The sequence below is a fragment of the Ovis aries genome, chromosome 9, assembly GCF_016772045.2.
Source record: "Ovis aries strain OAR_USU_Benz2616 breed Rambouillet chromosome 9, ARS-UI_Ramb_v3.0, whole genome shotgun sequence".
NCBI lineage: Eukaryota > Metazoa > Chordata > Mammalia > Artiodactyla > Bovidae > Ovis > Ovis aries.
In genome coordinates this window covers 61,097,723-61,169,811 of record NC_056062.1, presented here as the reverse complement: position 1 = coordinate 61,169,811, position 72,089 = coordinate 61,097,723, and the positions used below count along the sequence as shown (strand labels likewise).

The 72,089-nt window shown below is 41.0% G+C and overlaps 1 long non-coding RNA gene across 2 annotated transcripts; it reads right to left on the bottom strand.

Moving 5' to 3' along the window:
- Positions 1 to 29,136: 29,136 nt before the first annotated feature.
- LOC105610475 (uncharacterized) lies at positions 29,137 to 50,741 on the bottom strand. 2 transcript variants are annotated; one of them, XR_006060851.2, is made up of 5 exons: positions 50,446 to 50,741; positions 46,682 to 46,749; positions 35,965 to 36,111; positions 35,040 to 35,373; positions 29,137 to 30,301 (listed from the first exon to the last, which is right to left on the bottom strand). It is a non-coding gene; the product is annotated as an uncharacterized LOC105610475 (long non-coding RNA). The 2 variants fall into 2 exon arrangements; XR_003590380.3 differs by lacking the exon at positions 29,137 to 30,301 and having other exon boundaries at positions 32,561 to 35,373.
- Between the last annotated feature and the right edge of the window lie 21,348 nt (positions 50,742 to 72,089).

The following is a 72,089-nucleotide window of genomic DNA, read 5'->3' as shown; positions in this document are numbered from 1 at the left end:
TCAGTTTCATGATCTTCAAAGGAGTTTTCAAATCCCACTTCTATCTCCTGCTTGGGGACACTTCTTTCTGAATCAAAGCAGTTACATAAGTCTCAGTCTCTAACTAATTGAATTCGGGAGGAATAAAGGGAACCAAATAGTGTGCATGACAATATTATCTGTAAGACCGAGGAGTGGAGTTCCTGCATATCTGGGGTGATCAAAGTGGAGAAAGGGTTCGAGTTCACTGACGACAGAGACTGTTCCTGCCTGCACTTTTGTCCCTGTACATAGCATGTTCCTGGAACAAAGCAAATAAGTCTACAGACTCCCATTCCCTCCTAAACTCCTGTGGCCTCCCCCTTGTTTACACAACATACTCTCTGTGTTGAAAGCCCAGAGAAAATTGATGTCCGTTACTCGATGGAGTTGATCCACAACACACAATGGAAGGGGCTTACCAAGGAGTCTCAGTGCCTCTATCTTTCCCCCTTTCCAATCACAGAGGATGGGCGAACCTACCCAGGAGTTTTCAGGACAGCTTTCGGGTGACCCACCAGAGAAATGGGGAAGACGAGATGGCCTGTGGAGTCCCTGAGCTGCTCACGCCTCACCTTTGGTCCCTCTGCCTTAACAACGTCCAAGCAACCTTCTCTACTCCAAATACAGCATTCTCTCTGCCCCCTTCTCCTCAAGTTAATCTTCAGGAGACGCCTATGTTCTTGGGAGAGTTAGGATGAATTATCTCAGCATTCTTTACTCTGTCTCAAGCAGGTATGAGTATTGTCTTATAGGGCTTTACTTCCTTCCCGTTAGAATCAGCTTTTGGGTCATCTTCACTTAAATGAAGAAATAAAAGGGGACACAGACTATACATCCTATTCACTATTAATTCCCAAGTGATTAACATAGTATCTTGCTGTTGTGGTTCTTTCACCTATGGGGAGGCTTGTTGGCTTAAACATGGAACAGGGCTGTAGAAGGGGAAAACGAGTCTCCAGATTGAACTGTAGCCTGCCAGGCTGGATTTCCCAGGCAAGAATACTGGAGTGGGTTACCAAGTCCTCCTCCAGAGGCCCTTCCCGACCCAGGGATCAAATCCTCATCTCCTGCATTGGCAGACAAGTTCCTTACCACCAAGACACCAGGGAAGCCTAACATAGTGTCTGCGACTCCACAATTGCACAATGAAAACTGTTATTCATTTCTTTACCATAAATGAATAACACTATTAATAGTCAATAATAAAAGCAATAATAAAGAGCTAATAACTCTCATGTGATCAGAGCACTGTCCTATTTTGCATATTTTAACATATTCAACCCTCAAAATAAACCTAAGAAATAGGAATTATTATCACACCCATTTTAAGCATGAAGAAACTGAGGCACGGAGAAGTAACATCGCCAAGACTATACTGCGTCAGTGGCAGTGCAGCAAGCGTTTGTTCCCTCTTTATCATTAACTGTTGGAAAACAGGAATTGTCCTGGTATCTCGCACAATGTCTAGTAAAGATCCTGCATTCAAGCAGCGCAGTGTAGCTGCTAAGAATACAGGACTTCGAGTGAGACCGTCTGCATTCAAATCCTGGTTCCATCACTTATGGACTGTGCAATGTTATTTAATACCTCTGCGTGTCAATTGCCTCTTCTTAAAGTGGAGAAAACCACAGTACTGTCTCTCAGCTTGTAGAAGACCTCACTTAGCCCAGGCTCAGTTCTACGACAGGCCTTCAATAAATGCCAGCTCTCATATCTCAACGGCCAACTTGGTGCACAGCACATAAGAGCTGGGTGAAAGAAAGACTAAGTAAATGAATGAAGGAGAATGGAATGCCTGTATCCCATTGTTTCCTTCCAAGGCCCAAAGCCATGAATGGAGTTCTGCTCACCATCTCTGGTGCTCACACAGCCTGGTTGTCAGCTCATGGATCCTGCTTGTCTGTTCACACCTCAGAAGCAGTAGAGGCAATGCTGAGCAGGAGGTGTCTTATTCCACAGGGCACTGCTAAAAGCAGGACTGATACAATCTGCACTTTTTTGTTCTTTCACCTATGCGGAGGCTTGTTGGCTTAAACATGGAACAGGGACGCAGAAGGGGAAAACGAGTCTCCAGATTGAACTCTTTACAATGTCATACACCACAGATGTAGGAAATCTGCTGAGCCCAATGAAATGGGGACACCTGAGCTAAAGACAGGGCTCTGGGAGACATCAACTTAGTACGTTTTCCATGCTGGCTAGGAGCCAGGTCCATGAGAAATTCTGCTGTCATTTCCTTTCACAGCCACTGGCAAATGAGTGTGAAATCTGGTGAGCTGAAGAGACAGGCATGGTGGTAGAGATTTAACAGCGGAGTTAAGTAGATGAGACAGAAATATGCTTCAGGACTCAAGAGACCTGGAATAAGGAAGACAGAGAACAGAGGCCAGTACACCCAGAAACTGGAATACTTAGGAACTGTACTCTTTTCAATGAGGGAAGTAAGTGAGCAAAGCTGCAGGAGGATCCAGCTGAGATGGAAGCCACGTGGGGGCTGCTGGGTCAATTTCTCTTGGGTCCTTTCTGACTTTACCATCCTGGAAGCCTGCAGCTGGCCCTGAATATAAACACCACTTCTTCAGAGGAGCACATGTAGAATGTAACAGATTAATACTAACACATTCATTTAATTTCCACTTATTGACACGTCGTTTTTCATTCTGACATTTTTATCCCCAAAAGGGTTGTTTCATCAGACATGGAAGAAGACCGTCAACAGGACAGGATGTCTTTATGCCACTTCTTGGCTGACACCACAGCTCTGCCACGACCACGAGGAGGCTTTTACCCAGATGGGCTCAGAAACCAGGTGGTCTTGCCACAGAAGTTGGTATTCCTGTCCTCCATGGTATCTGGTCCTAAAGTGGAGCCGGAGGTGGGGGGCGGGGGCGGTCTGTGGTAGGCAAGTAGTCTCTTTGGCAAAACCACCATGTAACACAGACCTAAGGGAAATCATCTGTGCTTACCAGGATCAGGGAACCTGAATTTCCTCACTGCAGTTGGAAAGACCTCCAAAGAAGGAAGTGCAGACTTGGAAATAAGACTGACAAAGCCTCCTAAAAGTCTGTAGAGACTTCAAGAGGTAAAATCTCTAGGGGTGCTTTCCATCCAATTTGTTTGCCATGATTATTAATGTCTAAACCATATAATAGGCCCCATCAGGAAACTGGGTGTTGATTTCCCTGGGTTTTGCAGAGGATCCATTGGTGTACAGAGATGAGTGAGTTTGCCTCAGGCCCTGCCGTGAGTCACTGAGAACTCGAGAATTACAACTCTGAGCTCCTGACTTGCAGCTCTGAGCTCACACCTTCGGGATCAATCTTCTTAGATCCACCACACAATGGCTTCAAAAGCTTTGAAGGCAATTAGAGGAGGAACACTGTCTCCTACTCGGACACACCTACCCCGTTCTCCTTTTGGACCTTGGCACAGCTGCTGCCAGCGCGAGCAGGGAACAGGAGACATAATTTAGTGCTTGAAGTCTTCCATGTCCAAGCAGACTTCTTAATGGCAGAAACCACGCCTTATAAGGAGAAAAGTTTGGAGATGGGAACTCTCCTTGGCATGGCTCATGAGGAGGAGAGTATGGGTGTGGGGGAGCGAAGAACCAGGCAGCTCATCTGTTTGTTCTTGAACTTGAAATTGACATGAACTGAGTTTAACTACTATTATGCCGTAGCATTGTTCTCAAAGTGATGACCCACAGTTCTTCAGAGAATGTCTTTTTTTCCTTCTTGTAAATAAATACCATATAATAGAAGCACTTGAGATAAAAGAAAAAGAGTGCTCTGATTCCTCAGCGTCTTATGATGCCCTCAGCCAGGTGTGTAATGCCAAAGGCATTCAAGGAGGTTTAACTATGAATAAGGCCAGTTACGTTCTATGGAAGAGGGCAGGAATGATCACAAAGAATATTTCTAGTGCTTGCCTTTCCCATAGGTTAAAATAAGTGAATATGGAAAATTCAGCTATATAGAAAAGTGAGAGGACTATGCTAATGAAGATTCTATAAATACTACCATGTAATCTGTTTTTGGCCAGTGGTGGGGATGGGGGTGGGCGGGGCGGAAGCTGCTCCAGAAGTTTAAAGGCTAAATCTGGCAAACTAAATTATGGATGCCCTTCTCAAGGAAGAACACTTTTGATCTACCACCCCCTCTAATTTAACTTGTCAGCTCTACTTCTAAGTCAACAACATTTGTGGGGCACCTACTCTTCTGGCAAGGATCGTGCTAGCTAAGTGTTAGAGGGCAGCGTCCCGGGCTCTTTTCCAACCTTCACCAGGTCTGTCTGAAGACCACAGGTGGAAAACCATTCTTGATCAGAAATCCTTGAAGCTGGCGTCAGTGGCAATGGGCATGCACCATTCTTAGAAATGGTTCTGAATTGGTCTGAAGACAGTAGGCTCCCCATTGCAATATGAATTTGAAGAACTTGCCCCTCCACGTTCAGATAGCCCTCTAATCTCTGAGCATGACTGTTTAAGCACCAGCTGAGTTTCAGGGAAGGATGGAAACGTCCTATATACCACAAGTAAGGTTGTTTTCTTCTTTATATAAGTTCTGACTTCACATCTCACTTTGATATGAATTTACTCTGAGACCCCTAGAAAGCAATGCATCCATGTGATCATTTTATGAAACTGCCTAAAATCTTGCTTCTGGAATTTCTAAGTAGAACAACCAAATTTGAAAGTTTTATTTCGAAAGGTTTCTAAAGCACTTATATAAGCAGAGACAGGGAGGGTGGACTTGGTATTCACGAGGAATAATGTGGGAGAAGAAATAGATGACTCAACTCAGGATACACCCCAGGACCACATCACCCTCTGAGCTTTCTGCATCAGATGGATGCCTTTCTACGCCGAGGTCTCAGCACCCTCCAACCAGGCCTCCATAATAATAGCCGGGCAAAACTTTATCAAAGGAAGCAGCAAAAAGGCCTGACAGATGATGCTGCCAGCATTTCGGCAGCCAGGTTAGCTTTGTTCTGATGCCATTCTGTCAGGTTTAACAAGCAGATATTAAGAAAAGTTTATAGAGAATCGAGATGAAAGGTTGTCGGGAGACATGAGAGCCGCCAGTGGGCACCTCACAGCACAGCTGGGTGTAGACTCTGCCACAACTGGCTGAGAGAAAAAGAGGTTTGATATGGAAGCAGCTGCTTCCAACCCCTGCTAGCAGCGAGGCTTAATCATCTGGCACCCGAGAGTCTGGAGCTCCACCTGGAGAGAAACATAGCCACTGAGAGCATCCTGGGTGTGAGCCTCATCATTAGATTAGAAACAAATGATGTATTTGCAGGAACTGGATCCTTGACTGGTCCTGACCTGATATGACATTTCTCATCCAGAATGTTTTCTCCTAAGCACACAAGGACAACAGAAACAAGAGATAAGGAATGGGGTTCAAGAGGAAATTAGCCATTTTACCTAAGGGCTTGGGGGGTATAGACATGAAAAAGGAGAGGAAATGGAAACCACAAAAGGCTGGTGGCACCCTGGGAAAAGGGAGGTTTAGAGCAAGGTGTTTCTGCCCTAGCAGGTGGGGCAAGCTGCTTGAGCTCTCTTTTATCAATTTCCAGTCATACTAAATTCTTCCCAAGTCTGCGTTCCTTTCAACAGGACACTTTTTGAAAGCTGGATGAGTCAAGATGCCTCCGAAGGGCTGTGTGTCATCAATACCAGGAAGGTCAAGTTTCAAGCCCCATGCAATCATGCCGCAACTCACCCATTTGTTCCCTCTCTCTGCTAAGTCTTGTTTCTGCCAATCAAAATCAGTCACAACACAGTTATTATATTGGTCGGTAAAATAAACACAATTTTTCAAAATCATAACTCTTCTTCCAAATGTCTAGATGTCGCCTGTCGCTCAGCCATGCATCTTTTCCAATGAACACTACTCATGCCATCTTTCTGAACAAATAGAATTATAAACAGCAGCCATTCTACCTAAAATCATTAAAAGACCCGACACCTATCTACCAGAGGTGATGCAACGATGCACCGAGCGAGCTCCTTCTACCTTGAATTATAAACGTATTTTTCTCTTACAGAAGTGAAGTTCACATAACACCAAATTAACCATTTTACAGTGGAGTTCTTCAGCATTTAGCACATTCACAACGTTGTACAACCATTACTTTTGTCCAGTTCCAGAATGTTTTTAAGCACCCCCCAAAGAAGCCCTGTGTGCCTTAAACTGTTCTGCTCCATTTCCATTCTCTAGTTCCTGATATGACAGTACTTTAGTATTTTTTCATATATTCTTTTTTTAAAAAATATTTTTAATGCTTCAGTTTTGCTTTTGTTTCTTGGGGTTTTTTGGTTGAATGACATGCGGGATCCCACTCTCCTGACCAGGGATTGAATCCGTATCCCCTGCATTGGAAGGGCAGAGTCTTAACTACTAGACCACCAGGGAAATCTCTGATATGTTCTTTGTCATGATGGGGAAAGCACTGATGTTCCCATTTGAAGACCACTCAGATGGTAAAGAATCTGCCTGTAATGCAGAAGACCCAAGTTTGATCCCTGGATCAGGAAGTTGCCCTGGAGGAGAACTGACAACCCACTCCAGTATCCTTGCCTGGAGAATTCTATGGACAGAGAAGCCTGGTGGGCTACAGTCCAAGGGGGTCTCAAAGAGTCAGACACGACTGAGCAGCAATCACTTTCACTATCACATGCTGGGTTAGGGGTTTTCTCGAGGTTCAATCACAATGAAGATCTCCCAAACAATGCTCCCAAAGATGAGGTCTCTGGCATTTCAGAAACACATGACATTGTTCTAAGCTACCCGTCAGAAGCCGAGCTTTTCACAGTCCTTTAAGAAGAGTATCATCATTCCTTTGTGAAGCTAGTGGGTTTTCCTTTGATGCCAGATGATAAATTTAAAGTTCATTTCGTTGAGACTCCTTCGAGATCTCCATTCTACAGGTAAGTAACACAGGTGACTCAGGGTTAAATGCTCTCTGGCCAACAGATTTAAATCTACCGACAGATTTAAAATCACAAACCCTGAGTTTCCAGCCCACGCGTCCTGTGCTGCTCTGGGATTTTATACACATGCACACTGACTTCCATTATAATCTCCCTATTTTTAGTTACACATAACTTTTAAAGAAGTTTCTCTTGGAAAGTGTGAGGGTTTTCAGCAGTTATTTTTGTGATTCCTCAGAAGGAAGACCTAGCTTTTTCCACCTCAGAAATGCCAATTTTTTTTTTCTTTTTACATCTGACTCAAACAGCTGAATTGTAACATGCCCTAATTCCTTCTCATGTGGCTCCTCTTCATTCAAGGAGAGCAGTTTTACTGAATCCAAAAGAAAAAAAAAACCTCAATTTAAAAATAATTTTTTCACATGCACAGTGGAAAAAAAATTGTCTAATAAGTTTCACTTACATTGTTACCTGAGGCCATTGGGAGTTGTGCAAAGCACATTGCATAATTCCTCCAGGCTGTTAGTAGGTGTATTTTTTTCCCCATAAGTAGAGAGAAGAGTGTTTTCAAAGAGATCAGGAAGCCAGAAGAAGAAAAAAAATCCCATAAAAATTTTCATACTGATGCAATGGAGAGTTTTTTCTCTGCCCTCTGTATTTGGATTTCTATTTTTAAAACTAATTTTATTTTAAATCACTGCCACAAATATCATAAAATATAACAGTACTGATAAGGCCTAATGTACACTGAAAAATCCTAGATATGTGGATTCTGTGAAGATGTTTACTTCTGAATTTCTCCCCCCCCCCCCACTTTCTGTTTCAACTTAGAGGTTACCAGTATTACTCTTGAAAAGGGATGCCACAGAATATTCTATCCAGTGACAGAGGGCCCCTGATGCTGTGATTAACTGGGCGTTCATTCATTCAACAATTATTTTTAGCACTTACTCTATTATTCCTCTTATTTCTCAAAAATATCCTGTGGAAAAGCTAAACAGTCTTTTCCAAACCAGAAAAAAAAAAAAAAAAACCATCAATACTTCAGCAATCACAAAAAGGGAATATTCCATAAGTTTATTGATTAATAATTCAAGACTGTGCTGAGGATCCAATAAATTACAGAGCTAGATGACTGACTGATTTATTTACGCAAACAGCAGTGCACATGAAGCCCAGTATTCTAAATTCTATGCCTATGTGTACATATAGCTTTTGTATTCCTCTTTCACAGGCATTGCATGCACCCAGAGCCCAATCCTGAACTCTCACACCCATGTCTCAGTGGCCACAGTGGAATCGGGGTTCAGAGAGAAGACAGGCACTGGTCTAGCTATTCAGAACCCATCATGCGCTTGCGCCTGGCAGCAGACCCACTGCACATTCTTACATCAAAAACCAAACTGTGGTTAGCATTAGAGTAATGAGGAAGAACAGAAAAATGGAAGGCAGGGAGGCCTACTGAGCATTAAGTACGAGCTCAGATATTAACAACTATCTCTTCACAAGGTAAAATTCAAATTTTGCAATACCTACGTCAATTTATGCAGTTCACATTATCCTAGGGAGCTTACAGCTAAGCATGGGTATCCTGTTTTTCTGGAGAAAGACTTAAATGATCTCCCTTCACTGTAATTCACAGAGTTGGTACAAGGCAGAGCATGAATTTGAATCCAGATCTTCTGAGTGTCAATGTTTAAGTTCTTGGCCTACATGCCAATCCCTCACACTTAAAGTACTGGGTTGGCCAAAAAGTTCGAGTTTTTCCATAACATCTTATGGAAGCACCCAAGTGAACCTTCTGGTCAACCCAATATAACATCGAGGCACTCATTCCATTTATTCCTTAAATGTTTATGGAACAACCATGACTACTCCCATCACTGTGATGCTGCTGCTGCTGCTAAGTCACTTCAGTCGTGTGCGACACTCTGTGCGACCCCATAGACGGCAGCCCACTGGACTCCCCCGGCCCTGGGATTCTCCAGGCAAGAACACTGGAGTGGGTTGCCATGTCCTTCTCCAATGCATCAAAGTGAAAAGTGAAAGTGAAGTCGCTCAGTCGTGTCTGACTCTTAGCGACCCCATGGACTGCAGCCCACCAGGCTCCTCCATCCATGGGATTTTCCAGGCAAGAGTACTGGAGTGGGGTGCCATTGCCTTCTCCACATCACTGTGCTAGGCAATGTGATTCTGTGAAAAGCAAATGAGACCCAGTCTCTCAATTCAAGGCTAATGTGTCAAATACAGAAAACTCCAGAGAGGGACATTGCGATCACCACAGAAGCAACCAAAATGCAGTGGTGGTTCTGTGAAGGGAAAGAGACAACCAGCAGGAAACATCTTGGGAGAAACTGAATTTCACCTGGATCTCTCAAGAGCGAGTAAAGAGAAGAAAGATGCATCAGAGACACAGGGATGGGAAAATAAACGGCAGATTCAGTCAGTGAAAGTTGCTTGGTGCTGGTGAACTCTCTGCCCCTGTGAACGTCTTGCTCACTGCCAGTCAATCTCTAGCAACTCCTTGCTACTGTTTAATCACTCAGTCATGTCTGACTCTTATGTGACTCCACGGACTGTAATCCATCAGGCTCCCCTATCCATGAGATTTCGCAGGCAAGAACACTGGAATAGAATAGATTGCCATTTCCTTCTCCAGAGGATCTTCCCAACTCAGGGATCCAACCTGCATCTCCTGCATTGTCAGGCGGGTTCTTTACCACTGAGCCGCTGGGGAAGACCCAACTTCTTCCAGTAGAGTCTTATTTCTTTGGAAGCAGAGCAAGTTTGTACTGTTTCTAAATCAGTCTTCTGAAGTTTCTGTATTTTAAATGTTACTGTATTTCTCATAGAACTGACTGCTCATAATTGGAAATTTGGTATTTTCTTGGTGTATTTGTGCTGTGTGTGTGTGAAGTAGGAAATCCAGAATCATTCATGTTATAACTGATAGTAAACATATTAAATGTGCCAAATACATACCGAGACTTGGCAGGGTAAAGACAGAGACAAGATTATGTTTTCTTCATGTGAGGCGGGGTAGGGACAATACTGCCTGGCTCTTCTCTCAACAGTTTTGGCAGCTGACAGACCACCTTAAAGAACTTGTATCGCGGAAGGAGAGTAAGCGCATAACTGAACCATGTCACACGGCTGCTCCCATACTGCGGTGGGACCCACCTGCTGCAGATGCCATGCATCTACCTGGAGATGAAGAGGAGGGCTGATCTGGGGACCTGGATAAGAAGCATGACTTGGAACTAAGGTGTGATTTTCCAAACCTGGCAGTCAGCATGAGGAGAGAAGCAGACACGACACACGGAACCAAGAGGGCATTTCAGAGTCTGGAGTGGGAGTGGTGACCAGTCCTAAGAGGAGATAGAATCTTCTAGAAATGCAGCTGCCACATTTGGTCTTTAGCATCATTCATGCAGTCATTCTCCTTCTCATCCTTTCTTTCTTCTTTCTTGCCTTCTTTGCTTCCTTCCTTGCTCTTCTGGATAAACTCTTTGTTCACAAAGATAGACCTACAAGGACACTGTGCACTGAGTCTTTTTTCCAAACAAAGATGTAATTGTGAATATACAGTCTAGTTTTTAACTCAAGGAAATTTCTGAAAACATCATCTCTTTTACCTTCACCTCAAAAGAGGGAAGGTTTGGCCCAGGATGTACTTTCAGGATGCACTTTGATAAGATTCCATTCAAATAAACGAAACTCTTTCCAATTAACCTGAAAATCAACGTCTCATTGCCATCAGCATGAGCCAAGGACAAGCAGTCTGTAACAGCAAACAGGCTGTTCTTCCCACTGAAGCATGGATTGGAGAGCTGCAAAACATAGGGTTTTTTCCTCCAACTTTCCAGATTGCAGCCTAACCAGCCTGGCTGCTGCTCTTCTGTCACACCCACTATGAAGTGGCACACACGTAAATACACATGGGCACAGTCCTGGGAAAATAATAACACAAAAGCCATTTAGCAAGAAGGGAGCCCTTGTCCATGACCTGAGTGCCTCAGCTACCCGCATCCAGAGACAGAGCAAGGAAGCGTGAAGGAGGAGCCTCTAACCACCCACCACATTCCCTGTGGTGATAAACCCCGGATGGGGACTATTGACACATGGGAGAGTCCCTGAGCTGACGTGAAACGTGGCTAGAAATAGCTGAAATTATTATTTTGATAAATAGTATTTCTACATGCTAAAGTTGGAACGGAACGAGCTATTTTCGGCTCTCTCTGGAAGTGTACCCCAATTATGGTCACCGTGTTTAATCTGATGGTAAGGGGTGGAGGGGCACCCGAATCTTTGAAAAGTTTTTTTTAAAACAGGAAACATATGATTTTCTTGACTCATCTCTATTTTTAAAACCCAAAGTACACATTACCCATTTGCTGCAAAGATGAATCACTGTGGACATTTCATTTTCAATGAAATTCCACGTATCTCAGGTCTGGGATTGATTCACCAGCAGAGATAGCAGGATGGTCACAAGCGAAATAAATACCCAAACATGAAATGGGAAACAAAATTTACTTGTAAAACTCAGAAGCAAGTTTTCAAGGGTCTTTGGAAAAGAAAGAGAACACAAAAAGAGGAAAGAATAAAGGAAAAGGGAAATTATTTCCTTTTCAGTTTAGACATCAACAAGCACACTAAGAATCTATTAAACATTCAACGTGGCTTTGTTACCAGAGACAGCTGTGAACCAGAGTTCACGTCTTGGCCCAGTAGCTAGCTGCGTGACCTTGAGCAATTTACTTCCTCTCACTGAGTTACATTTCCCTCACTAGTGAAATGGGGCCTGGTTATACTATAGATAGTTTTTATGAAGGTTGTGTGAGACCAGATTAGAATATAAGCTCCATGAGGACAAGACCTCTAGTCCATTGCCGAGTTCTCAGCACCAAATCCATGCTGGACATGTAGTCACAGAGACAGTTAATGCTCAGCAGACATTTATACAATGTGTTGCCAGATCCTGTTCTAAATGTTTCAAACATTTCAATCCGTGTAATCCTCAGAGCCTCATGGGATGGGTGAGATTACTACCCCACTTCACAGACAAAAAAACTGAGACACTCAGAGATGAAGTGTTACCCAAGGTCACACTAAGCAGACGAGCTGGAATTTGAATGTTGCCTCTCAAGGACCATATGGTTAAGTAGAAGAACTGATGGAATGGCATATGCAGCACACTTGGAAAAATCACTGGCTGGCACTCAACAGGTATTGAGATAGCTGACCTTCCTTTTCTCTTTGTCTTCACATTTGAAAGAACAAAGCAATAGAATAATGTACAACTCTGTCTCAGAGACCTGCCATCTTGTTGAGAAAACATGAATGAGGACACCTAGAAAATTATATGGAGAAGGCAGTGGCACCCCACTCCAGTACTCTTGCCTGGAAACTCCCATGGACGGAGGAGCCTGGTAGGCTGCAGTCCATGGGGTCGCTAAGAGTCAGACATGACTGAGCAACTTCACTTTGACTTTTCACTTTCATGCATTGGAGAAGGAAATGGCAACCCACTCTAGTATTCTTGCCTGGAGAATCCCAAGGACGGGGGAGTCTGATGGGCTGCCATCTATGGGGTCGCACAGAGCTGGCCATGACTGAAGCAACTTAGCAGCAGTAGCCGCAGCAGAAAATTATAACTATATGGCAGATCATTTTTAATTAAAATGTTTTGGCATAGGTTGGTGGTCCCAACTAGAAAACATTTTGCTCCCCCAGAACATTTGGCAATGTCAGGAGGCATTTCTGATTGTCACAGCTGGAGGTCTTTAGGAGCTTTAGGAGCGGAAGCAGAGGATGGGGAGGGCGTGGGGGCAGGGGTGTGCTACCGGCACCTAGTGGATAGAAGCCAGAGGTGCAGCTCAACAGCCTTCAAGGCACAGAACAGCCCTCACCAAAAAAAAAGTATCCAGCCCAAATATCTACTGTACTGAGCTTGAGAAACTGGGATTGAGCTACAAACCCTGATTAGGCTACAGTCACTCTAATGTGAGACAGAAAAACACTTGGAAGCCAGAAGGGTTAGAGCAGACTCTGTTGATGCAGTAAGATTTTGTGAGGTGGTATGGTTTAAAAGGTCGGGAAGGGCGTGCCCAGGGAGGGAACAATGCCTCCATCAACCTTCAGCCATGTTTCTATGCGCTAGTGAGTATCAACACATAACACACATGCAGAAAAAGACCAGGATCAACTAGTTAATCCTAGCATGAGTCAGAAAGGTCTGGCCTGCGTTCATACTGAGGAAAACAGTGGTCAAGACCAGAAATTACTAGCATTCCGAGTGAATGGGTGACACCTCTATAAACCCAATTAATAAAATATTTCCTATACACTTTTTATTCATCAGTTTGAAAAGAGGCTTATCTGGGCACAATGTAGATACTGATATGTGTTTCTTCTCCACCCAAAGTCCATAAATTGCTTAGCAACGGCTCCAACTGGATCCAGGCTTGAGAGTCAGACATGTCAGATCATGTGTAATCAACAGGTAGGACTAATCACAACACTTGCATTCCCTAGAAATCTTTCTGCATGTGTGCTTGAGGATTCTCCTTGAAGAAGACTCTTAAAGGAGCCAGACCTGACCATTTTGAGCCAGAAAAAAAAAAAAAAAAAACCTTCAGCCACTAAAGAAAAATTGTGCATGTTAATGTCCACAATACCTTGCCATCAAATCCAACCAATATGAACTCCATGAGACTATATGATAATTCGAGGCAAGGAATATAGTACAGAGTACAACCCTGAGAATCAAGTGCCTGGATTGGTAATCCAGCTCTGCCTCTTATTGCCATGTAACTTTGAACAAGTTGCTTAACTTCATCTATGAAATTTGATTAATAACATATAATAATACTGTATAGATTGTCACAAAGATAAAATGAATTAATTAATGTAAAGGACTAATTTATAGTGTTGGCAAAAGATAAGTACTTAGTAAAGCCCAGTTAATTATTGTTGTGTAGAAGAGTAAAGTATAATGAAGATTAAATTATCTGATATACTAAAATATCTGTGAAATATTTCAGCTTAAGCTGTACTGTTTGAGGTTTCCTCTAACAGACAGTGACACAGAAGACGGTATACAGTTCTTTCTTTTCCCACCACTGGTTGCTTCTTATCTTTGGTCCTCTAGGGAGGTTTCAGTATCTGCAAAGGACCCCTCTGTAAGCTGGTGTACTATAACCACAGGAGATCTTCCAACAGTTCTCGAGGGCTTCCTTCTGGGTAATGAAACTCCTTGATAAGTAGTTGAATGCCAGAGGCAGTGCTATTAATACCCTATTAATATGATCTTATGATATTCACAGATTATTCACAGAAACTCAGATCATAAATATGATGCATAGAGCAATCTTTTTTCAAAAACTAATCGGCAGATACTCAACGATTTGCTCAGTCACACTAAAACAAGTGATGGAACTGAAGTTCAAATGCCCCTGCTATGAAACTGGAGAGAAAACACTTTTCACTATCCAGTGGACCACAGTCCAGTCCAGCTGACCACAGACCAGGCTTCCATGAAGTGCCTTATTTCTTTGAGACCTGTATTCTCTCAATTAGGAGAATAAAAAATGTGCTAATTATTATTGCATTCCTGAGTACTGGCTGAGACCATAATCGAAGTAATCAAACGTACTGAGCAGGATACACTGGTTATATATGCCTGGAACCCAACTTAACTGGCTCAGGTAAAATGAGGAACATATAGACTGGCATACATAAAATTCCCAAACACTGAGCTTCTTCAGCAGGCACAGCTGGATACAGGTCCTCCAATTACACAATCATTATTCTGCCCCTCTATCCTTGTTCACATCTGCAGTCCTCTATCGGAGAAGGCACTGGCGATCCACTCCAGTACTCTTGCCTGGAAACTCCCGTGGAGGAGCCTGGTGGGTTGCAGTCCATGGGGTTACGAACAGTCGGACATGACTGAGCGACTTCACTTTCACTTTTCACTTTCATTCATTGGAGAAGGAAATGGCAACCCACTCCAGTGTTCTTGCCTAGAGAATCCCAGGGACAGGGGAGCCTGGTGGGCTGCCGTCTATGGGGTTGCACAGTTGGACATGACTGACATGACTTAGCAGCAACAGCAGTCCTCTGTATCAGTAGGCCTCACAGTCAAATATTTGCCAAATGGTACAAAGATGGCCACCCACACCAGGCTTCCAACCAGCCAGTGTAGCACCCTAAGAGAGAAGAAAGAATGGTCCTCACAGTGGTACCATAAAAAGTTCTAAGATTGACACTCATAGGTCAAGACTGGGTCACCCACTTACTATAAACAATCACTATAGTGAATACAATGCAGTGCTCTGATTGGCCCAGCCAAATCACATGCCCCTTCCTACACAGAGAGGGGTAGTTAGGAGGCCAGAGGCAGGAGGCATGGGACAAAAAACGGTCGGCTGTTTTCTACATTTGTGCTGTTACCAGAGGAATGCATGCTCTGCAATCAGCTGGATATCATTTACACCAATGGATGAAAGCAAGCAGAGCATGGTTTAGTCCAAGATAAGTCACGAAGGATGAGGAATAAAAACCCAGGGCCCTTTTTCTTAATTCCATACCATGACTATAAATCAGTCATAATAGTGAGTAGGTCACTTTTCTTTACCTGTCTAATATCTATAAATTCTTCTGCCCTCAGCTATCAGCTCCTCTGAAACATTTTCTCTAACCCCACCTTCCCCACAGACTCTGTAAGGGGCTCTCATAGTAAACTTGTGCTTCCTTATTCCCAACATTGTAACGTGAAGGACTCCCTATTTGTTTAGTTCATGCTAGTCTCTGAAGCAAGGACTATGTGGATCTTACCATATAGCTCCAGTGCTAGATATAATTTCAATTATATTTCAATCACAGTTTTATCTTTAAAAAAAAAAAGGAAATGAACAAAAACATTAATAAAAGGCACTATTCACTGTACCGCTTGAGTACAGTTTGAATACTGCTCATTTCATTGGGGATATAATTTTAAAAGCATAAAAATCTAATGAAAATGTAACTTTGTAAACAAATGTTTTTTCCTAATTTACCTATAACTTTACTCATTACCATCTGTTACTAGTGTGTAGTAAATGACATACTCTGGCCAGAAAACTTCTCAAGTATTTAATTAAGGCCTTCAGGTGAAGGTATTCACGAGCTTTGCTGCACCCTTTATTACAGCTCCTCATGTACTGCATTGTGACATTTTGCTGCTGCTTTCGCTTGTCTGCTTACGTAACTGGAAACAACATAGTGACATTGTGGGGAGTGAAAAGAACGTTAACTTTTAAGCACAATTAAACTTGATCCCCGAATGATTCACATATTAGCTTGGAAAAAGTGTTCATTCATTCACTTGTCCACTCAAATGTTTAGTAAGCACTAGACATCAAGACGGAGAAGGTGATGGCACCCCACTCCAGTACTCTTGCCTGGAAAATCCCATGGATGGAGGAGCCTGGTAGGCTGCAGTCCATGGGGTCGCTAAGAGTTGGACACGACTGAGGGACTTCACCTTCACTTTTCACTTTCATGCATTGGAGAAGGAAATGGCAACCCACTCCAGTGTTCTTGCCTAGAGAATTCCAGGGACGGGGGAGCCTGGTGGGCTGCCGTCTATGGGGTCGCACAGAGTCGGACACGATTGAAGCGACTTAGCAGCAGCAGCAGCAGCAGACATCAAGCACTCTATAATCTCTATGGACAGATAGAAAGAATGGAGAAATCACTTTGGAAAGCAAAAGACTCAAGGAGAGACATCATAGTGGAAGTCTGTCATATAAAGGAAGAATTATACTTATTCTGGTTTCAGATGGCAAGCTGAAAAGTTACAGGAAGATTGAGAATACATGATCCTGACCTACGCCTGCAATTTTGTCATCGCAAGGTTGAAAGCCCGCTTGTGAATGAAGTCAGCACAGAGAAAAAGAGAGCAAAGAAATGAAAACCTCCTTCTAATGAAGTCATTTGAGCTCCAGAATCCAATCACATCAAAATCAGATCCACTCGTGGATTTTTCACTAATATGAGATTTTTATTTAAATCTTTTGGCTTAAATAATACATTTGGGTTGGTTGGTCTGAGTTTGGTACTTCTAAATAAAAGAATACTTAATGGTACAGGAAACATCTCAGTTCCTAGAACAATTCCTGGGACACAAGAAGCATTTAATCAATACGAATGGCTTAAGTGATTACATTGTTCCAACATAGCACAAATGTGTGAATGATCAAACAGTTCAGTCAGAGAATGAACACAGCATAATATAGTCTCAGGAAGGTCCCTCCATCACAAGAAATAGTCAACCAAATGCTAGGAAAATCATAAGTCTCAATACTTTAAAAGGGTCTTAAACATCAGTAGGAGGTCTATATTCAATGAATCCTGATGTTCCTTCCAATGCTGGTATTCTATGATTTTATGTTTTCAGTTCTTATCTGGATGAAATTTGGATAGATTTTGGATTTCACACTTTCTAAGGCAAATAGCTTGTCCCATGGGAAAGAGTGTCATATTCAGATTTATACCTAATCCATCACACTACCACCTTGATTTAAGAGAACTGAAAGCTTTGGATTACCATCCACTAAATTCTTGGTAAGTAATACAAGTTATTGACACTCAACAGAGAGTTCTGCCCACTTATTTGCTTTTCTTTGAATACTTTGATATATGTCATGGGTTTGTCTAAAATATTCTTGCCTGTTATTTGTGCTTTGGGGTATTTATGTGCAATAAATAGCCTTAAGTATGAAAAAATAGCTAGTGTGCGAACAAGCACTACTGAGACAGATGGGCCTACAGCAAACACATTTGGCCTGTTGCAACACAGAATTTCATCTTTAAGAAACTGCTATATAACTCATAAGATGTATTCAGCTGCAATACGGTCTAGATGAAACAGAAGGGCTTGGCAGTGGTGTATGATGGGATGAATGATGGTCCATCTACTCAACACCCAGCACTGCTCTCAGAGATGTATCTTCCATTTCAGGAAGGTGATCACAGTTCTATCCCCATGTTTATCACTTACCTTGCCCTAGTTATCTTCTGTGTACAGGTGCACGCCTTTGCTCCCAGGTATGTACAATATTATCGTCCTGTATGCAAAGTGGGCTTGACATGCCCCTTCAGCTGTACAAGAAAAGAAAAGTAAATACAGTAATGTGTTCCCTGGATGAAATCTTAAAGCTGATGTTGTATACAGCTAAGTCTCCTGGTGTTTTTCAGATTATTATTATGGATTTGGGTGTAAGAGCACACTTTGATATTGATGTGAAGGGATGAAAGATAGAACTCCTTTACAAGATTCACAGTGATCCATGTGGTCTCTGTGGACCTTGTCATTAATTATATAATAGAAAAAAATAAATTATTTAATAGCATTTTTTGCCTTACATGCAACTTCCCTCGCTATAGTTTACCGCAGACAACTGTGTTTTATCATGGAAAACTGCAGTGTTAAGAGTGAATGTGTTTAATTAGGCTAAACATTTGATTTTCTCTATCAGTTCCAAACAAACTTGAACCCATCCCTTAGGAGAAAATGAACTCCTTATAGGAATCTCTTCTAGTATAGGAAGTGTGGTGCCAGGTCTCTCAACAAATACAGATCTATCAAAACAGTCAATAAATACATATCAACTGTGTGTATGTTCAGCAATTGAGTACACATAGAAGGAACGTTTAACAGGGAAAATGCACATGGGTAAATTTGAAGGAAGATGTGAAAATTAGGTAAATCTGTTTCCTCTATATGGAGTTACTCGTTAACAGTCCCTCTTCTCAGAACACTGCTGCTACAGCTGCTAAGTCGTTTCAGTCGTGTCTGACTCTATGCGACCCCATAGACGGCAGCCCACCAGGCTCCCCCGTCCCTGGGATTCTCCAGGCAAGAACACTGGAGTGGGTTTCCATTTCCTTCTCCAATGCATGAAAGTGAAAAGTGAAAGTGAAGTCGCTCAGTCATGTCCGACTCTACACAACCCCATGGACTGCAGCCTACCAGGTTCCTCTGCTCACGGGATTTTCCAGGCAAGAGTACTGGAGCGGGGTGCCATCACCTTCTCCGAAGGACAAAGAAATATTTTTGTAAAATTCTAGGAAGAAAATCATTAGTGAAGCACTTTGCTCTGGATTCTCTCTATGTGCCAGGCATGGGCAATATGAAGATGACAGAGACACTGTTCTTGACTAAAACAAGCTCACATATAGAGAAGGTAAAACACGCTAAATAATGCTGAGCTGATTTGACAATGCTGGGCACTGTTAGCTGAAGGTAATATACAGGGATCAGAATTTAGATGGCTCTGGATTTTTCAGTAGCAACACAGGAGGAAGGCTTGGAAATTCCCATGATGATGGTGAATGGCAATATCAGCCTTAGTGGCTGTGTTCAATGAAGAAGGGATCCAGTCCAAACTATACAGCAAGGCAGAGGGCCCTTGCCCAGGGCTTCTCAGAGTGAGGAACAGGGCTTGCAACATTAGCATCACCTGGGAACTAGTTACAAGTGAAAATGTTCTATCCCTACCTCAGAATACTTGAGTCTTTCGGGACTGGGGCCAAGGAATCTGTGTTATAATGAGCCTTCCAAGTAATTCTGATGAATGTGCAAGGTTGAGAACAACTGGTCTAGGTGATTATTCTTCCAAGAGATAAAATTGTAAGAGCATCTGCTGCTTGGGAATAATTTATGAAGATAATTGGACAATTACTGAAGAGGCTGAGGATAAGTTAGCAGTAAATGTAATACAAAGGAAACTAAGCAAAAGAAAAGAAAAGGAAATGATTAAACCCAGGGAAAACAAAACATTATATGAAAAAGATTAAGTAACCATAGTTTTACTATATAATTCAGATCTGAGTCACACGTGTAGTTATCATAATCATGTAAATACTAAATACTGACCTAACCACAATTACAATGTAACTGTGCTAGTAAGTATGGTGGGTGACTACAAGGCTGCTTATATAGTGGGAAGTAGGTATGTGAAAAAGCGTGAAATCGCCATCTTCCACAGTAGAAAGTCCATAGATAGTAGCTGATATTGAAAAATCAATTTGGAGAAATACACATACACATATATATATATATGTCTGTAACTTAAAGATTAATACTAGAAGCATCAGCAGAAGTTGAAAATAATTGGCTCCCAGACAAGGGAATGGGGAAAGTTGATGTTTTTTCATAGTAAATCTTGCCAACTAAGTTGACCCTTTCTACTCTGTGCATGTTTAACTTGGATAAAAAGTAAAATCCAAAATAAACAAATAATACATTCCCTCTCCTCTTTGAAGACACTTTCCCAGTTCGTTAATAATCATTATTTCTTCTTAACTCTTAGAGCACTCACTGTGTAGTCCAGGGGTCAGTAAATTATAGACCAGACCCCCTGTTTTCATGAATAAAATTTATTAGAACCCAGCCACCTTCTTTCATTGACATATTATCTATGACTGCTTTCATACTACAACAGCACAGTTGAGCAGTTGTAAGATAGACGAAACAGCCTTCGATGCTATAAATATTTATTATCTGACCTTGTATAGGAGAAGCTCACCAGCCCTTAATCTAGTCTACCCACCTAGCAACTAAAACAATTCTCTGAATTTTTGTATTTTGTTTTTTCTGCCAGATCTCACTCAGTTCTCACCACAAACATGCTAGTAGGGTGTTACCACAGTGCCAATGAAACAAGCTCAGAAATTCCAGCTGAGCTGTGTCTGAAAGGTTTATCTTCTTTCCACTGGCAGTGTTGCTTGCGTACAATCAGTTTTTCATATTAGTATTGCTTGCCTTTTCTAGATGAGAATTTCATTTAGTGCAAGAACCATGTCTTAATCATCTGTGTATCCCCTACTCCTGGAACACAGGAAGCACTCAGAACAAAGCTCCTGATTAGAGACAATGAAGAAGAAGGCAAGAGGACCACTCCTGAGTCTCAAAGCAAATTCCATGTATTCAAAGCGACTATTGTGATCCTGACTATTATATTTTCTAGAAGACCAACATATGCCCTGAGCTGCTTTTTAGTTGATGCTTCCTGAATAAATAAATAAAGCATTATTGTCTGGAAGAGGTCGCAGGGGCAGGTATCAATAATGCCCATTCATCTTCTTGTGGTAAAGCTCAGGTTTCCTGTTTTGTATTTGTCTCATCCTAGACTGGAAGCTCTCGGAGGCAGAGGTTTCGTGTTTATGTGCCCAGGAAATTCTGGGCACCTGTGTTGTTCCATGACTAATTGCTAAAAATAAATGAGTAATAATGCATTGTTGGTGTGAGGTTTGCTTCATGTCCCGAAATGTATTCTGAAAACATTGATTATGAACTTTCTCTAACCAAAAGAGTCTTCCAAAAGCAGAAACCTGGTGAGAATTACTCAAAGGAAAATGACATTATTGTTTTGGTTGGAGAGTTTCTTATGACTGATATATAACTAGCTATGTACACTGTCAACACTGACTTGAGTAAAAGCAATGCTGTTTTTCTTTAAAGTGAATAGAATTATTGAAGGAGAATTCGCGGCTTGGAAGGAACCACAGAGTACATCTATTCTCACCATCGATCCCCATTACAACATTTCCTAGTTGTTATCCAGCTCGTACTTAAATACTTTGCAGAAAGAGAAATCCCCTGCCTACCAAGGTGGTCAGTTCTCACTTCAGTTTGCTTATTCATACTTTCAAACACTTTAAACTACCTTTCAAATGTTCAGACATCATTTCAGACTCTGATAGTTATTTGTTTCTGTGAGGTTGAAGTGTGAGTTCTTACAACCTACATTAATAAATCTGGTTTTAATATCTTAGAAGCTCACAAGTCTAATCCATCCTTTATATACAGTCCTTCAAGTATTTGGAGGGAATATCCTCTTCCTTGGTCATTCTTACCTCTGTACTAAACATCTCCAGTGCCTGAATTCTCTATTCTTATGACATGATTTTATGTCTTCACCTCCATTCCAGTTTGTTTATACTCTTCCAAAAATAGTATCACCAAAATTATTGCTCCAAATGTGATCAGACCAGATGAAAGGAAAATCTAGTGTATTACTCTTTCTTTGTTCACTGTATTTGTTAATACAAACTTAGTAGTCATCATGTTTGGGGCACGAAACTGCTACTATTTATTCCTATTGAACTAATTATTAAATCTAAGATCCTTAGCACTTATTTAAGTGATTGCTTCTAAGTCACATTCCTCTCATTATATATTTATGGAAATAGTTTTAGGAACTTGGTTTCTTTATCTTTATATATATATAAATTAATGTCACTATGTTATTAACTCCAGCTAATTGTTTAATTTTTAAAAAACTAGTTAGATTCTGGACTACAGAGAAGAAAGACACACAATTTCTGCTCTCCAGGAACACAGTCTAGTGGTAATGATGGACAATTTAACAAAGAATCATAAATCAGGGTAAGTACAATGACTATAAAGTCAAAGTAACGACGACCTATAGAAGGAACACACAAACTTTTACTATTCTTGTTGTTGAAGTCTTAAGGGAGACAAAAAGGCAACACTATGAAGACCTCTCAGAAGAGGTGATATTTGATGTGTGCCGTGAAGGGTAGTGGAAATTAACCAGGCCAAGAACAGATAAAGGACATTATGGGCTGTGCTGTCCAACATGTCAGCCACTAGCCACATGCAGCTACTGAACCCTTGCCATGCAGTGCGCGCATGCTGAGATGCGTTCTAAGTATAAAATATGCATGAAGGTGAGGCTTCCCTGATGGCTCACCGGTAAAGAATCCACCTGCCAGTGCAGGAGACACAGGTTTAAACCCTGGTCTGGGAAGATCCCACGTGCCACGGAGCAACTAAGCCTATGCGCCACGGCTACTGAAGCCCTCACGCCCTGGAGCCTGTGCACCGCAACAAGAGGAGTCACCGCAACGAGAAGCCGGTGCACCGCAATGGCGAGACGCCTCCGCTCGCTGCAGCTAGAGAAAAGCCCAACAGCGGCAAAGATCCAGCACAGCCAAAGGTAAACAAGCATCTGATTTTGAAGACTTGGTAAAAAAGTGGAAATAAAATATCTCATTAACAATTTTTCTATTGACCGTAGGTTAAAATCACCATATTTTGGATATATTTGGGTTAAAGTACATTATTAAAGCTAATTCCAACAGATTCTTTTTACTTTTCTAACTTGGCTACTAGAAATGTTGAATTTACTTCTGCAGCTCATCTTATATTTCTGCTGGATAGTATTGTTCTAAAAAGTAAGAACAGGCAGAGAGATGAGATGAATAATGAACAACCAATTTGGATAAATATACATACTATAATTTCAAACACATCATTAAGGAATATTTAAGGCCTTAAAGCCTTAAGGCCTGACACTCATCTCTTTCTTTGGGATTGATGGCAACCTTTCACATTAGTACAAGTCCACCTAGGTATACTGTGATTCAAATGCTGTTTCTTCATATTGCTCATGTTTGTTCTCCAAAACAGAAAACACTTTTTATAATGTCTCAGTCTTTCTGAGAAATTATGTTTCAATGTGTTCCACTGTTCCTAAGAAGATCCCTGAGACCATTGCCCAGGTCCGCAGAGTGCTGATCAGCCTGGTATAACACAGACTGATTTTTCCCTCTTTCCCCATTTGATTTACCCCATTTCCAACTCCATTCCAGAGGATCACTTCCCAAGAGACTCCAATCACACACAAGCCTTTCCTCAGGCTCTGCTTTGCAGAGTACATCATGAGAAACACTGGGCTGAAAGAAGCACCAGCTGGAATCAAGATTGCCGGGAGAAATATCAATAACCTCAGATATGCAGATAACACCACCCTTATGGCAGAAAGTGAAGAAGAACTCAAAAGCCTCTTGATGAAAGTGAAAGAGGAGAGTGAAAAAGTTGGCTTAAAGCTCAACATTCAGAAAACGAAGATCATGGCATCTGGTCCCATCACTTCATGGCAAATAGATGGGGAAACAGTGGAAACAGTGTCAGACTTTATTTTGGGAGGGCTCCAAAATCACTGCCAATGGTGATTGCAGCCATGAAATTAAAAGATGCTTACTTCTTGGAAGGAAAGTTATAACCAAGCTAGATAGCATATTGAAAAGCAGAGACATTACTTTGCCAACAAATGTCCGTCGTCAAGGCTATGGTTTTCCCAGTGGTCATGTATGGATGTGAGAGTTGGACTGTGAAGAAAGCTGAGTGCCAAAGAATTGATGCTTTTGAACTATGGTGTTGGAAAAGACTCTTGAGAGTCCCTTGGACTGCAAGGAGATCCAACCAGTCCATTCTGAAGGAGATCAGTCCTAGATGTTCTTTGGAAGGAATGATGCTAAAGCTGAAACTCCAGTACTTTGGCCACCTCATGCGAAGAGTTGACTCATTGGAAAAGACTCTGATGCTGGGAGGGATTGGGGGCAGGAGGAGAAGGGGACGACAGAGGATGAGATGGCTGGATGGCATCACCGACTCGACAGATGTGAGTTTGAGTGAACTCCGGGAGTTGGTGATGGACAGGGAGGCCTGGCGTGTTGCAATTCATGGGGTCACAAAGAGTCAGACACGACTGAGTGATTGAACTGAACTGAGGCTAAAATCACTGTTAAAAGGAGTGGCTCTGGAAAATCAGACCCCCCAGATGGGATTCAGAAATGGTTTCACTCTCTGGTTAAATCACAATAGAATACCTTTGATAATAACCCCTTGTATGCTATAACATCAGTAAGATGTTTGTTGGTGGTGAATTTAGTCGAAGTGCAGAAGGTAAGGGGGCTTTCCAGGCAGCTCAGCAGTAAAGAATCCGCCTGCAATGCAGGAGATGTGGGTTCAATCCCTGGGCTGGAAAGATTCTCTGGAGGAGGGCATGGCAACTCCAGTATCCTTGCCAGGAAAATTCCATGGATAGAGGAGCCTGACGCACTACAGTCCGTGGGGCTGCAAAAAGTCAGACACGACTGAAGTGACTGAGCACACACGCACGCAGAAGGTAAAACACTGGACTCGTGCAGTAGTACTGGCACTGGAATTGCATGAATCATAATCAGATCGAACCTAAATTTATCTGCCTAGTCCTTGAGTACATATTTGGAATGAGTATCCTTAGCACCTGAGAAAATTCTCAGGCTGATTTCCTGATCCCTGGCACACAGCTATTTTATATAAAGAGTCAAGGAAAGAGCTATTTATCGGGTGACTCAAAAAGCTTATTAGAGTAAGCATGGTCAGGAAGAACAGAGGTCTGCACAACTTGTGCAAGCTATCATGGAAGCTGTCACGCTACTGGAGATGTCTGACCTAACAAACCAATGGTGCTAGAGGCACATACAGTAGATTAAGATGCTGTCTGCAGTCTCTGACAAACCCTGATGCAAGCGTCATGCAGACAGCAAAGGGTTCTGCCACAAAGCCATGCCATTAGCAGTAGAGAGTAAGTTGCCATTTTAAAAGCAAGTCTTCTAGACCTTAGTGAAGACTGAGTGACTGACAATTAGACACTCAAGTTTCAGCTGGAGCTGCTCTCATAATGTAAGCATAATCAGATCCAGTGAGTCTGAAGTGCAGGCAGGCAGAGCAGTTGCCCACTTGTCTGATGGAATAGGTCATGAGAAGACCTAAAGATAACAAGTAAGTTGTATAAACTGGTGTCATCCCACATCATCTCTCTGCATCGCACTGAAGCCTCTCCTTTAATTTAAATCTATAGCCTCATAAAACTAGTTAACCCAGGAGGAACAAAAACATGGTCCTGGTTCACCAAGTATTAAAGCTGAACTGATCTGGTGGGCTTCCCTGGTGGCTCAGACGGTAAAGAATCCGCCTGCAATGCAGGAGACCTAGGTTCGACCCCTGGGTTGGGATGATCCCCTGGAGAAGGGAATGGCAACCCATTCCAGTATTCTTGCCTGAAGAATCCCCATGAACAGAGGAGCCTGGCGGGCCACAGTCCATGGGGTTGCAAAGAGTCAGACACAACTGAGCAATTAAGCACAAACTAGTGGCCACCATTTACTTAAATCCCAGCCTGCTGCCATTTTGCTCAAAGCTATTCTTCCAAGTAAGTTCTACCAATAAACCAAAAGGCATTATTCTAAGATGATGACAAGAGTCAAGAGCAAATACTTACATAGTCTTACCAAAATATCCCTACTCGAATTGTGCATGTTAGTCATTAGCATGAGAAGGACTAGCCAGGGCTGGAAATGACCCAGCTAAACCTAGTCAGGAGCAAAGACCACAACCAATCTGTGAATGAATAACATGCCCAGTCTAGGTTAGCCTGGCTCAGTGGATACCCAGTGACCACAGAGCTGTGAGATGTGGTAATAAATGTAGACATCTTAAGTCAATGAATTTGGGGGTACTTTGTTACGCTGTCAGAGCTAACCGGTAGAACTGGTAGCCTTTTCTCACACAGTGAGAAATGGCAATGGCACAAATCCTGAATCGGAGCCTGCTGGACATGTTAAAAAACAAGGGAGCTAGAGTGAACAGAATGGAGTGAATGAGCATAAATTCACAGGAAACAGAGCAGAGAGGCAGTGGAGGAAGAGACAGTGAGAGGCGTGTCGGCATGGTAAAGACTTCGGCATTTGTTCTAAGAGAGATGGGAAGCAGCTGGGAGAATCTGACCTGAGAAAAGATGTGATCGGGACTATTTTTAACCACATTGTTCTGATTTCTAGTCTGAGAATAAGAAGGCAAATGTAGAAGCCGGGGCAGTAGTTAAAAAAAAAAAAAAAAAAAAACTACTGCAAATATCTAAGCAAAAGATGATGATGGTTTGGCCTAAAATTTCCAAGTAGTGGGGAAGTTGTGAAATATGAGAAGACTTTAGATACAGTTTGATGACAGAGAGAAAGGAATTTGCTAATAGATTGAATACAGGGTGTCAAAGGAAGACTGGGGTCCAGGATTACATCAAGAATTTGTCAAGAACAACTAGAAGAGCCAAGATGACATTTGCTGAAATGTATTCCTAGGTCGAAAAGATCCCCTGGAGGAGGGCATGGCAATCCACTCCAGTATTCTTGCCTGGAGAATCCCCTGGACAGAGGAGTCTGGTGGGCTACAGTCCATAGGGTCTCAGAGTCGGACACAACTGAAGAGACTTAGCACGCATGCACATACACGTAAGGCTGCAAAAAGAGTAGGTTTGGGGATTAGCCTATCTTAAGATATTCATAACTTCTATCAGGAATTGTTTTTAAAGACTTGGACTGAGTCCCAGTTGGATAAGCAGTCTAATTGAGATGAATATTTGAGTAACTCTGATTAAATGTTGCTTTTCAGTTCACTGCTTTTCCTCAATCTCATAAGGATACTAAAAGCTATCCTGTACTAGTTCATAAAATTTAGGGAACATGCCTCAAAACATTCAGGGGTATTTCAGACTATATTTCTAATATAACAAGTGTAACCCTGTCATCTATTCTTTATGTTTACAGGGCTCTGTGGCAGGCCTTGTGATTTCATGTTATTAGCACAGAAAAGATGGATAAGTTTGATTTCTATAGGAGGGCTTCACTTCTTCTGTCCTTAGCAGACACAATTTCCAATAGCAACCCAAAAACAGGATTTATGGATTTGGAAGGAAGGCCCTAACAAATCCACTGTTGAGCATTTCAGTTAGAGTTTTGAATGATCAATATTCAGCAAGTTGCTATTAAAACTCAATTAAGTCTTTTCTTGTGTAGCAACATTTTGAGCATGGTGAGGAGATGGGGAAGAGCTGAGCTTTTATTACAGGTGAAGAGAAACTATCACTTCTTGCTCCCAATCTCCCCAAACATATCTAACCGACATCCTGATGACTGCATTTTTATAATCCTATTGTTCTCCCTTGCAGAGTTGAGTTGGTTTATATTTCTGGTTTCATTGGATGTTTTTATTAAAAACAAAATCAGTCTGAAACAAGAAGTCAGGGAAAAATTAATTTAATCTGAACAGGCTTGATTGAAAGAAGCTCATTTCTTATAGTTCTGGAAAGCACATTTAAAATATACCAGAACTCTTTCAAAGCTGATGTGTATTCTAATGAAGAAAGAAAACTCAAATCCAGACTTTCATTTATATGTATAATCCACTTGAGATAGGAGGAAAAATGTCAAGCAGTCAAATTAAACAAGCCACAAGTAGGAGTTGAAGTAAAAGACATTAGCAGAATCTTGATAGGAAATAGTTGTGTGTGTGTGTTTTTTTTTTTAAGTTGATTTATGTACTAGGAGAAATATGGTGAAGGGTGCTGGAGGGGAACATGAGCAAAAGATATACAATGTTACTGATGCAAAGGAAACAAGAGTGTATTCACATACACAGGACAGGTAAGAACATACGCCAGGCAAAAAAGGACATTTATTCTTACTGATAAGAATATGCCATTAGGCGCCCAGAATATACTAAATCTGTAAGTAAGAAAATCTAATTAAACTCAAGTTTGACAGTTGATATTTAATTTCAGTTCACTGTTTTAATTTCTTGCTATCAAGTTGAAGGATTTTTCCTGTTTGGGAAACTATTTCAAGAAAAAAGTTCTTGATTGAAACTGTGTAAGTAAGAAGACAGAATTAGGTATTAAAGAAATTTAAGTGAAAATAGACAAATTGAAACAATAAAGCAGGCTGCAGCATAAATGGAACATCTTGGTCAGTAGTACTTGTGGTTAAGAAGTTTTTTAAAAAAATTTCCAAACCTTCTCTGAAATTGTCCACTTTTCTTACTATTAACGATTAATGAGCAATGATCAAAGCAGACTTTTAAATAAAAATATTTCTTCAATGTGCACACCTACTTTGTATGTCTGCTTATTGTCAAAATTTGCATGAGAAAGTAAACTTCACATGCTCAGAATAGATAATTAAGGACATATTTTTTTGGCAGAGTTATTTGAATCCATTTGAAAAGAATTCAGATCCATCTTGAAAGGCTGAAGATCTCAGCCAACTCTAATCATATCTCTAGTTAATTTAAAGGAGATGCTCCTAAGTTTATCTCAAATGATCAGAGTCCCAGAAAATGAACACAATAAATACAGAATTTAGATTAACCAATTAAAAAATATAGCTGAAGGAGATGCTTGACAGACATGCTACAAACAGAACTTTGAGGGACAGTTAAGGATTTTGCCACCATTTCAAGAAAATACACACCAGGCAAAAAACTGAAAGGAGAGCTCAAGGACGATGACAGGGTCTGGTGATGGGTTGAAAGGCTAAATTAGTCACAGTGCATAACACTAGGTGATGTGAACACTGGGCAGTACCTTTTTTTTCTTTTGCATTTTATTATTTTTTAATTGGAGCACAATTGTTTTACAATGTTGTGTTGGTTTCTGCTGCACAATAGCATTAATCAGCTACAAGTATACATCTGTTCCATCCCCCTTAAGCTTCCCTCCAATTTCCCCCACCCCACCCCTGTAGGTTATCACAGAGCACAGAACTGAATCACCTGGGCTATACAGCAGCTTCCCACTAGCTATCTGCTTTACACATGGTAGTGTGTATGTGTTGATGCTACTCTCTCAATTCATCCCATCCTCTGCTTCCCCCACTGTGTCCACAAGTCGGTTCTCTATATTTGCAACTCTGTTCCTGCCCTGCAAATAGGTTCATCAGTACCATTTTTTCTAGATTCCATATATGTGTGTTAATATACGATATTTATTTTTCTCTTTGTGACTTACTTCACTCTGTATAACAGGCTCTAGGTTCATCCACCTCACTACAAATGACCCGATTTTGTTCCTTTTTATGGCTAAGTAATATTTCATTGTGAATATGTATCACATTTTTATTCATCTCACGATGAACATTTAGGCTCCTTCCATGTCCTGGCTATTGTAAATAGGGCAGCACCTAGTTAATTCTTAAGACTAGTATCATCTAATGAATGTGGCTATGGATTTAACATGCTCAGCACCCACAAAGATTCAGTGTGATGGCAAATATTTCCATTTTAACATACTCAGCTCCCATAAAGAGTCAGTGGATGCAAACAAAGAAACTGCATATGAGAAGGTTGCAAGATGTTTGCACTGGGTCAGCGATCTCCGGAAGAAGCAAACTCTGGTAACACGGAGAATCTCAGCTCTGAGGATCACCATCCTTGACGATGCAGCGTTCCCTCATTATTCCATCTTATGAGAAGCACATCAAGGTATTTGCTTCAAACTAGAGTTGTTGATATCAGCATTCCACCTGAAGTTGGCAGACACTGATTTTCACTTCTTTCACTGCACTCTTGCCTTCTCGGCTCTGAACATGCTATGCTTTTATAAGGGTTAAGTTTCATGTTTATGTGGATTTCTCAAGTGCCTGGTGATCCTTCTTTGGTAACATTAACTGCAAATTGAAAAGCCATAAAAATGCTTCAGTGGCAATTTAATTCTGCTTCTTAAGACTTACTTTTCATTAATTTATTAATAATATTGATTGAATATCTTCAGTTTAACAGTCAACTGAGAAAAATGAAATTTTCTTCTCTAAAAGAACTTAAGCACAGCTACTCTTGGGTCATTGAGCTAACAATAAAGAAGAAAAAGTCTTAGTAAGGAGTAACTTGTTGTTACTAAGTTGCTAAGTCGTGTTCAACTCCTTTGCCACCGCCTGCACTGTAGCCTGCCAGGCTCCTTTGTCCAAGGGATTTCCCACGCAAGAATACTGTAGTGGGTTGCCATTTCCTTTTCCAGGAGATCGTCTTAGTTCAGAACCCATGTCTCCTGCACTGGCAGGCAGATTCCTACCACTGAGCCACTAGGGAAGCCCAGAGATTAACTCTGGAAACAACAACAAAAACAAACTATCATTTTTGCTGACTTCGCTTTTTGAATTTTGAGGGTACACAAATGCATGATAGAGCTATCCTTGGATTTTTTTTTTTTTTTAAAGGAAACTACAGTAGCTTCCTAAATCCCACTGGAAATAGAGACCATTGATATTAAGAAATATCAAGGGAGCCATTTGCAGCCAACTGCCTGATGTTACTATTATTCATAGAGATAGCACTTCAGTTATTAATATGGCAAGAAACAAGCAGTCCTGTGGCACCTACTAAGTGATCGTGAATAAGCTCAGAAATACAGAGACAGAGGAGGGAAGGAATAAACTCCAGGTAGGACAGTACTTAATGACCCACAGTTTAGATAGAGCCTGAATGCCACAGCACAGAATTAGTACATGAGTACAGATGAAAGGCTTCCTCCAAGGGAAACGTCCCCATGACTGGAAATGCCTCTCATGCTCGCTGTCCCCAGACAGGAAGCCCAGCTTCGGTTCTTCTCTAGAAAGCACTGGCTGCACAGCCATTTTCCTTGCCCTGTCGATTTGTAGCTTCATAGTCATCATGACCTTAAAACTAAGCATAAGCTACATGTGTTCTAACAGAGGCCATGCCAAAGTGTATGGAAAGAAACAGCCAAATATTCATGGATAAAAAAAGCAAACATTAAAACCAGAAAATCTTCCAAGGTTCAGAGGGTCACATCTTTGGGGAATACTTCACTACAAAATGGTCCGTCTTCAGACTACACTACAGAGAACTGGAGATTCTTCGACAGGCAGTTTTACCATCATCCATGTTCCATTCTCAGTGCCACTGACAAAGTGCCCAGGAAGAAGGCATGTATCAGCAGAGCCACTATATGAAACACTCACGTTTCCTTCTTCAGTTTTAAGAAACACATGGCTTTTCTGGCTGCTTTAAAAAAAAAAAATGTTTTCGCTAAGTAAATCTCTCGCCTATTAGATCCCAGGGATGCTTTGCATGTGAGAGCACATCTAATCAACTGCAGATTCTTACCTCTCTGCTAAATGCAGCAAAAAAAGAAAAAAAAAAAGAAGAAGAAATTGTAACAAAAAGCATTAGTAATAATTTTCAAAATATCATAAGTTGCCAGCAACTAATGGCTGGTGTATTGATTAATAGTTTGAAATAAACAATGGGCCCTTAATGCTGTAACAAACTGCTGAAGTTTACTGCATCAATAACTCTGTGAAACTACTGAGTTTCAAGGATCTATTGCTGAAATAAAGCATATTCTTGAGCTCCCACCAGCCATGGTGTTTATATACGTACAGATATGTTTCCCTACCTAAATAAATTGCTCGGGTAGAAAATTGATCATTTCTATGATTAGAAAAATTGGTCAGAAAATTTGGAATATTTGAAGAGGTTTATCACCAGATAATGTGATCTTGCAAATTTGACAAGTTTTTTTGGTTAATCTTTTCACCTCCCTTTCAGGAATAAATGACAGCAGAAAGAGATACAAAAGAGTCTGATGCTGTGCTGGAAAAGACGGTGCTAATCAAAGGGTACTGACTTGAACCAGACCTTAGAAGGACAAAGTATTAAGGACTAATGCATTAATCTGTTAAGCCCCCATGTCAGCAGAAGGGGCGGGGGCAGTGAGGGGAGGAAAATTGCCCTTTAGTAGAGTGCCCTTAATAGGATATACTAGAAACTGAACTTGGAATGAAGAATCACTTTGAAGCTATGTATACAGTGGAAAGCAAAGTGAAGCGTAATCGGAGCCGCAAGTAGCCTCCATCATAGTGTGGAATCCAAGCTGTCTGCATATTCAAGGAAGAGGTATGCAGTGATTGATTGACAATTTTTATTATACATACGGGAACCCCAGGAAGCACTGGAAAGTACAAAGTCTCATTTTTAGTTGCTGCTGCTGCTGCTAAGTCGCTTCAGTCATGTCTGACACTGTGCGACCCCATAGACGGCAGCCCACCAGGCTCCCCCATCCTTGGGATTCTCCAGGCAAGAACACTGGAGTGGGTTGCCATTTCCTTCTCCAATGCATGAAAGTAAAAAAGTGAAAGTGAAGTCGCTCAGTCGTGTCCGACTCTTTGCAACTCCATGGACTGCAGCCCACCAGGCTCCTTGTCCATGGGATTTTCCAGGCAAGAGTACTGGAGTGGGGTGCCATCGCCTTCTCCTCATTTTAGTTAGTTACTCCTAATTATTAAAGCGAACTTTCTTTGCCACGGAGGCGTCTGTATCTCTTCTCCCTCGATGACTCAAGCAAGGAGAGGCCTTGCCTAGTCTGAGCTTCACCTCTGTTCAATAACTGCCACTTGGGACTTCCCTGGTGGTGCAGTGGATAGGAATCCACCTGCCAATGCAGGAGACACAGGTTCGATCTCTGGTCTGGAAAGATTCCACATGCCTTGGAGCAACTAAGCCCGTGCCCCACAACTTCTGAGCCCAAGCTCTAGGGCCCAAGAGCCATAACTGCTGAGCCCACATGCCAAAACTACTGAGGCCTGTGTGCCTAGAGCCTGGACTCCATGACAAGAGAAGCCACCAGTGAGAAGCCCTCATATCGCAAAGAAGAGTAGCCCCCACTTGCCACAACTAGAGAAAGCCTGCACAAAGCAACCAAGACCCAGTGCAACCAAAAATAAATGAACAAATCACTGTCACGCACTGAGTTTCAACCCTGTGTCTGGCACTTAGTCCCTGTCTCTACTCTTTGCTCCAAATCTGAAAGGCAAGTATTCTCACCTCCCTTCACCCCTATTTTCACAAATGTAATATAAGTGATTTGAATCTGTCACATAGCTAGTAGAGTATAGAGATGCTGGGTTTAAATCTAGGTCCAAACTCTATGAACTTTTCATGATGGCTCACTAGCACTCAGTATTTCCCTGAAGAAGGATGGACTGGTGGCCCCAACCATGTGGCTGTGCGCTAGCAATATGTCACACTAGCCACCGCCCTGCCCCTGGCTGGCTGGCAGTTTAGGGCGAATGGATTTCTACCTCTTTTGTAGGCAGCAGTTCCACTCACTATAGAAAACTTGGGCTTCTGCCTTGATCATTGCTTTTATAACCTAGCGTATTTCTGACATGCCTGCTCTGTACTGCTGCCTTCCATTTTTACCCCTTCCAGACACACAACTATCATGAAGGGAAACAGTGATTATAGTTTATTCATTCTGCACCAGGGACTCTGCCAAGTCTTTTAAAGACATTGTCTTGTTTACTTTTCACAACCACCTTATAAGGTATATATACACGTGTGTATTATAACCATTTCAGGAAGCAGCAAACAGAGATCCTAACGGATCCAGTAATTTGCTCAAGGCCACACAGTTGGTAAAGTGATAGAGTGAGGGTATAAACTTGAGCTCTCGACTCCAGTTCCAAGTTTCCAGCTACCAAGCTGCACTGCCTTTCTCTCACGCTTCCTCGGAGGAAACTCTAAATTCTAACAGAGTGACTAGGGTCCCCTCTGCCTAACCACCTGAGGGTTGCAGACTGTCATGATTCAGTCACTTTCTGAGATTTGGGGTCACCTCCTAGGACTTGAGCCCTGTGGACAAGTGCCTACAGGATTTTAACCCACTGATGTCCTCCGACTTATGGTGCTGCGTGTTCTGTGTGGCAGATGAAAGCTCCCTTCAATACCTGCAGGCGAGGCTGAGCCCTGGGGATCAGTCTCACCAAACAGGAAACATGCTTTCTTCTACTCCATCCAGTTTTGTCTGCATGTATTCATACCCAGACCATTCCTACTACAGAGAGGACCCCTGCATCCTCACCCCGCCATTCCCTTTTGCAAAGGGATGGAGTGGAAGAGTTCTAAGAAGAACAGCAAGCTGATGCTGCTTTCCCCACAGTTCAGACAATCTGCTTATCTCCCTGCTCAGTCCAGGCACCCCTCCTGCTCAACACACTGCACAGAACCCTCCCTCCTGCGCATGTATTTCTTTCAACAGCAAGTTTCCTTAGGGCCAGACCAGAGAGCTCCCTACTCACATCCCACACCTCTAGCTCTCCAGCTCAGACTTGCTCAACAAGGTCCTGTGATAGCAACACAAAGTAAGGAAAAAGAGCACAAAACAGGGGCCAAATGGCAGGCACAAAGGCTGGTGTGTCTTCCACCTGTAGAACCCGCATCTTCTGTCAGCCACATAAATTACCAACATGGCCTCCCAAAACCCATCGTAAACTTAACTTCAAATAATCAGAAAGCAAGAGAGAGAGAAAAGAAATGGGGGAGGAATGAGATTTTGATTTCTCTGATCAAAAAGGCCTTTCATAGAATCTGTCTTTAGAAACTCACAAGGTCTTTCTCCATGACTAAAATACGCCCCTGCCCAGGGAACTGACAGGACTTGCAGTCGTTTTTTCCATCATCTTCTTGCTTCTGCATAGTCTTTTTCCACTTCTCATTTAAGCTCTTTCCATTTATCATCTAAATTAGTCCCACAGGCAGCTTTCTTTACACAGTAGGTATGGATCCTTGAAAAGATGAATAGACATCAGAGCTCTATCAGGTGAATCATATTTTAAGGAGTCCTCATGTTCAACGCTGTCTCTCTTTAACCAGCATCGTTTCTCATCGTTTAAGTTAAAAGTTCTCTGCTCCATAATGTCTGTATTTAATCATTAATGGTCTGTAAACAAACATTTGAAAGCATTAGAGGAGTTCTCTATTTAAAGTAACCGAAAAATCCCCTGGAGGAGGGCACGGCAACCCATCCAGTATTCTTGCCTGGAGAATCCCATGGACACAGGAGCCCTCACGGTTACAGTCCATAGGGTCATAAAGAATCACAGACGACTGAACGTGCAAGCAACTACATGATATGTAGGTTCAAGAACTGACCTTCCCCTCCCCAGATCCTATGGACAGAACTCAGAGGGACCTGGTGGTTGGTGAGAAGGAGGAGTTGTGGGAAAGTCTTTGATTCCAGGCAAAAGACTGGTAACTGGTGGTGTGCTGGAAAAGACGCTGGTAACTGTGAATCTGGTGAGCCAAGAATTATCCAGAAAAATCTTGATGGATGTAGCCATTCGGGCACTTCCATCATGAGATTCTGATTTAGGAGGCCTGGGGCCGAGCCCAGAAGTCTGTCTATAGGAAGTATTCCAAGTTACTCTGATTAATAGCCAGAGGACCATACTTTGAGAATCACTAGAGCAGAATAGTCTAGAACAGTGCTTTTCAACTTTATTATACCACAGAATTTCTCCAGAGAGCTTACCAAAAACACAAATTCCAAGAGGATGCAGTTTCATAGATTGGCAGATGTCAGAACTTGCATTTCTAATAAAATCCACAGACCCCCAGTGATTAGAATAGCACTGATACAGCACAATGGTTCTCAGACTTGACTACACAGTGGAGTCACCTAGAAAGTAAAAGAGAAAAAAAAAAAGATTGATGCCTGGTTACCACCCCCAAAGAGTCTGATTAAACTGGTCTGTAGCCTGGGTATAAGGATTTTTAAAAATTTCCCAAGTGACTTTAATATGAAGCACATGAATGTCTTTCACTTAGCAAGTACTATTCAGCACCTGCTGATTGGTCATACAGAGTATCTGCTGTAACAAATGATCCAAAATCTCAGTGGTCTAACACAATAAAAATGTATTTTTTATCATATAAAGTCCCATGGGGATGTCCCTGTTGGGAATGCTCTCCAGGAAGCTCTGCTCCAAACAGTGACTCAGAGACCCAGGTGTCTTCCATACTGTGACTCTGCCCTCTGGTGTTTCCAGGGTCACTCTGGAATCACCATGCTGGCGCACAGGAGGAAGAGGGAATGGGGCAGAAACCTCAGATTCTTAACTGCCTCAGTTATTCCACCGACTGGGGAAGGTGAAATAGCACATGGGCATTCGTGAGCACCAAATCTCTGGTTGTCTGGTTGTGTGGGAGGCACAATGATAAAAGGGGTGGCAGGGGCGCTTCCCCAGGTCTAGTCCTTAAGACTCTACCTTGCAATGCAGGGGACACTGGTTTACTCACTTGTCGGGGAAGATCCCACATGCCCCAAGGCAACTAAGCCTGAGCACCACAGCTACTGAAGCCTTTGAGGTCTAGAGCCTGTGCTCCGCAACAGGAGAAGCCACCGCAGTGAGAAGCCCGGGCACCACAGCTGGAGCATAGCGCTCACTCACTACAACTAGAGAAATTCCGTGGGCACCAACTGAGATCCGTCACAGCCAAAACTAAAATTATACATTCTTTTTATTTAAATTTACTTTTAACTTTAAAATAATTTTTTATGCAGAGAATATAAGCCACGGTGCTGAATTTTGGGGTTATTTATTACAATAGTGTGGAGAAGGAAATGTTAACCCACTCCAGTCTTCTTGCCTGGGAAATTCCACAGACAGCGGAGTCTGGCGGGCTACACCCTGGGGTCTCAAAGAGTCAGACACGACTGAGTGACTGAGCGTTACAATAGTGAGCTTCTTCGACCAATGCAGCAAGGACTGAATGCATCTCATAGAAGCTTTGCTTCTGGAAACACAGAGGTTATCACTTTTACCTCCACTTGACCTAAAAAGAACCAGCCTGGGACAAATCCATTTACAGAGAGGAACTCAAGGCAGTAGGATGTGGCAGCTGATACGTGCTGCTATTAAATCTACTTTTCCTTTTTGGCATTTGATTATACAGTCTGGAGCTACAGCCTTGATTTCCATTATCAGTAAAACAGAAATAATAGTTTTTATCCTTCAGTGTTATTTTGAGAATTAGAGGAGACATGCTAAGTATATTACTCAGTAGGCCCTTGATAAGTGTATATTATTCCTATGTATTATATTCTTACACACTCTTACGTTATTACTGATGAATTCTTACAACGGCCTCGTGTGTTTCCTCTAATAAGACTTCAAGTCCTTGAGACTACGGACCATGCATGCAAAGTCGCTTCAGTCATGTCCAACTCTTTGCAATGTTATGGACTGTAGCCCACCAGGCTCCTCTGTCCATGGGATTCTCTACACAAGAACACTGAAGTGGACTGCCATGCCCTTCTCCAGGGGATCTTGACCCAGGGATTAAACCTCCATCTTTTACGTCTCCTGCGTTGGCAGGCAGGTTCCTCACCACTAGTGCCACCTGAATTCTTATAACTGCCTTGTGAGTTTCCTCTAATAAGACTTCAAGTCCTTAAGAGTATGGAACATAGCTGACAATTTTTCCATATGGCGCCGTGTACCCAGCAAGTGAAAGACACAGAAATATTCCTTGATAAGTATCTGTTGAAGTTAGGTTCACCAGGGGTGAGTCTGGGAGCCTGGGGCTGGCAGCTGTCTCAAAAGTTTCCTATGAGAATTATTGTTCCTAACATTGGCACTCCTATGAGGAAAAACTCTATAAACATCCCCACGGAACTAATATGATAGAGTGGAACTATTGCAAAATGAGAGCAGTTAAATTTCATGAAAAAGTCTGCACTTAATCATCTTCAAAACAGTTTAGGATTCAGACTTCCATATTGGTTCTCTTCAATCCTTACCTCTCAACACTGAAAAATTCTTCACCAAAAATGCACTCCCCCAGTTGCAGATTTGATCAACAGCCCATTTTATAGATGAGGGTCTACTGCTCTAAGAAACAGCACGCATCCATGTTTAGGAACCTAAAAGTGGCAGATTCAATTCAAATCCAGTTTTTCTTCATCTAAATCATATGGATCAGACTGGAGATAATTAAGAATAAGCCGTAACCAGTGCACGTGTGCCAGGATACAAAAGCAACACATGCCTGAAATGTCAATACAAAAACTAAGACGTTTTCATATATAAGGAAACAAATACATTGTGATGTAGAATGCACATTTTCCATAACATGTGACTATGAACTACAAAGAATTTTTAAATTTAGGTGTGGGCTGTTTTGGAAGATGTCACTAGGCCCCTGGGTGGGGAGGGGTGAGAGGTGCAGAGGTAGGGGCGGCCACTCATGTTGGTTTCTCAGGAAACATGTAAGAAACACTGCCTTTCTCTGTGTTGTTAAAGGGCCATTCAAATACCAAACAGAGTCCATTACTGGAAATCTGTTCAGATGCAAGAATGATTTAGGCAGGTCAGACTTACCAGAAATGAAGAAAAGTGCTGAAAATAAATAGGAGACAATAAATCTCTTAATGGTGCAAAGGGGAAAAATAAAGCAAATTATGTTTTATCTGGCAAAGATATCACGGTCAGGTTTGGGTTTGGGTGTTTTTTTTTTTCCTTTTTTTTTTTTTTTTGGTAATTCTTATTTTTGCTTTTTGTAGAAAACAGTCAGTGCAAAATTGAAGAAAATTTAGATTTACAGTCTGTAACACGGTGTCCCACTTGAGCTTAACCCAGGATGTAGAGACTAGCCACTTGCAGAAAACAGTGGACCAGTGACCATTCTGGGAATTTATTTACGAGTTCACAGATAAAACAATTGTGGACTATTGATGATATAAAAACATTTGTATCACCCTTCCTCTGTGAGAGCCCTGGGGGAAATATCCACAGAAGAGGCAATAAACAAGAACAACTGAGCTTTTTTAAAAAAAAAAAATCTAATTCTACGTTCAGTCCAACATCCAGTGCAGAGTTCTAGTAAGGCTAAGTTTGCCCTAGTAGTCAGCGTGGATCTCTACCTCCCTCTGAGCGTAATCCAAATCTTACAACCTGACCACTCTTGAGCTGGCTCCATGATACTGGAGATGGACAAAAAACAATGCATATGCTAAAGAGGACATATACAAGGAAGGAAAATAAGGACTAAAGGTTACCATATATGATGATATCTTCTAATAAAGAATGACCCTATACCCACTCTTAGGTGACCCTACCCTCATTCTGAAACGGGATGAATCCAATGACAATCCTTCCTCCTAGATGGTGGGAGGATATAGAAAACAGGCAAGATAAAGGGATGGGGAAAGAGAGCCTCACATAGAGAGGAATTTCTTTGGGGTTCTAAGAAAAGAGATGGGAACAATGAGGACAATGAGCAGAGTCTGTGTGGGGTACTTGTGTCCTTATTCCCACTTTTGCCTCTGTCCTCTTTGTGAACTCAGACAGAGAAGCTGGGCAAGAAATTAAAGAGTGGTGTTCACTGAACAGTATGTGAGATTCAGCACCATCAGGACTCCTTTGGAGTCTGGGACCAGCAGATAATACAGAATGAGAGAGAGGCAAAGAGAACATTCTTTCCCTGACTTCCACTCTCAAACTATCAAAGATCACAGAGCTCAGTTTTGAGATACTCAGGTTCTAGAATGGTAATCTCTAGCAGTGGGCTGTGCCTGGAGGAGCAGCATATTCCTTTCCAGAGAAGATGCCAACACAATGGTGAGGCCCTTTGGCAAGGAGGCTGCAATGGAGAACTAGTGGACTGGTTCCCAAACACAAATGAAAGGTCTTTGGAAATTAGGAAAAACCATGGAGGGAGCTTTTGAGAATGGGTAATAACAATGAACATGTGTGTCTTATTTTGTAGTTTACGAATTATTCTCCCATATCTCATTTGTTTCTCACAATGAGCCTGACAGGTATGGGGAGCATCATTAGAATCCTCATTTTGCAGATGAGAAGAGTGAGCCTCAGAGATATAGAAACCTGCCCAAGGTCATTCATCTGGTAAGTATCAAGGTCAGGAACTCAAAAACAGGACGGCTGGCTCTAAAGTCTGTGCTTTTTTCCACTGGAACATATTGCCAGTTTGGAGTCATGACAGTTCAGTTAACCAGTCCTTCAGAAAAAAAAAAAATCTTTTGACAAAGATGACATCAGGGAACTGAGAGTAATTCAGTACTAGGTCTACCGGGAAAAGGAGCTGCAAAAATCACAGGGTTGACCAGGACTTGAGTCCAGATGAGGAGAAAGATGCCATCTCAAGATTCCCATGAACTGCTTCCTGAGAGTCCAGGAAGCACTGCCAAAGTAGCTGACCAGGGGGTGTGTGGATGGTAAGAGGCTGAACCACCCTCCGGGCAGAGCATAAGGAAGGAGTGTGTTGCCGAGACAAACAGAGAATCTCCCTAATTCAGAATGCAGGCTATCTTTGTGCTCTTAGGCTGTTTTTTCTTTGAGTGATGAAATCCCTGGGTAGGATGAGTATATACAGGGAGAGTACATTCTCTTCCTAAATACAGGCAATAACGAATCATTTTGGCCAAGTGCCTCACCTTGACCATCGGGCCCAATTACATATTTGGCTTAGAATCTCAGGTGCTAAAAAATAGGCAAGGGGTGATTTTCAAATATTCCTAGGGTGAATATAAAGTTAATAATTGAAAGAATGATCATTTAGAGCACGGGATGGCAAAGTTTTCTTGAAAGGGCCAGACAGTAAACACTTTCGGCTTGGAGGGCCACGTGGTCCTTAGCGTAAGTACACAAACCTGATCTTGGTGGCACGAACACACCCATGGCATAGACAATATGCAGATAAATGAGCGTGGCTGTGTTCCCATAAAACTTTACTTGCAAAAACAGGTAGTGGGGTGGATTTGACCCAAGAGCCCTGGTTTCCAATCACGAAGTGAGAGAAAAAGTTCAGCTGCCTAAGGGCTTTGATATTCACATTTCATCTCTGAATCAAGTTGGACCACGGGAGGGCATAGAATACATCATATTAGCTATTTGCTATCAACCTTTATAACATTGTAACATAGGACTTTCCTAGTGGCTCAGATGGTAAAGCATCTGCCTATAGTGTGGGAGACCCGGGTTGAATCCCTGGGTCGAGAAGATCTCCTGGAGAAGGAAATGGCACTCCACTCCAGTACTCTTGCCTGGAAAACCCCATGGATGGAGGAGCCTGGTAGGCTACAGTCCATGGAGTCTGAAAGAGTAGGACACGACTGAGCAACTTCACTTTCACTTTATAACATTACAATGATATTCACTGTCACCATTAAGAAATGAAATTCTATACCAATTAACCAATTTTTTTCTATATTCCCTATGAAACAGATGCTGCAAGTAAGACTTTCTGACAATGCAAACCAAAACAACAATGAGGTTTCACTCACACCAGTCACAATGGCCACCATCAGGAAAAAAAAAAAAAAAACCAAAAAACTATAAGCAATAAATGCTGGAGAGGTGTGGAGAAAGGGGAAACTTTCTACACTGTTGGTGGAAATGTAAATTGATACAACCACTGTGGAGAACAGTATGGAGGCTCCTTAAAAAACTAAAAATAGAACTAATATGACCCTGCCGTCCCACTTCTGGGCATCTGCGAGACAACCATAATTTGAGAAGATACATGCACCCAAATATTCACTGCAGCACTGTTTACAATACCCAGGGCATGGGAACAATCTAAACATCCACCAACAGAGGACAAAATGAAGACATGGTACAAACATATAATGAAATATTACTCAGCCATAAAAAAGAATGAAATAATTTCATTTGCCTCAACATGGATAGACCTAGAGAGTGTCAAACTGAGTGAAGTAAGTCAGAGAAAGACAAATATCATATGATATTGCTTAAATGTGAAACCAAAAAAAAAAAAAGGTACAAATGAGCTTATTTACAAAGTAGAACTAAAGTCACAGATGTAGAAAACAAACTTATGGTTATCAGCGGAGAAAGGGGAGAGGAGGAATAGACTGGAAGATTGGGACTGACATATACACACTTCTATAGATAAAATAAATAACTAATAAGGACCTACTATATAGCACAGGGAACTCTACTCAGTACTCTGTAATGACCTTTATGGAAAAAGAATTTTAAAAAGAGTGGATATATGCACATGTATAACTGATTCACTTTTATACAGCAAAAACTAGTACAACAATGTAAATCAGTATACTCCAATGAAATTTTTTAAATAAATTAAATAGAGAATTTCTGACAGTGTTTGGTATTAGAATACATTTTTTCCACCAAAAATTTGTGTGTTTTCTTCTAACAAAAGAGTCAAATATTTATCACACATTCCTTCTTAGCCTCACTGGAAAGCTCTGAATAAGGGTTTATGGTTAGTCCGTAACTTTATGACTTTTATAGTTGGCATACTTTTCTCCTGTTTCAAGCACACACATACATTCTATGATGTCACAGCCTTTCTTGTTTGTTTTTTAGATCTACCTCAAATTTTTGCAAAAAAAAGAAGTGAAGTCCAAATAAGCACACATTACTACAGAGAAATAGTCAACACTGAATACAGAAATTGAGCCAACTGAAAACAGTAAACCAAAGTTTTCACCCAAATAACAGATTTGTCCAAAGGACCAAGAAGAAATTAGATTATTTTGATGCAGTGTGAGAAGAATCTCTGTATTAGATATCATCATCTTCTAGTCATTTCTAATTTCAGAAACCAACATAATATTGTAAAGCAATCATCCACCAATTAAAACTACAAAGCAACAAAATAATGGAACAAATAGAAAAGCAAACCAGTCACCCTAACTGGGAGGGGAAAAGGCAAAGAATACTGAATTCACAGAAAAGAAAAAACAATGGACATTAAATATATTATGCTCAATCACACTATTAATCAAAAAAATGTAAAATAAAACAGCAAGAGATCTCATTTGGATTAATAGCAAATTTAAAGACAATCCAATTTTCAGCAAGATAGCAAGAAACGAAGATGTATACATTGACAGTACAGGTGCACAATTGGAGGTAAATTGCTTTGCAATGTTGTATTGGTTTCTGAACGTGGAAATCCCTAGCAAAGTGGAAGATAGGTTATCGATAGGTTATCTTCAATGGCCAAAAATTTCCCCTGTAGATGTTGTTGCTGTTGTTCAGTCACTCAGTCGTGTTCAACTCTTTGTGACCCCATGAAGGGCAGCATGCCAGGCTTCCCTGTCCTTCATTGTCTCCAGGAGTTTGCTCAAACTCATATCCATTGTTCAGTGACACTATCTAACCATCTTATCCTTTGCCACCCACTTCTCTTCTTGCCCTCAATCCTTCCCAGCCTCGGGGGCTTTCACAATGAGTCAGCTCTTGGCATCAGGTGGCCAAACTGTTGGAGCTTCAGCCTTAGCATCAGTCCTTCCAATGAATATTCAGGGTTGATTCCTTTAGAATGGACTGGTTGGATCTCCTTGCAGTCCAAGGGACTCTCAAGAGTCTTCTCCAACATCACAGCTCAAAAGCATCAATTCTTCAGCCCTCAGCCTTCTTTACGGTGCAACTCTCACAACCATACATGACTACTGGAAAAACTATAGCTTTGACTAGACAGACCTTTGTCAGCAAAGCAACATCTCTGCTTTTTAATCGCTGTCTAGGTACATCATAGCTTTTCTTCCAAGGAGCAAGTGTCTTTTAATTTCTTGGCTGCAGTCACCATCTGCACTGATTTTGGAGCCCAAGAAAATAAAGTCTCTCACTATTTCCACTGTTTCCCCATCTATTTGCCATGAAGTGATGGGACCAGATGCCATGATCTTTGTTCTTAGTTCCTCTTCAATTTCTGCCATAAAGGTGGTGTCATCTGCATATCTGAGGTTATTGATATTTCCCCCAGCAATCTTGATTCCAGCTTGTGCTTCATCCAGCCCAGCGTTTCTCATGATGTACTCTGCATATAAGTTAAATAAGCAGGGTGACAATATAGAGCCTTGAAGTACTCCCTTCCCAATTTGGAACCAGTCTGTTGTTCCATGTCCAGTTCTGTTTCTTCTTGACCTGCATACAGGTTTCTCAGGAGGCAGGTAAGGTGGTTTGGTACTGCCATTTGTGAGATATCCTCAATGAAATGAATGGCTTCCCTATTGGAAAGCTCAATTCAAAATTCCAAGTCAATAAGCCCCCTCCATGAAGAATTTCCAATTTACTTTCTGTTAAATCTGAGGTATCACTTGCATATAATAAAACTCACCAATTTTATGTGTGAAATTTGATGAGCTTTGACCAACGTACATGATCATATAACTGTTACTACAATAAAAGTACAATACATTTCCATCATCTGAAAATTTATCTCATATTGCCTTGCAATCAAATTTTTTGTTCTGTCTCTGGATCCTAGTAACTACTGATCTGCTTTTATCACTAGGTTTTGTCTTTTCAAAAAATTTGCATAAATATAAGAAATATATGTTTTTGTGTTCCTCTTTTTTCACTTAGCATAATGCTTTTGTGATTCACTGATGTTGTTCTTTGTAACAGTAGTTTAATCTTTTTTATTTCTGAGACGTATACCACTGTATGGATACACAACTTCAGCATCATTTAAAATGCCTTAGTCTTAAATATGAATGGTTCAGCTAACACTTAAGAAAAGCTTTCCACATTAAAAAAAAGGAGGGGGTACTACAGTGAATGGAAAGTGGGGGTAGGGAGGAAGACATGAAAAGAACAAAAAAGACTCAAATGATCTTTTAATTAGAAGTATCAGAGGGACTTTCCTGGTGGTCCAGTCGCTAAGATTCCACACTCCCAATACAGGGGGGCCCAGGTCCGATCCCTGGTCAATGAACTGGATCCCATATGCCACAAGTAAAGATCCTGCACACTGCACTGATAATGGAAGATCTCACATGCTGCAACTAAGATCCAGCACAGCCAAATAAATAAGATAAATAAAAATAAATACTAAAAAAAACTCTAAAAAGTATCAGAGATTCATGAGAATTTTTTCCTTTCAATACTAGCAGAGTGCTATGAGAAAGGAACAATTAGAAAGCAAGAAACAGCTCCTAAAATTAAAAATATCACATTTTTTAAAAGCTGAAAGCTAAGAAGTCAGATAAAGTGAGAAAAATTCCAATAAATTAAAAATACATGAAAATCTAGGGGGAAAATGAGATTTAAAGGACCAATCAAAGAAGTCTTAAATGAATAAAGATGTGGTGTATATATACACAGTGGGATGCTACCCAGCCATAAAAAAGAATGAAATTCTGCCATTCACAGCAATGTGAATGGACCTAGAGAATATTTGCTTAGTGAGATAAGTCAGAGAAAGACAAATACTGTATGATATCACTTATATTTGGAATATAAAAAAAATGAAATAAACAAATGTAGATAGCAAAGCAGAAACAGACTCACAGATATAGAAAAAAAAACTAGTGGTTACCAATGTGGAAAGGGAAAGAAGGGGCAAGATAGCAGTATAGGATTAAGAGATACGAACTACTATGTATAAAATACATAAGCAACAAGGATATATTGTACAATATAAGGAATTAAGACCATTAACATAGTAACTTTTAATGCAGTATAATCTGTAAAAATACTGACCCACTATGCTGTACTCTGAAATTAATAAACATTGTAAATCAACTACAGTTTTTTTAAAAAGGACCATCCAAAGAAGTTTAATATCCAATTAAAATGAATTTCAAAAGGAGAGGATGGATAAAACAAGAAGAAAATTATCACAGGAAAATGACAAGAAAACACAATGGAATTGAAGGACACAAAATGTCTAGATTGAAAAAGACCCATCCTGACTGCTCAGCACGATGAATGGAAAACACTACACCAGTATATATCACTGTGACACTTCAGGATACACTGGATCCTGGTAACTACTGATCTAATTTTGTCACGAGAGTTTTGGTTTTTTGAAAATTTTCCATAAATATAATGATAAGATATGAATGTTTTCTATAAATGTAATTATAAGATATGTATTTTTTGCAAAATAAAGAGAATATCTGAGAGGTTTCCAGAGGAAAAAATATCAGATTTAATATAGAGGGCAAAGAATAAAAAGGACATTGAACTTCTCATCTTCAGTGCTGAAATCCCTTCAAAATCCAAAGGGAAAGGGAACTCATTAAACAAGCATTCTAAAACCAATAGCCATCAGCCAAATGTAAATGAAAATGAATAGATGTAAGTAAGAAGAAAATTAACCTAACAAGTTTTTTTTTTTTGTAAGCCCATGAAAGAATGTACTCTAGCAAATGAAATAAAGAGGAAAAGGAAAGGATGATGAATACAAGAAAAAGCAAAAATCCATCACAGAAGAATCAAAACCACCTCAGGATGAAGCCATAAAATACACAGTTCACACTGGAAGAGGACTGAGGACTCTGGAGCAGAAGAATCTAGAAGAAAAGAAAATTTGATAGGACAATTGATATGATGAACATTTGAAGACAATTAAAATTTGTAAGTAGCAAATTATACAAGTTAAAAAATGACCCAATTAGAAACTCCAGGAAAAATAATATTTTACAAATAGATATATATGAATATATAATATGTATATATTTCATATATATTTTTCATATATAGATGAAATCCTGATACACTATTTGGCTTATCAATAAACAATACTTATAAATCATGATGATTAAAACAACCAATTGTGATTTAACTAAAAACAGAGGTGTTAACTGCATTGGAGGTAGGGGAGGTATACTCAAATAAAACATCATGTATCATCGGAAAATTAATAGTGTATGAAGCAGATACATCAAGACATCAAACTTTAGAAATCAAGCCTTCTAGAACCTTCTAGTTGCCTAAACCCCAAACTCTTCCTTTCTGATCCATTTTACATAAACCCAGAGCAACTTTCCTAAAACACAACTTTGATTTTCTTATACCCTCACACAAAAATCTTCAGTGACTCTATCTTCAGTGAACAAAGCTCAACCTCTGTGATGGCTAATTTTATGATCCAACTTGACTAAGCCACAGGATGCCCAAATATCTGGCTAAACATTATTTCTAGGTGAATCTACCATGGTTTCCATAGAGTTTAGAACTTGAATCAACAGACTGAATAGAGCAGAGTACCCTCCCCAGTGTGGGTGGGCACTGTCTTATCTGATGAGGGATTGATTAGAACAAAAGAGAGAAGAAGAGAAAATTCTCTCCGGCTGTTGAGCTGGGATAGCCATCCTTTCTTGCCGTTTATGTCTTCTATCTACCCTCTAGTTCTTATGCCATTAAACTCGAACTAGAACTCACACCATCAGTTCTCCTGATTCTCAGGCCTTTGGGCTCAGACTGAATGCCCCCAGTGACTTTTGTGGTTTTCCAGCTTGCAGACAGCAGATCATGAAACTTCTCATCCTCCATAATCACACAAGCCAATTCCTTATCATAAATCTGGAGAACTCCCACTAATACAACTTACATAGCATGCCATTCAAATTTCCTGTTTAAACCAGTCCTTTGACAAATATGGAAGTTTTCTTTCCCCCAAATCCTCTGTGCTCTCCTTCCGTCATATTTGCACCTAAAAATGCTCTCATCCCAACAACCCCTCCAAATTCACTTACCAAAATCCTACCCCAGTATAGTTGAGGTGCCTCAAGCTCCACCTACCCACTGCCCATTCTGAACAATTTTCTGCCTTTCTCTGCCCTACTCACTACCACTGGCTACATTCCAGCTTCCCTTTTCCTTCTTTCCTGTCCCTTCCTGCTCTCGTGTTGTGTCTCTGATAGCTGCACCCAGCCATGGCCACAGGTCACCCCCCTTTCTGCTTCCAACGCTCCCTGGGTTCTGTTAGGGCTTCCCCAATAGCTCAGTTGGTAAAGAATTCGCCCATAATACAGGAGACCCGGTTCAATTCCTAGGTTGGGAAGATCCACTGAAGGAGGGGTAGGGCATCCACCCCAGTATTCTTGGGCTTCACCTGTGGCTTAGTTGGTAAAGAATCCACCTGCAATGTGGGATCACTGGGTTGATTCCCCTGGAGAAGGGAACAGCTACCCACTCCAGTATTCTGGCCTGGAGAATTCCATGGACTGTGTAGTCCATGGGGTCTCAGAGAGTCAGACACGATTGAGTGGCTTTCACTGGGTTCTGTTAACTCCATTTCCCCTTGTCCTTTCAACCCTAGGGTGACATGGCTACCCACCATGGCTACAGTCTTCTTTTTCTTTCTTATTCAACCCTATCTGCATCTCTATAAGATCCTCAAATTCAAGAGCATGTGAACTAGAAAAATAACTATCAAAATGCCAAGAAGCAATAGTCTAGCTAGATGAATCACCTGGAGTGAATGCTGTGGCCCATCAGGGTCACGTACGATATTCATCCCATTGCCTTCTATCATAACGTAGGTCTGCTTTCTTAATCCACAGATTATAAGCTTTTTGATTAGGGAGACCATACTTGATTCATCTAGGTGCCTACTGTGTAACAGATATTCAATAAATGGCTGGGATGTACAAGAATCACAGGGTGCCTATTCAACATCCTCTACAAAGATCTGGTCATTAGCAGCTCCTGCATGGTAGACGATTTTCACATAGCTTTCTGCTTTTAAATGTCATGCTGATTAGGATTACTGAGAGGACACCATCCTGACAATAGTGCACAAAGCGGTCAAAGAGAGGATTCTAAGGGAGAGAGCACTCTGAACCAGAGATGTGTGAATGCAGAGCATTTCAAGATTGGCATCATGTCTTGAACAAGTTTTCAAAAGAATCAGACTTGGCCAAACCCAAAGAGAATTTTGCCAAGCACTTTTCCCCTTAATTTTTAAACCCATGTGTATTTTGAGGGAAATTCAATCCATATGCTTCTGATTCATTTACACTTAACTCATCAAAATGTTTTGTAAGAGTTACTTGATGTCCCAGTCTTTTGAGTTTTTGTGAAGAAATGCTTTCTCCCCTTAGAAATAGAAACCCTCTTTTGGCAAGCCACACCGAAGAACTGATCCCTAAAACGTTCAAGTCACTTCCAACCTGAAGGCAGTAAGGTTCTAAGGGTTCTTCACTCTATCTGATGGGATTTCCATCTCTGTAGGAATCTGAGCAAACTCAGAGATAGTGAAGGACAGGAAAGCCTGGCATGCTGAAGTCCATGGGGTCGTAAAATCTGGACATGACAATGACTGAGGGGTTTTGTGGAAGAGCCACAAAGTGGAGGTCTGATGAACAAAAACTTTAAGACAAAGATAATCAAAAATTCCAAAATGGGAGAGGAGATGGGTCAAGGTTGGGGAAAAGATTAAAGGAGGTTACAAATCAAACATCCCAAACAAAAAGACAAAGAAAGTAAATGGATCAATTTTCTGTGTACAGAAGTTCAAAGATGAGACGGGATGAGAGGAGACTGTGAGCAAATAGATGTCACAGTGTACATCTATCAAGCTTTCAGAATCCTGCTGTAGAAAACCAAATGCCTCGGCCATTTGGGAAGCAATTATGAGAATGTGTTACTAATTACTTAGATGTGCCTGTTTACTTGAGCAATAATAGTGGTTGCCACGGACCCTGCCAGCTTGTCTGCCTCACTTCTACCACTGAAGTTGGTGTTACTCATGCTTTGTGCAGTAGGTCCTTCCCGTTTCTTTTCTTGTATCTACTGCAGAACTCACACATATGCATTTCTGAAAAAACTGCTCCACGGCATCACAGAGACGTGGCTATTTAAAAACACAGATAACCAGAAACTGGGGCAGGTCACTGGGGCTGTATATTGCTATCTCCTTGCAACCCATGATGCTGTTGTAACTGAAATGAAGTATCTTAGAGCACAAGTTCTTTCTTTGTAGAATGGCCTATCTGAGATGTTATAAAAATGATAAAACTCAAGAAAACAAGAAAGCACTCTGCAAGGACAAGGAGTAATAAAAGTAAGCCAGTGGAGTTTTTAAATGTGGATGACAATCAGTGTGGGCTTTAGCTTTAAGAAGAGCTGATTTTATTGATAAAAATGCCCAAGAAAACTTCAATATCATTTCCTGGGTTCACACTCTCAAAGGAAAGGAGACCCAAGGGGGATAAATAAGAGACTATTTAAAAAGAAAAATATTTGGCAACATAATCACTTACCTTTTCAAGTGGAAGTGAGAGTAGAGACGCCCAAAGAAAACAATGATTTTTCCAGCTGTGTCTAATGAGCTTAGGATTTTTTTTTTTAAAGATAGGCGTGATGAGAGCAGCAATTTGTTGCTATTGAGTCGCTAAGTCATGTCCGACTCTTTTACAACCCCATGGGCTGTAGCCCAAGCTCCTCTGCCCATGAGATTTCCCAAGCAAGAATACTGGAGTGAGTTGCCATTTCCTTCTCCAGGAGATGTTCCCGAATCAGGGATTGAACCCCAAAGTCTCCTGCACTGGCAGGCAGGTTCTTTACCACTGAGCCAACCAGGAAGCCCAGCCCATCAACAAACACAGGCCCTAAAGAATGACTTAGACTGGAAAGAACAAAGAAGTCAGGCTTGCAGAAACATGCTCATGGAAATAGGAAAGCATGTCACAGCTATCCTGGGAGCAGAGAGAAAAAGAGAGAGAATATTCCTATCCCAGAGCAAATCAGGTAATGTTATCTGATAACACTAAATAAAAAACACAGAATTTTTCAATCCCATTATCTGCCCTATCAAACAAAATGGCACTATGCATTTGTTTGTAATCTTCAACTTGATGATGAGTTCCTTGAGGACAGAGGGTAATCTTTGTTCTTTGTTCCTGCCTTTGGATCCAGAGCAACTAGCACAAGGCTTGGTATCTAAGACATTTTTACCAAATATTTGTGGAATAAAAAGCTGATAACCCTAAGGCTGGCATCTCTGCTCCAGCCCTAGCTCTCTCCAAGTGAATGTAATTATCAAGAATCAACCTGAAGGTCATTCTGCTTCCTGTTCCACACCAGAAAGGCTAAGTCCTTAGGTCTGTTTGTCATCCTGGGGTTGGGGCATCTAACATATGCCTTAGCTAGCTAGCTGCATCTTCTTCCCTTTCAGCCCCATTTCCCAGAAGTGAGTGGACCATTAGTTGATCTTCCCAGGCTTGGCTGCATCTGTGCTTCGCCATCACTGCTGAGCATACCTCTCCATAGCCTCTTGCAGGCCAGTCTAGCACTGAGCCATGACTATGGAACCTGCACTGGGATATCCTGAGTGATTGTCTACCCTTCCCTAATGCCATCTCTTTCTAAGAGTGTCTCAGTTTCTGCTTCCTATTTATTCCATATCCTGTTATCCCAGTTCTCCCAGCATGCTGTAAGCCTGACTGCCCCATGACAGCCCAGGCTGAAGATGCCTGAAAGGAAAGGCCATAGAGCTGCTCTCCAAGGGAGGGATGCCTTCTGACCCAGAAACATTACACTCAGGGCCATTAGGACAATGGCAGTGTGCAATAGGTCAGGCTGAATCAGCTTCTTTTCTCTTTCTAATTAGGGATATCAGAAGGATTACACAGATATATCTTGCTTTAAGCAAGACATTTAGAATGATAAAAGCACTTGGTGGTTCAGAGGGTAAAGCATCTGCCTGCAATGTGGGAGACCGGGGTTCAATCCCTGGATCAGGAAGATCCTCTGGAGAAGGAAATGGCAACCCACTCCAGTACTCTTGCCCAGAAAATCCCATGGATGGAGGAGCCTGGTAGGCTATGGGGTCCATGGGGTCACATGGGGTCCATGAGGTCACAAAGAGTCAGATGTGATTGAGTGACTTCACTTTCTTTAGAATAATAAGATCTTAAAGCCAGCAGAGTCTTTACAGAAGTGATGCTCAACATTTGGAGATGAACTTTATTATGAATCAGATGGAAGTTAGGAATCCTACTTGTACAAGTTTATCTGGCAATTTCCAAGGGAATCATGTACTACATAGGGTTTCCCTGGTAGCTCTGATGGTAAATCTGCCTGCAATGCAGGATACCTAGGTTCAATCACTGGATTGGGAAGATCCCCTATAGAAGGAAATGGCTACACACTTCAGTATTCATGCCTAGAGAATTCCATGGACAGAGGGGCTTGGCGGGCTACTGTCCATGGGGTTACAAAGAGTCAGATATGACTGAGCGACTAACACACACACGCACAAGTACTACATAACAAAAACTTTATTTAGTGACCAACAAACCTAACTGCTATCCTCTATCAGTGATGAAAAATAAAAAATGTTAGAGTAGATGGTATCTAAATGACATTCAAATAATAAGAGCCTATGATTCTAATAAAATAGTAATAACAAAAAGAAATTCATTTCTTTCAGCCTGCCATATGCCAGGTTCTATCCTAAGTACTTTGGCTTAATTTAATTCTCACAACAATGCTACAAATTTAGCATTATTATAATCTTCCAATGAAATAACAATACAGATGAGGGAATGGAGGCTGAGAAATGTTAAGTAATGTGTCCAGGGTCTTACAGTATGTGGCAGAGGTTAAAATTAAAACATGTATTTGACTTTGCCTGACTTACAGGATTTGACTTTCTTGGTGTGACTTACTTCACTTAGTATGACAGTCTCTAGGTCTATCCATGTTGCTGCAAACGCCATTATTTTGGTCTTTTTAATGGCTGAGTAATATTCCATTGTACAATGTATATGGACCACATCTTATTTATCCCTTTACATTTCCAGGGGCAATAGTGTAGGGGAGGGACAGATTGGGAGTTTGAGACTGACATGTACACAATGCTATGTTTAAAACAGATAACCAATAGGGCCTACAGTATAGCACAGAGAACTCTACTCAATATTCTGTAATAACCTAATGGGAAAAGAATTTTTTAAAAAAATTTGTAGGTTTGACTGTCGCTACAAGAGGATAGACAAGGTTACAACTTCCCAAACCCCAGCAGCTTAGAGTTAGATGTATTTCCTCCTGACATTATATGTGCCTCACATATCAGCAGGGGAGCTCTGTTCTTCTTGGTCACTTAGAGTCCCAGCTAACAGAGCAACTACTCCTTCCAACATTGCCAGTAACTTTACATGAAAGAAAATGGAGCTCTTAGTGTCTCAAAGGGCTTCCCTCATAGCTCAGTCGTTAAAGAATCTACCTGCAATGCAGGAGACCCAGTTTCAATTCCTGGGTTGGGAAGATCCTCTGGAGAAGGAACTGGAAACTCACTCCAATACTCTTGCCTAGAGAATCCCATAGGCAGAGGAGCCTGTCAGGCTACAGTCCATGGGGTTACAAGAGTCGGACACGATTTAATGACTAAACCACCACCAGTGTCTCAAAGTGATGATTCAAATGCTGTAGTCCAGAAGTAAGGTATGTCTCCTCTGCTCATACCACACTGGCCAGAATGAGTCACGTGGGCAAGCCCAAGGGAAACAGAAATTGCAATCTTACTTTTTGCCTAGAAAATAGAATCTTGAAAATATTTGGCAAGCATCAAAATGTCTATTGCACTCAGGTATTAACAACAAATTCTATGTACCTTCTACGTGAGAAATGAAATGTTAAGCAGGGAGGTGTATTTAGCTATGTTTTTCCATAATCTTGATATAATCATAGAACAGGGAATAAGCCAGGCCAAATGTCATTCCTCACCGCCTGGTTCTGCGTACCTCAAGTTTTATGTTATGACCTAATTGGAATGTAGGAATTGCACTAAATTCCAGATACCTGCCCATGTTCTGTCTTTAAAATGTAGCGTATTAGAGTATAAGGTTTAAATAGAGAAGCACTTTCAGAGGCAATCAAATTTGAATCCTCATTCTTTCTGATCCTTGCCCTTATTTTCTGGTGAAAATTTTTGAGCAAACAGAGCATTTGTTGTGCTACCACGACTCATTAAGACAGTGCTGTTGCTTTCCTTTTTAGTTTTATTTCCAAAATCCTTCCCTTCTGGAAACTTAAAGTAATAGAAATAACTTCCTTGATTTTTATGTCTTCACATGTCTATGGTGCTTACTGGTTTGCGAAACAGGCACTTTTCACATCAGAGATCTCATTTCATCAGCCTTTCATACGGGCATTATTTTCATTACAATTCTCCAGATGAAAAGCTGGAAGCCCAGAATGGTTAAAAAAAAAACCAACTAGCCTAAGGCCACAGCTGAGAAAGAGGTTGGACTGGCTTCAATCCCCCTCATCTGATCCCACAGTCTGTGCTCCTTCCTGTCACACCTCCCCAATCTTTGTGACAATTATCTTTAACTGCTGGTAAAATCAGTCATGGCCCATCCTCTCTTTTGTGCAAGAGTATCAGAGACAAAAGGTTCCTTATTCCAAAATGACTCTGACCTCTAAGGCTCCCACAGAAGGAGGTTTCAAGGGGGAAGATTGCACAATTAACAGCCATAAGAACTTCCCTTGTCAGGCAAGTTTTCATTAACAGGCAATAAATAAATAAATAAACCCCTGAATGGGAACATCTAGAAATGGGAGAACTAAGATTTACAAAGCACCTCCTATGAACCTCGCATGTAATACTGTTTGTGTTGATAATGGCTGATGTTTACCAACTGCTTCCTTTGAAAAAATTCCAAGGCTGAGAACTGACCGTGCACTATGATGATCTTTTATCCTAGAGACACCCCCATGATGTAGATATGGTCAGTATTTGTCTTTTGCACATGAGACCAAGCATTGGAAAGGAGACTGAGCAGCTGGAAACTACCAACACCACACGTGATTGACAAGTGGCTAAACTGGGATCTGAACCCAGAATGTCGAGCTCGAGAGCATGACTTCTTGTGATTTCATGACCACAGCAAGGCTGGTACACAGATATCATTATTCTTATCATAGCACAAAGAGGTGCAGTAACTTTCCCAAAATCACACAGCCAATTGTCAAAGTGAAAATGAACTTGGATTTGTTCCATATCAAAGGCCAGTTACACCAGCACTGAGGAACCAAGTTAAAAGGCTGTGTCTTTCAACTCAAGGCTATCTCAGCAAAGAGAAAACCACAGAGATAATCACCAGAGGATGCAAGACGGGCCAGACTGCACTTCCGTTCCAGTTCTCAGGCTTACTGGGCCGTGCATGCTATTAACCTTTGCGGTTCATGAAAGAGGGAATTCCTGATGGTTCCTGGATACCTTTGAGGCACTTTTTCTATTGGAGACTCACTGCTCCGCTGAGAAAGGCTCCGAGCATTTGCAGCGATCCTGGATCACTGTTCCATCTCTTCAGGCTTGCTTACGTCCTTCATCTTCCAGCACTCCTTTGGACACCCCAGACACCGCCCCTCTCCAGGGTCACCGTACAGCTAATAATTCCATCCACAAAGACAATGCACACTCCACACACTAGGATGAAGCATGTCGCCTTTGAAGGAATGTTCTGCCTACAACGTCATCTTTTGTGTCTTTCACTTCACACTGGACAAAGTGAATGAAACCACTGAGCCATTTACAGCACTCATCTTTCTTAGTAGTAGCTGATGAACTGTTGAACAGGAGTATTGAAACAGTTTTCCAATTTAAAAACAATATCTACTGTGGTATAGTGCAGCTCAGCTCTCCCTCCTGGAAATGAGCATAACCTGGGAAATCATGCTTTTATGATAACGTGCAACTGCAGAAACACAGCAAATAAAATAGCTGTCCCATCAGAAAAAAAGGGCACCACCACCTCAGGACCAGAGAACTGGGCAAACAGATGACTCTACTGCTTAATTTACATTTAATTTACATTTTTGAGGAAAGAAAAGAAGGAAGTAGAGCTGAGGTTGATTAGGAAAGAATAAAAATTTGCAATCATAAAAGCTGAGATGCTACTTTCAGAATTAAAGTACTGAATTTAGGTACTGAATATAGTATCCCAGGCTGTGGTTAAAATGGTTAAAAGAAATAATAATAATAATGGCAGCTAACATTTATTTAGGGCCTAGTTTCTCATCACTCAAAGATTTGGGCCTTCTAAATGTCCATCTTAAAAAACAAACACTATGACCCACTGCATCCCAAGAAGCCCCTAATGAGTCCCTGCCTCTTCCTCCCACTTCTCAAGGAGGTTCTCTCCATTACTCTCCCTCTAGGCCAAGAGAAGGAAGATGTCTTGGACTTCTGCTCTTCCCCCTTGATCCCTTGGCCACTTCGTTGGGGGTGATGGTCCCCCAACTAAAAGATTAGAGAAATAAGGCAGAGTAATTCTTTACTCAGGCTTTAAATTCAAGGGTACAGACAGGAACAAATGTCCCAGTTGCAAAAACATTTAAGGATCTCCTTTAAAGAACCTGCCTGCCAATGCAGGAGATGCAGGAGATAACGAGTCTGATCTCGTTAGGAAGATCCCTGGAAGAAGGGAATCGCAATCCAAGCCAGTATTCTTGTCTGGAGAACCCCATGGACAGAGGAGCCTGGAAGGCTACAGTCCATAGGGTCACAAAGGGTCAACATGACTGAACGCATGCACACACACACCTCACCTTGGAATACAGCCACTGTTGTCCTAATTCACCCAAGTGCCCCCATCCTTGTGCTCAAACCACTCAATCCCTCCCTCAGGATCCCTGAGCCTTCTCTGCATTCAGTAACTGAAGGGTTAACACCTCCATTTCAGGGAGAATGTGATAGCTCCAGGACCCCACTATCACCTGTTTAGTATCCACTACCGCTTTGTTCACCTAGATATTTTTGTGAACTGTGATGAGTATCACCAACGCCCCATGACCCCTTAATCGATATATTCTTAGGATGGGTTCTGAGAGAGTCCATTGATTTCTGAATCCTGGGGTTAACAAAACCAAACAGCTTTCTTTACTAGAGAACATCTTGTAGTTTTAAACATTCTAATGGGAACTATGAATCTTTGGGAGGGATGTGGAATACACTGGATTATCCCAAATTATTTGCCAACAAAATCTCTTTTTCATAAACACATTCACTGAGTCAGTCATTCAAGGAATACTTATTGAGGGCTTATTATATGTATGTCCCTGAGCACTATGGATACAACAGTGATAAACATGTTGAAATCTGCATTTTTTATTGTCCTTCATGTCCTTACATTCTAGAAGGAAAGCTAGATGATGATAAACAAAAGTATGCAGAAGACAACAGCTATGAAGAAAAAGTAAGACTTGACTTTACTAGCAGGGTGAGACAGGACACACTGTAACTATTCAGTTGGAGGTAAAATCTGTTTGAAAGGATATAGCCAGCAGGATTTTTAATAAAATGATTAGGATGGTATGGGATGAAATGGAATAGAACAGAATAAAATGGGAGGTATTGGAGGGCATCTCCCATAGTAAACATAGGCACTGTTTATGAAATTTGCACTGTAATTCTTCTGTATACTTCACATGGGGTCATGATACAAAATGTATTTCTCACTGTGGGTGACAGGTAAGTGAGTCTGCAAGCCACTGGGGTAAGAAGACACAGAGTGACAGGTTGGTCTTATATTTAGAGGGTGGCCAAGGAAACCCATTTAGAGAAGTTGCCGGCTGCGTGGAGACCTACATGAAATGGGACAGCCCAGTGTTCCAGACTGAGCTATGTAAAGGCACTGTGGGGAAAGTAGGCCTGCAGGTCTGAAGTCAGCAAGAAGGCCCAAGAGGCTGGAACTGGTGAGCAAGCAGAAAGCTGGGGGGAGGGAAGAACTGGTTGACAGAGGAAGCCAGGAACCAGAGCATGTAAGCCTTTGAGGACTTAGGAACAGCTTTAAATTTCCATGTGGATAGTGACATGATCTGATTCAAGTTATAAATGGAATCACCCAGGCCCACTGGAGGGTTGGCCAAGATGGACAACAAGAGCACAACACACAAGTCCAACGTGCTAGAGGTGTTGCTGGGCGTGTTGCTGGGCATGCTGCTGCTGCTGCTGCTGGTAAGTCACTTCAGTCGTGTCTGACTCTGTGCGACCCCATAGACGGCAGCCCACCAGGCTCCGCCGTCCCTGGGATTCTCCAGGCAAGAACACTGGAGTGGGTTGCCATTTCCTTCTCCAATGCATGAAAGTGAAAAGTGAAAATGAAGTCGCTCAGTCGTGTCTGACTCTTAGCGACCCCATGCACTGCAACCTGCCAGGCTCCTCTGTCCATGGGATTTTCCAGGCAAGAGTACTGGAGTGGGGTGCCATCGCCTTCTCTGGTTGGTGGGCATCAACATTCCCTAAAACTGGATTTGGGAATCTTTGCCAAAACCAATCCCTTAGCGCTTGGACATCTGCTACAGGGATGACTGAATGCCAAGAGGAGTTGAAGGACAAGGGGAAAATGTACAGTGAGTGCACTGTGCAATGGACAGAAGCCACCCCACCAGGCAGTCCTCAGGGGAACCAGAGCTGCAGTGGTCCTGAGCCTTCCAACCTTACGGTGACTCATAAGTCCCTCATCATCAACATAGAGGAAGAATTCCTCATGTGTCCACCTTCCAAGCATCTCGCGATTACTTTAAACTTGACTGTTGTGCTCTGCTTAACTTTATTCCTTCCAGGTAAAAATGCTGGAGAAAGTGGGCACGTGAGGAATTATCCAAGTATGTACACAGGATGGAGAACCCTGAGATTACCAAGTGTCTCCCCTCCGTTCCCAGGCTGGGATCGCCTCCCTCCCCCCAAAGGTAGGCTAGGGACAATTCAGAAAATGCATCAGAACCTCCATGCACAATGTGAGCATCACAGACACAACTGATGCAGACCAATGCTCAGGTTTGAAATGGGATAGTGCTTACTTCACAGGTGACTTATAAAGACTCTGGTTCCACCTCATATGTGCAAAAATACAGTATCTGGCATTGCTGAGTATGAAAACCTAAATTTAGAATCACTTCAAATTTGCCTCTGATTCCAGGAAGATTGCCAAAGAGAACAAGAAATAAAGAGTGCTAGAGACTTTGGAGGACAAGACGTTAAACTTGAAAAAAAGAAAAGAGAAAGAATGCATCTAACTTGACAAAATACATCAACCAATTTCCATTTGTTTTTCTAAAAGTGAAGTGTGTAGTGGCTCAATGAGGCATTTGAATCTGCAAAAGGAAAGTGAATATTCATGAAGTTGATTTTCCTGAAAGGCCTGTGTTTTAAATGTACAAGGCAAGCAGTCCAAAAGAATCATTTAAAAATCAAGTTTGAATATCTGGGTTCCCTTCCAAGGATTCAGTCTAGTGGGGACTTGTGCTTCTGAGATGCTGGGGAAAGCCCTGGCGAATGGAGGCTGCTAGGAAAGAGAAGATAATATCTGCTGTTCCTTAAACAAAGCAGTTACTGTATGGCAGGTAATTTGGCTGTGAGATGCAGGCCAGCCCTGTAAGCTGGTGTTACCACCTCCCTGCTAGGTACCATCTCAACTGTCCCAGGCTAGAACATTGTCGCCCATTAAACTGTCCATCAGGTGATGGGGAGAGAGAGAAGCTACATGTTCTTGATAGGGAACATGTTCAGAGAGGAAGCTGGAGTGCCAAGATTGAATGTAAGTAGAAAGAGGAAAGAGAAGTGTGTATAGAGAAAAGAGGATGGAGCTAAGGTCAAAAGTGCTTTAAAATGGAAGGTAGGGTCACAGCAAAGAAAGAAACCAGAGGAGAGTCCACTCATTGGACCTACACAAAGTTGCCCCAATCTGATACACACAAGTGTGGCTAAGACAATAAAGGATCCTCCTGCAATGCTGGAGACCTGGGTTCAATCCCTGGGTCAGGAAGACCCCCTGGAGAAGGAAATGATAATCCACTGCAGTATTCTTGCCTGGAGAATCCCATGGACAGAGGAGCCTGGCAGGCTACAGTCCATGGCATCACAAAGAGTAGGACATGACTGAGCGACTAACACTTTCAATACTTTTTCATCCTGGAATCCTTAAGTGACACAGAGCAGCATTAACTACATAAGTCTCTGCCATCACTTTGCCAACAAAGGTCCATGTAGCCAAAGCTATGGCTTTCCCAGTAGTCATGTACAGATGTGAAAGTTGGACCATAAAGAAGGGTGAGAGCCAAAGAATTGGTGCTTTTGAACTGTGGTGTTGGAGAAGACTCTTGAGAGTTTCTTGGACTGCAAGGAGATCAAACCAGTCAATACTAAAGAAAATCAGTCCAGAATATTTATTGGAAGGACTGATGCTGAAGCTCCAATACTTTGGCCACCTGATGGGAAGAGCCGACTCATTGGAAAAGACCCTGATGCCGGGAAGGAATGAAGGCAGAAGGAGCAGGGGACAACAGAGGATGAGACGGTTGGAGGGCATCACCGACTCAATGGACATGAGTTTGAGCAAACTCCAGGAGATGGTGAAGGACAGGGAAGCTGGACGTGTTGCAGTCCATGGGGTCGCAAAGAGTCAGACACGACTGAGTGAGTGAAAAACTGCCAGCACTGCCTCTGCGGAGCTGCCTCCATGAAGCCGCTGAGCAGAGATCCCAGAGCAGCAGCTCAGGGCAAAGCAAGAAGATAAGATGCGGAGTAGGGCTTCCAGAAGTAGGAGAGGAGAACATCAGGTGAGGATGAGTCTCTATTTGCACCAACAGCTCTCACCACAGGGATGAGATGGGGTCGGAGGAGGTTTGGGATGAGTTAAACAAAACTGTGAAGATTAACATCTTTGGCGCATTTTAATCTTATTAGCATCTTGGATGCCCACATCCTCTGTTTGCCAAAGCTTAGGTGGAAGAAATTTGGAGACGCAACCCAAGGACCTACAACTGCTTAGCTGAGCAGACTTGAATATGATGTTCAAATCTTCACTTTCCCCTCTAAGTCACTGTGCTTTATATATAAGTTAATGAGGATGAGTCGGAGAAGGCAATGGCACCCCACTCCAGTACTCTTGCCTGGAAAATCCCATGGATGGAGGAGCCTGGTAGGCTGCAGTCCATGCTAAGGGTTGGACACAACTGAGCAACATCCCTTTCACTTTTCGCTTTCATGCATTGGAGAAGGAAATGGCAACCCACTCCAGTGTTCTTGCCTGGAGAATCCCAGGGACGGGGAGCCTGGTGGGCTGCCGTCTATGGGGTCGCACAGAGTCGGACACGACTGAAGTGACTTGGCAATGAGGATGAGTAATACTCGTAATATTGGTGAAATAATACTGGTGAGGAACTTAGTAGTAGAGTGGAACATGCTAGGTACTCAATGAGTATTCATTTGCTGCTATTATCAAGACAATTTTTAACTGATACCTAAGATACAGACTAACAAAGGCCTATGGAATAATCTCTACCCCAGAGCAGATGAAATGCCCTTTGATGTTAGATGACATTGGGGGGCAGGAAATTTCCCTCTTGCCCTCTCAAAGTTTAACACATAGACGTGTTCAAATAAAGAACAAGCTTGGAATGTGAACCTATTTGGGTCAAGGCACTGTGTTAGGCATGAGGAAAAAAAAAGATAATAAGTATGATTCCTTTTCTTAAAAACATTTTTAAAAGAAAACACAAATTAATAGAAGTATAAAATAGGTAGCAAATTTCTATTTGGAAGACAAATTCCAAAAAGCATTTTGGAATTTAAGTCTTAGAGTTTAATTAAAGACTTAAAGTTTAAAATTTAAGACTTGAAGTTTAATTTAAGACTTTAAAGCTTAACTTAAAGTTTAAATTTAAAACAAAGTTTAAAGAAAAAAGACCTACTTCTTTTTATTTTTGAAGTGATTTCTTAAGAAAATTCTACTTTCTCATTCCTGTTTTTAGACTGTATAGAAAGAAATTCTATCTCTTTAAATGTCTGGTACAAAATGATTATTTCCTTCCTCTAACGATAAGTAATAATATTTTGGATCCACTTTGTGTAGACTTGGATTACAAACACGGATTCCACCCGGAGTCTCTACTTTGGTTCTTGTGAAATAAGTGCAGACAACTGCAAGATTGGGAAAATGAATTCTGGAAAATGAGATGCTTTATGGCCAAGGCTGAAAAACAGATTTAATAAAGAATTAATCAGAATGTGAGTGTTTGTGAGTATTTGAAAAATATTATGTTGTTATCTACATGACATTATCTTCACCTGTGGCTGGATTCTCTTCCCCTACTCTGTGTTTTTTTGTCATGACCTTATTCAAATGTAGAAGGCTTGCTGCCATAGTGCCAAAGGATCTTTCTTTAAAAGCCCTTATAGAGGGAGTTAATCGTGTCACTTGACCTTTCACCCAAAGTTTGGACCTAACCAGATATCAAGATGAAACAGGGAAAAATTAAAGGAATGCACTAAGGCTTTCAAAATTATATTTAACACTGTCAAAATCTTTTCACTATCATTAAGAGCCTGATGAAATTATTCTAGGCTAAGCCTTTTACTTGAGGAGGAAATAAACCTTTAATTTGGCCTCCGTCTTCCCATTCACTGGATTTGGAAACTTTAATGTTATGGAGAACAAACTGGAAGGCAAAGATCCATATTAAATTAATTACTTCTGCCTTATCACATTTACAAAAACAAAGTATATTGTGGAAAAAATCATCTGAAATGTTTTGAAGATTTTCTGTGGATTATGATTACTAATACTGTCACTTTTCCATTATCCCACATGGAAAGCATTTTTCAGAAATAAATAAGAAAAATGAAGATCATAGACTTTTAATTTACAGTGAAGGGATAGATTTGGCTAATGTTTTCATCATTGATACTCATATTTCTCATTTAAATAACTTATCAGTCCTTATATTATAGATATCAGTTTTTCAAAGTGTTGAGTAGGGAAACGTCATGATTCTAATTTACTTGTATTAAAAAAAAGTGGAAGAATGAGAATTCTGTATTTTAAAATAGAATTTCACTCCTTTTCAACGTCTTCTAAGGGAGACCAACATCCTGAAATGGAAATTTCAAAAGTCTGCTTTAAAGAATAATATTTGTTTAAATAAACATAATTACTACTAACTAACTGAGTAGTGATCACAAAAATATAAAACTTTCTTTAAAGAAATAAAGAACATCTTCGTCCAAATGCAGTTATTCTTCAAAATAAACAGCTCAGAAATAGGTAACATTATCAACATAACACATCTGTGTTTTCATTTTATAAAGCACTTTCTCACATATCCTCTTATTTAAATCTTATTGTAATCTTGTAGGGTAGGTTATAATAACCTTCATTTAAAGATGAAGAAAAGGAAACTTCGAGCAAGCAAATTGCTTAAGCCTTCACAGAGAGTAGCAGCAGAGCCGTGACTTTTAACATGTTTTTACACACCAAGACCAGAATTATTTCACCTATATCACAGCAAATTCCTTGGTCACTATAGTAGTATTGTTAATGCACAAAAGATTAGTAGGATGTTGTTTTTAGAATTGTCTTTGGAACCCATGTATGATCACAGAAAAAATAGATTTCATTATTCTAGAGTTGCAACTTGTTAAGTTGTTAATCAGTTCAGTTCAGTCGCTCAGTCGTGTCTGACTCTTTGCAACCCCATGAATCACAGCACGCCAGGCCTCCCTGTCCATCACCAACTCACGTCCATCGAGTCAGTGATGCCATCCAGCCATCTCATCCTCGGTTGTCCCCTTCTCCTTCTGCCCCCAATTCCTCCCAGCATCAGAGTCTTTTCCAAAGAGTCAACTCTTCGCATGAGGTGGCCAGAGTACTGGAGTTTTAGCTTTAGTATCATTCCTTCCAAAGAAATCCTAGGGCTGATCTTCAGAATGGACTGGTTGGATCTCCTTGCAGTCCAAGGGTCTCTCAAATGAACAGCCACATCATCAAATCATGCCCCCAAATCAAAGCCACTCTCAAATTATGAACATTTTTTTCCCTCCAGAGGATTTTTAAAAAGATTATTACTTGATCTTAGCAAATAAAAAACCTTGAAAACTGAAATTCCAAAACTGTTTTAATGAATGCAGGGTGTTTGAAATGAATATATATATATATAGCTTTTTATAATGGGTATGTTTGAGTTACTTAGATGAGAATGAGAATAAATAAGCTCTTCAATGAGAATGCGTAACCTCTTGTTATTTCACCTGCATTATTTGTATTTTAAATGTAATGTATGATACACACAGGCAGAAATAGATCTTGTTTAGGCAAATTCTACCAGAGCAGAATATCATTTTCTTGTTCCGAACACTCCAGAAACTGGAACTTTGAAAAAAAATTAATCAAATCCAGCTGATTAAAATATCTCTTTTTAACAACATTTGAAACTGCTTTAACCAGACCTTTAAAAAAGAGAGTGGGAGAGATCAACTAAGAGTGACTGAACTCAACAGAAATGGATAGTTATCCTAAGTATATATACTAGACTACACAATTACTAACCAACTTTTACTACAATGTTCATCTGATCTTAATCTTAATTCTATGTTCCCATTAGAGAACTGATTATATCTGGATCATTTTCCTCTGATTCTTTTTTTCATTGGTTGTAATTTCTGATTGTTCAAAAGCTAAAAATATTAAGGCAAAGGGTTTGGGGTCTTTCTGTGTGCAGCTACTTAAAGCTGAGTTGTTAACATGGGGGAATTCACCACCTATAGTTTCTATAATTCTAGCTTACATTTTGTTTCAGTGTATAATCAGTAAAGTAAAATGAGAAGAGGACACAAGGCTTAACACCTTCTGACCCATTCTATTCTATATTCTGTAAGTAGACCTAAGATGAATACAGAAAATTCAGCTAGGGATCATGTTAAAAATGCAGCTTCCTGGCCCCACCCCCACAGATCTTGCTACAGTGGGTTTAGAGTTAAGCTCAGGGATTTACATAGCTCAGTCAGTAAATCATCTGCCTGCAATGCAGGAGACCTGGGTTTGATTCCTGGGTTGGGAAGATCCCCTGCAGAAGGAAATGGCAACCCACTCCAGTACTCTTCCCTGGGGAATCTCACGGACAGAGGAGCCTGGTGGACTACAGTCAGTGGGGTCACAAGAGTCAGACACGACTTAGCGACTAAAAACCACCAGACACTTTCCAGCCCATGTAGACAGTCCCTGGACCACCTTTTAAAAGATCCCGAATATAAACTTCTACTTACACTGTGTTGGTAAGCAGTTTAGTTAACTCCCCTGGCTTTTCTGAGGAAAATAATTTCCTAGATAAATGTAACCCCAAAGCCCTTTCCCAATAATTCTTGACTTTCTATATCCCATAACCAACTACCATATCTCAATTACCAAAACCTGAGATTTTGCTGTGTTGTCTGCTCTTGCCTTTTTTTTCTTTTTAAGTTTATTTTTAATTGGAAGATAATTGCCAATTGTGTTGCTTTCTGCCAAACAACATGCATCACCCAGAAGTATACATATACCTCCTCTGTCTTGAAACTCCCTCCCACCCACCACCCCTGTACCACCCCCTACGCTGTCACAGGGCTCCAGGCCGAGCTCCCGTGCTATACAGCAACTTCTCACTAGCTATCTATTTCACACCTGGTAATGTGTATGTTTCAGTGCTGTTCTCGCAAGTCATCCCACATTCTCCTTCCTCAGCTGTGTCCATAAGTCCATCACCTACATCTGCATCTCTATTCTGGCCCTGAAAACAGGTTCATGCTCTTGCTTTTTGGAGCAAAAAATATTTTAGGCCAGTCTCTGATTATTAACAAGAGCTATTAGTTGGGTTTCTCTCGTGGCTCAAGCGGTAGAAGAATCCACCTGGAATGAAGGTGACCCAGGTTTGACCCTGCGTCTGGAAGATCCCCTGGAGACAGGAATGGCAGCTCACTTCAGAATTCTTGCCTGGAAAATCCCAGGGACGGAGGAGCCTGGCGAGCTACAGTCATGGGATAGCAAAGAGTCAGATACCACTGAGTGACTAAGCATGCATGTTACATTAGTTAAGGACCTCTAACTGGAGGTGACTATGATGTTTCCCTATGCAAACGTCTTTGAAAAGTTTATCTTTATCTACACTTTACTGTAACAGCGGCAGAATTCAACAATTATTCTAAGTCTAGAGATATACATGGTGTGGTTTAGTCGCTAAGTCGTGTTCGACTCTTGCAAGTCAATGGACTGTAGCTTGCTAGGCTCCTCTGTCCATGGGATTCTATAGGAAAGAATACTGGAGTGCCCATTTCCTTCTCCAGAGGATCTTCCGACCCGGGAATCGAACCCAGGTCTCCTACATTGCAGACATATTCTTTACCAACTGAGCTATGAGGGAAGCCCCTAGAGAGACACATAGGATACTTCTTTTGAGGTTTGATAAAAGCATACAGATATATACCAGACAGACTAATGCAAATGGTAAGGAAACTGAGTTTTAGCCACAGGAAAGTTACTGTATATGGCTTCATAGTTTTAATAAAGACATCATTAATATATATTGATATTACATTCTTCCTCTTTTATAAAATAATAGAAATTGGACAATTGATTACTTGGAGACTCAACCTGTGAAAATTATTTTTCTGGTACTATCTGGGCAGCTGAGTGAGAATCTCTTTGGACTTGCTCCTTTCTTTTCTGTTCATTACTGAGGTTAATCAAACCCTAGAACTTCCTCTTGTCTCAAACATAACTGCATGAGAAAACTGATAGGCATAAGGTTTTCTTTGATTATCCAGGCTGTCAGTGTTTGGTAAAAAGCAGGATACAGAAGGCAAAGACATCAGAATGAGAGCTACTTGCAGGCCTATCAATCTTGCGCAAGATTCAACTCAAGAATTTGCACAGTCTTAAAAAGACAAGAATGCATAGTTACTGAAGGTCAAGTGCTTGCTCCAACAAGCTACCCCTTTGGTGATGCTCTCTCTGCCCCACATTCTAGAGACATGTCTTTCAGGCTCTTGGCCGTCTCTCAAAGGAAGGCCTCTCTAGATAAGAATGCCGGATTCGTGTGGTCTTGTTGTGAGAGATACATTTTGGCTGTCTACCTCTTGACTGTGCTAAAAGTAAAAATATTTGAGAGTCCATGAAAGAAAAATAAACCCCAAACCATGCCAGGTAAGCCCCATTCTTTCTATCGTTATAATTAAAAGTCCAGCACAATGCAGTTTCACATTCTTGTCACCTACCTAGTTTTAAAATTCCCAATGTAATATTCACTGTTTAAAGCATCTGCCAGAGACCCAAAAGACATTTCCCTTTGTATGATGCTTTGAGCTTCAATCTGCCAAAATACCCACACAAAAAAATTCTCTGTACTTTCTTTTCAACTGTTTTTGTAAACCTAAAACTGCTCTAAAAACTAAAGTCTGTTCAATCTTTTAAAATCTACCGTTACAGTGACATAGTATTTATGAATATGCTAAACTGTATCTTGAAATTTTATCTAATGAATTATTTAATTGTATCTGTATAGACATGCTGCTCTTGAACCAAAATTTGTCAGGAAAAATTCTTTGCAAAAGCTTGTGGGCATTTAAATAAGGTAGATCTTTATAGAGTTGACAAGTGCTAGAGAAATAAATGAATGGAAAAAAAAAGTGGAAGGGAAATTATGATTTATTTTATTCTCAGGCACTTGGAAAGATCTGGAATGACATACTTATACATGAGATCACTGTTAAATTGAGAAGTTAGAAAACCGAGAGGTCAGACACATGATACAATTCCTTCAAGGCTTCTAGAAACTCTGGCCAAAAAATCATTCAATGAGTAGTGACCTGGAAAAGTTTGAAGTACCAATATAAAGTACACATAAATAATAGTAGCAGGAAGCTGTGAGACAGTGATCCCTGGAGATACTTTGAGATATGAGTCGAGGAAAAGATAAGTATTGGGTGGGCCAAGAAGTTTGCTCAGGTTTTTCTGTAAGCTGTTATGGAAAAACCTGAACGAACTTCTTGGCCCACCTAATACTACAGCACTTATTTTTTCATTCATCTGCCAAATGTTTACTAAGCATGTATTGTTTAGGGCTGTGATTCTCAAACTTTGTTGCACATTAGAATCACCTGGAGAGTTTTAAAAAATTCTGATGGCCCGCTCCTATCCCATCCCAATGTACTCAGAGTGCCTGGGGATGGGGGTCAGGCATGAGTATTTTCTAAAGATCACTGGTAAACTCCAATGTGCAGTCAAGGTTGAAGACACTTATCCATTCAAGAGAAGTCAATTGTGCATGTATTTTCCTCCTAAGAAACTTGAAATCTAGGAAGGGGATTAGTCATGTTGACAAGCAAATAGAAAGCAGAATTCAACAACACATGCTTTCAACGTGCCATCTCATTTTGAGGTTGGCTCAACGCTCTATCATTCCTCTAAGCAAATAGCTCTGGGACTCCAGAGGACTCTGCTAGAGAATATATTTGTAGTGATGCAGTCATCTTGGGGAACCTCAATTCCAGACACAGGCAGACAAACTGGAAAGGTCTCAAAGAAGAATCACAAAATGATTACAGGCCTGGGGGGATGAACTTGTGGGGAAAGATAAAAAGAACTAAATATGTAAAGCCTGGCTAAGTGATGATTAAAGCGGGGTGGAGGGAGGGGAGTTGGGAGGGGGGTTCATGATAACAGTCCAGTAATACCTGAAGGCTGCAAACATCAAGAAAAGAAGTGCATTACTTTGGATAATGCAGAAGGTGTTAGTTAAAAGCAACAGGATGGTAGTATGAAAGAAAACATGAAGACACCATATTCGATAATCCGTGCTAACTGAGCGAGCAACTGAGCCATGGAGCTGGCTCCCAAAGGAGGGGTAGGAGCCACATCACCTGAGCTCCCATTAAACAAGTTTGGACAAAAACTTAGGAAATAGAGAGCAATTCTGTATGACCTGCACCATGGCAGGCAGCGGGGGCAACTGAAGGGGGGCGAGAGAATGACTCAAAGCTTTTTTGACTCTAGTACCAAAATGATATTATTAAAATTTCACCAAAAAACAGAAATGGAGAAGACTCTTTCTCTTTAAATGTCATTACAAATGAGGTTGACCCATTAGTTCTTATTAATGTATTCACTGTATATTCAGAAATTACACCCTCAGCTACACTTTGTATATGTTTTATGTGATACCTTGTCAGCTTTTCTGTTTATTTTGTTTTAATATAAATATAGCTGTTAGTGTATGAATAGTTGCTTCAAAGACATTTAAGTAGAGACATTTCTGCTATAGTTTTATTATGTTCCTAAACTGGGACATCTTGTTCCCTTATTCCAAGCACAGAACACTTTGTTATTTATGCACTGCTCCTAAATGTTACAAAACTGAGGACGGTCATCATAACTAATATTTTCGGAGCATTTTCTATGTGCCAGACACTGTGTTACAATAATTTTCTACCCACCATTTAATCTAAATTAGTGAGCACCACAACTCTGCGGGTAAGCACTGCTGCTTTTCCCATTATTTACATGAAGAAAACAGTTTTTAAGGAGGTTAGGTAATATATTCAAGGTCACACTGCAAATGATGGTGCCATGAGAAATGAAAACCCAAGCCTGCATGGCTCCAGAACCCACACCTTCTTTCTCCTATTTTTACAAAGTGTGTTTAAATAACATAAAACTGGAAACCAAATAAAAGTTGCCATCTTACAAATGCCCCTCATATATCTTATCATAATAATAATATATCTACTTTCTAGAGTTATTGTGATGAGTATATATTTGTTAAAAATAGTTAGCACCACCTGGCACATAGTAAGTTCTTAAGAAAATTGAAAAAAAAACAAATTAAAACCTAAAACCCACAAAACCATCCATTTTGATGCCAATTTCTTTTCTCATACCTTTTACATAAATCTAGTCATCATTCTTTTCTCTCCCTTTTACTCCCTGAGTTTGTACTGTTTTCAGACAACCAGGAGGAAAACAAACTGATATATTAATTTTCAGTAGGCTTTCATGTCTTAACAGTTGTGCCTTGATTTTTTTTCCCTTTTTTTTCCTTTTTTTTCCTTTTTTTTAAATTTTTACTTTATTTTACTTTACAATACTGTATTGGTTTTGCCATACATTGACATGAATCCGCCACAGGTGTACATGAGTTCCCAATCCTGAACCCCTCTCCCACCTCCCACCCCATATCATCTCTCTGGATCATCCCCATGCACCAGCCCCAAGCATCCTGTATCCTGTATCGAACAAAGACTGGCGATTCGTTTCTTACATGATAGTATACATGTTTCAGTGCCATTCTCCCAAATCACCCCACCCTCTCCCTCTCCCTCAGGGTCCAAAAGTCCGTTCTATACATCTGTGTCTCTTTTGCTATCTCACATACAGGGTTATCATTACCATCTTTCTAAATTCAATATATATGTGTTAGTACACTATATTGGTGTTTTTCTTTCTGGCTTACTTCACTCTGTATAATCGGCTCCAGTTTCATCCATCTCATTAGAACTGATTCAAATGTATTCTTTTTAATGGCTGAGTAATACTCCATTGTGTATATGTACCACAGCTTTCTTATCCATTCATCTGCTGATGGACATCTAGGTTGTTTCCATGTCCTGGCTATTATAAACAGTGCTGTGATGAACATTGGGGTACATGTGTCTCTTTCAATTCTGGTTTTCTTGGTGTGTATGCCCAGCAGTGGGATTGCTGGGTCATATGGCAGTTCTATTTGCAATTTTTTAAGGAAGCTCCACACTGTTTTCCATAGTGGCTGTACTAGTTTGCATTCTCACCAACAGTGTAAGAGGGTTCCCTTTTCTATACACCCTCTCCAGCATTTATTGCTTGCAGACTTTTGGATCGCTGCCTTGATGTTTAAAAAAGAAGAATCAGTAGAAACTCAGGGGTGGGGAGATGTGATGGTAGTCAAAGGTTACAAACCTCTACTTCTAAGATGAGTAAGTTCTGAGGATCTACCGTACAGAATGTTATCCTGTATGCTTGAAAGTGGCTAAGGAGTAAATCTTACATGCTCTCACCATATATACACACACAGAAACACACACAGTGGTAATTATCTGCAATGGTAGATGTATTAACCAACCTTATTGTGGCAATCATTTCACAGTATATGCCTATATAAAACCATCAGGTTATATATCTTAAACTTAATGTTTAATGTCAATCATATATCAATAAAGTTGAAAAGAAGAAGAACCATAAGAAAAGACATGGTCCGTCTAAATAATTCATTCATCTAAGAAATACTCACCAGGGCATGTGACTGCCAGACCTCCTGGAGGTTGCATTCATGCAGAAAAGACACCATAAACAACAAAGTAACAGTGACTAGACAACCAGCCATCAATACAATACTATAACATAAAGAACTTGATGTTATGATTGGTGTGGAGGACAGAGAAGCAGACTGTGGTTAGAGAGGATGACAGGGAAGTCTGCTTTAAGGAGATGATTGTTAAGCCCACAGTTAAAGGACAAGAAGAAACCAGATGTACACAAAGTCTAGGGGAAAAAAAAAACTTTCACATACAGTTTACCAGTGATTGCCAAATTCCTGAGGCAGGAAAGAGTTTAGAATATTCTAGAAACAAAAAAGCTTCGAAGAGTTGTGAGTGAGGGTGAAGATGGCATGAAAGGAAGTTAGAAAGCTTAGAGTGAGGTCACATCCTGCAGGAACTCCAGCCCAAGGTCAGGAACTGGGCCTCATTCTGAGCATGAGTGAAATCTTACAACCCAAAGATTTTTAAGTAAGGGAGTGATGATATACTCTGCTTAACATTTTTAAAAGTTTACTTTAGCACAGGCTGGATGATAGGTAATGTCCTGTGCTGCAGCACAGTGATGGCAAAAGATTGAGAATGAGAAAATCGAAAAGTAGAGGACGTATAGTTTATAGCTTTTATATTCACTTGTTGATTTTTTTGTTTCTTTAAGTGCGGTCTTTTTGATTGTCAATTGTATAGTCTCCATATTGAAATAAGAAGTATTGCTTTAGATTAGCACTGCAGCAGCGGCTATGAGGAGAGATGTATAAATGTAATATATATTCTAGAACTAAAAATGAAAGGAGCGGCAGA